Source organism: Anopheles ziemanni, chromosome 2, assembly GCF_943734765.1.
Source record: "Anopheles ziemanni chromosome 2, idAnoZiCoDA_A2_x.2, whole genome shotgun sequence".
NCBI lineage: Eukaryota > Metazoa > Arthropoda > Insecta > Diptera > Culicidae > Anopheles > Anopheles ziemanni.
The window spans coordinates 45,370,745-45,442,833 of record NC_080705.1 but is presented as its reverse complement, the minus strand read 5'-3'; the positions used below and the strand labels follow the sequence as shown (position 1 = coordinate 45,442,833).

The 72,089-nt window shown below is 38.9% G+C and overlaps 2 protein-coding genes across 2 annotated transcripts; one reads left to right on the top strand and one right to left on the bottom strand.

Annotated features, from left to right (window-relative positions):
* Positions 1-6,114: 6,114 nt before the first annotated feature.
* On the top strand, positions 6,115-8,575 carry LOC131293658 (scoloptoxin SSD14-like). Its single transcript, XM_058321733.1, has 4 exons — positions 6,115-6,122; positions 6,698-7,435; positions 7,495-7,920; positions 8,010-8,575. The coding sequence occupies exons 1-4, from the start codon at positions 6,115-6,117 to the stop codon at positions 8,545-8,547; spliced, it is 1,710 nt and encodes a 569-aa protein (XP_058177716.1). The 3' UTR covers positions 8,548-8,575.
* Positions 8,576-31,037: 22,462 nt separating this feature from the next.
* LOC131293655 (protein sax-3-like) lies at positions 31,038-67,664 on the bottom strand. Its single transcript, XM_058321731.1, has 11 exons — positions 67,499-67,664; positions 42,667-42,860; positions 40,804-40,906; positions 37,341-37,625; positions 36,977-37,249; positions 35,307-36,584; positions 35,137-35,232; positions 34,824-35,064; positions 34,535-34,695; positions 34,157-34,334; positions 31,038-32,262 (listed from the first exon to the last, which is right to left on the bottom strand). The coding sequence occupies exons 1-11, from the start codon at positions 67,662-67,664 to the stop codon at positions 31,038-31,040; spliced, it is 4,200 nt and encodes a 1,399-aa protein (XP_058177714.1).
* Positions 67,665-72,089: the final 4,425 nt, after the last annotated feature.

Genomic DNA, 72,089 nt, shown 5'->3' with positions numbered 1-72,089 from the left:
ATCAAACTAAAAAAAATTTTTAAGTTAATGGAAAAAAAAAGATTGAAAAAATAATGCACCCATAGAAAAGTCCAAAAATATGAGGTTTTTGCAGCGCTACCTGACGGGAATGTCCAGAAACATCATAATTTCGTGTAATGTAATAGTATTACACGATATTACAATGAAAAAATTGCAAAACATTTGATTCCGAATTTTATCCCGGCAATTTGCTCTTTTCTTGGGGGTGCCCATGGCGCAGCGGTAGCGCGAGGAAACACCACACCACAGGTGTGGGATGGAATCTCGAGTCTGGCACCCTCCGGTATTACGAACGGCTGACCACCGATCTATAATATACCGTCTTTCGGTCACACAAACTCTCTTCGGAGAGAGGCCTTGTCCCACTAGGGGATGTCGTGCCACTAAAAAAAAAAAAATTTGCTCTTTTCGCTCCATAGTGCCAAGGAAGGTTAAGGAAAACGCAAAGTTTGAAAATTCCCAAGGAAAACCCGGAAAATTTGAAAATGTGTAAAAACGCCTTTTTCACATACACATGTAATAACAATAAAATTTACCATTCATAACGAAAACTAAACAACGGCTTGACTTATCCCAACGAAGTCTTCTAGTGATTTGTTTCTTTTGTCCGAATATAAAAAAGCGTTAGAAAAGTTTCAAGGAAAAGCCAGAAAACCAGAAAACTCGAAAAAGGCTTTTTCCATGAAAAACTAATTATATAATAATGAAAGTTTGTTTGTAATGCTAAACCTCAAAATTGGGTGAGACAATCTTGACAACGGCTTTGGATTATTTGTTCGTTTTCGTTCGTTAAGTTTGAGAAATAGAAAATTTAGAAATTCCCTAGTTTGGAGGTTGGAAAAATGAGAAAGTTTATAAAAACATAAAATTGTATATAGTATATTTTGATTAAATGGTCCATGGAGACTGCTGCCTCTGCAATCCCACTTCGTTTGTATGAAAACACCAGCTTGATATCATGTTTGCCTATATTGTGTAAGTCATTGTAAGGCAAAAGACGTATGAATGTTGAGTATTTAACACGTTAAGCGCTACGCGCAAATTGTACTACTTCCCGTTCTGCCAGCGATTCGTAGAAACGCCGGCCTACCCAACGGGCTCTGTCGGCCCGAGCAGACCGACGCCGGCTTACGGGGAAGAACACTGTCGGCCCCACGGGGCCGACGTAGCGCTTAACGTGTTAAGTTCAGTGAAATTGATCAAACAAGTTTGCAAGTACATCGGCGGAAGTGGTTTTTTACATTGAAGGAGATGAATTAAAGACTACAATGAAACTATAAAATGAGTCGATTCTTTATTTGCATACCGCAGATTATAACGCACTAGTCACCTCGACTGCGTGGGTTCGAATCCCAACCGAGAGATAGGGAAAAAAAGTCTCGTAAGCCCTCAAAATAGTCCATAGATAACATTATCGAAAGAAAATAAAAATAATTCTTCTTCTACTTGGCGTAACGACCGAGTTACGAGCCTGCTCGTTACGGGCTTACTAGACTTTTTAATATTTTCCATTTAATTTAATATTCAAGCCCTCTCGTACAGGAGAGTTTCAAACTCGAACAGGATAAGGATTCAAACTCGTGCGCCGCAATGGTTATGGTCCTATTTTCTAACTGGCATAACCGTGAGACTAATCCCAGTGTCTCGTTCATTCTATCGTCGTTCGTTCATTCGTTTAATCTTCATATGTGTTGGCAAAACTAAATATATTTAGCAGTGGCGTCACGTCCACCTGAGCAACATGTGCACTGCACACTCATGCATTTTTAAAATGAATCACAAAATTATTTATTTATTTATGGTATTGTAATTTCCAGTGGCGTCTCGTGAGAAAATGAGATGGTTGTGCACCTCAAAAAAAAGTAATACCTACTTAGGTAAACCATAAAACAGTTTATTAGAACCAGAACGACAAGAGTTAAGTGAAAGAATAGTTTGAGGAACCGTGAATGGTTCTGTGGAGTTCTTCAATCTTTAATTGCTACTAAAGGAATCTAGCTGAAAAACGAGTTTAACAGCTCATCTACGATGTCCTGCTCAATGTCGATGTACAAATGGACTGGTAATTTCACGCCAAATAGAACAATTGCACCCGCAGTATTGCCCAGACCAGCGTGCCTGCCTTGACATTTTTTAATTAGCTTTAAATTGTTGGCTATACTTGCGTGTTTGTTTCCTCGATTTTACTCCATAGTTTTAGTTTCTTCCAAATTCACTTCGCGAACGTCAAACTCGATAAATATATCCGCGGTTAGTCAATGCCTGTGAATCAAATTCTTATTTGGCAAGTCAGACTCACTTCGGGTCCGGCCTGGGTACAATCGTACAATGGACCGTAAACATGGACGTATTCAACACATGTCCGAGAGAACTAATGTGTACTTATACGATTGGCTAGTGCACTGGCAGAAGTGCCCACCCATAAACAAAACTGATCGACTTTCCAACTGGATTTTGGCTCTTGCTAATAAGAAAAACTAGCGTTTCTTCACCGTTCGTAATGAGAATGGTATTATGAGTCTGTGGTTTAGAGAACTGTTCTTGTTTGATAAAAGATGCTCGTTTGTGGCAGCGGTGCACCATCAGAAGTGCCCAGCACAACGTTGGAAAGCGTGAAGTAGATTTTTAACGCAACTGTTGTGGGTGGAAATTACAATACCATAAATAAACAAATAATTTTGTGATTCATTAAAGATTCATGACTGTGCAGTGCACAGGTTGCTCAGGTGAACGAGACGCCACTGAATAATATTAATAATAATAATAATAATAATAATAATAATAATAATAATAATAATAATAATAATAATAATAATAATAATAATAATAATAATAATAATAATAATAATAATAATAATAATAATAATAATAATAATAATAATAAAAATAATGGTAAAAGAGTAAATGAGGCCCCGGCCGCCATGTTTTCGATCGTGGCTACACCTCTTGTGGACGTTTAAACTGAATGTATGCAATTGGTGATACATTAATTCGTTAAATTCAACCTACGAGTATTTGAATCGTAGTGTGTACCGTTAATTTCGGCTACGCAATCAACCTAGGGGGTGCGGTATGAGGGGGGCCCACGGGCCCCCCTTATTCCTCAAAACTATAACAAACTCTCTTTTTCGGTAGACCTAGCGCAGTCCGCTCGCTTCGCTCGCTGCGGGCGCGCCGCCGTTTCCAAATCATTTCTTCGGCTAAACTCATTGTTTCATGCTGTCCATCATGTGTGGTATAGTTTACTTACTAGTAACTTAACATGTAAAGTATATTAACCCGCATTCAACCTCCACTGCGTGATTAGTTTAAACCGTTATGGTCTTTAAAGCGAACCGTTAGCGTTCAAAAATTCGAAACGAATGCATGTGTCGCGCTTTGCATAGCTTCAGGCGCTAAATGTGAACTAGTAGGAAGAGGAGAATCTAGCCCGGGGCCTCATTTACTCTTTTACCAAAATAATAATAATAATAATAATAATAATAATAATAATAATAATAATGGTAAAAGAGTAAATGAGGCCCCGGGCTAGATTCTCCTCTTCCTGCTGGTTCACATTAAGCGCCTGAAGCTATGCAAAGCGCGAAGCATGCATTCGTTTCGATTTTTGAACGCTAACGGTTCGCTTAAAAGAACATAACGGTTTAAACTAATCACGCAGTGGAGGTTGAATGCGGGTTAACATACTTTTACATGTTAAGTTACTAGTAAGTAAACTATACCACACATGATGGACAGCATGAAACAATGAGTTTAGCCGAAGAAATGATTTGGAAACGGCGGCGCGCCCGCAGCGAGCGCAGCGAGCGGACTGCGCTAGGTCTACCGAAAAAGAGAGTTTGTTATAGTTTTGAGAAATAAGGGGGGCCCGTGGGCTCCCCTCATACCCCACCCCCTAGGTTGATTGCGTAGCTGAAATTAACGGTACACACTACGGTTCAAATATTCGTAGGTTGAATTTAACGAATTAATGTATCACCAATTGCATACATTCAGTTTAAACGTCCACAAGAGGTGTAGCCACGATCGAAAACATGGCGGCCGGGGCCTCATTTACTCTTTTACCATAATAATAATAATAAAACGAGGGTCCGCGACAGCCGAGCTGTAGCGCCGGTTAGAAAAACGGCCCATGAGCGCCGGGGCTCACCACCTCGACGGCGTGGGTTCGAATCCCAACCGAGACCGGACCCTCCGCTGTACAAGAGGACTGACTATCCACGTACAACAGGGAAACAAGTCTCGTAAGCCCTTAACGGGCAGGCATGACCAAGAGGTCGTTACGCCAAGAAGAAGAATAATAATAAAAATAATAATAATAATAATAATAAGAATAATAAGAATAATCATAAATGTATAAAAACATCACAATAATAGCTCGTCTATGGGTCAACACCATGCAATGGGAGATTGAGTGTTGAGGCTCACAGTTAAGATGCGTATAAAATGTAGCAACGTGATCTACTACATATTTTAGCTTTTTTTATGTATGGAGTTCTATGTACACTAAAAACTCAACCAATACTGACCCGTCGCTTCTGAAACTTTTCACACATTAAGTTTAAGAACTGCAGATGTTGTTGAAGGTTTGTTTGATCACAATTTTGTAATAAAATCATCTAAATTTTACAATTGAAACTCAGTTTTACTAACACAGACAAAACAAGCATGTAAACAAATGTCAAGGTGTATCCAACATAGTTACCCTAAGGTTTATACATCAAGGGGAAATGAATTTGATGAAATATCAAACATTTTAAATATGTCGTTATTGTAACTATTAAATTCAAACATATCTTTCAAGTATTAGTCAAAACCATAATACTTTTCTCAATCCCTTCGTCACCGAGCAACGCCGGGGCGTCAAGCTAGTATATGCTATTTTCGCAATAGTGATATCCCTAAAGAGTTAATTTTAGCTGTGGGGGCCTGGCTCGATAACACACATTGAAGCAATACGTTGAACAGTTTTCGATTATGGCAGTGTTCGTGTGAAGTCACTTTGTAAAGTTTTATGGAGAAAGGGGTCAGACCTTTACCGCACATATACACATATGTCCAAATTACACATGTGAAATTCCAAACACGAATTTTTGAGGTAGAGAATTAAAAAATTTAATATTTTATAATGCCAAGTATACAGTGGAAGCTACCAACAGTAGTCATTTATATTATAATAAAAGAATTAATAAGTTCATAGATGAACAATACAAATTATTTTCAAAAAAGATCCATTTGTTTCATGAAGCTTGTTATTTTTAGTTGAATATATTAAATATACCTCGATCTAAAATGTAACTTATAAAGTTTAAGTGTAAGATCCCATTCATAGTAAAGGAACGAAAATTTTATAGTTTAATCGATCCTCAAGAGAAGTTTCCTCAATTTTAGTAAAAACACAACTCATCATGGACTCTGTTAAATGCACGATAACACAAGGTCTACGTTGTGAGAAGATGAATTTTGAGAAAAAAGAATCGAGTAATGCTTCAGAAGCTTCTTGTTTACCTCGTACTTGAGCATGTGTTCAAACAATGCATTCCCAGAAAAGGTGATCAATACACTTGGCCAAATCCCACAACAACCGACGATATTTGTGTCGAAACTTTCAAACAACCCTTAGAATGAAGGGTAAATTGTACATTTATTGCTTACAGTTAGGGTAAATAAGGGTCATCAAATAATATATCAAGCAATGTCTGATGAAATTTGCATTTGTTAATGTTATGTTTTCTTATAGGGTATGGGTCATCGTACCATATGAGGAAAAACGCAAAACATTTAATGAGCAAAAAAGACATCCGTCTGCACATCCGTTAGACTACATGGAGAAACTATACTAGCCCGGTTATAAATGTTTTGGAAGATTTACGAATAAAAAGTGGTACATTGTGTTGGTATTAGTTTTGACTTGATACAGATCCACGGCAGACAAACTCAAACTTACGAAACAATGCATGTGTTGGAACCGGCAGAGAAAATTGAGATTAAAAAAAATGATGGTATAAAACATCGGCGTCCGCAGAATTTCGTTCAGTTGTCGTTAGAGTCGAGTAGTGAAGTGTAGTGTGTAATTCTATGTATTGTAACGCCATGGAGCGGTGAGTTGGTGTTAAACATGTTTTTAAAATCATTCAAATTTATGTGTTTTTTGTGCGGATATGGTTAATTGTTTATAATTTAATTGTCTCTCAATGGTTATTTGAGGACCGATTTGAATTTTCGTCAAGGTTTATAGGGCCAATACATGTTGAGTGATGGGTACCGAATCATTATCTAAAAAACGGGTACCTGCTTCAATATAGTTTACGAAAAGAGTTAAAGAAACGATGTTTTCAATTTTTGCCTTTATTGGACTGTTTTACTGCAAGTGATGTGTGTGATGAGAAAGTGATACTTTCAACCAAAGTTTATGTTTCGCTTTTGGACCGTCACTGTTTTAGTAATTTACAATAAATTATGGTGTGTGTTATAAATTCTTCCCCTTAGGTCAAACAACTGTTTTCGATCTTGCCTGATCATTTAGCGTTTAGTATACATTTTCTCATGTACGATTTGGTTTTCTTGGAGCGCAAGGGTGTTGTTAACTAATAATCTATAATTTACGAAACTATTTCGTTGAATGAATTATTCAGCTTTGTAGTTAGTTCTATTCGTATTTTAATTATCTTTAAAGCGTACGGTTGACAGTACTGTTAGTCTGCATGATACTAGGATCCATCCGGGCTCAAGCGACGTCTGGTGCTCGTGCAGCTGTAACCTCGAACGCGGCCGAATGTGCCGAAATTGGAATGTCAATGCTGGATCAAGGTGGTTCGGTGGCAGACGCCGCTATCGCAACACTACTGTGTGAAGGTGTTTCCATCCCGCAAAGTATGGGCATAGGTGGGGGTTTTGTACTGACCATCTACAACAAGGCGTCTGGCATTGTGGAATCCTTGAATTCTCGTGAGGTAGCACCGGCTGCGGCCAACAAAAGCATGTATATTGGCAACGGGGACGCGTCGTTTATAGGTGGACTGGCAATAGCGGTTCCTGGAGAGATAAAGGGCTACTGGGAGCTGCATCAAAAATATGGCAAACTTCCCTGGAAGACACTTTTCGAACCGAATATCGCGCTTTGCTTCAAGGGTTCCCTGGTGACAGATTATCTTAGCAAAATCCTTGCAGCACAAAAATCCAGCATTCTGCAATATCCCGACCTGGCCGCTATATTCATCAATCCCAGTACTGGCGACACTTGGAAATTGGGGGATCGTATCAAGCGACCAGTATTGGCAGAAACATTCAAGGTGATTGCTTCAGAGGGAGTGAATGCACTATACAGCAAAGAAGGCTCTCTTTTACCCAAATTGATGGCGGATTTGAGAAACGTTGGAAGTATCCTGACTGAAAATGACTTCTACAACTATCGGTACTGATCTTATACCATTTGGAGTATTCGAAGTAATGTTATTGAAAACTTTTTTTTAGCCCTGAATGGCTTAAACCAGCCCGAACCCAGCTGCGTAATAGCTACGACGTGTACTCCATGCCGCTCCCGGGAAGCGGTTCGATTTTAAGCTACATGCTGTCGATTCTCGACGGTTATAAAGATCTTTCAGTTAATGATCCACTCACGTGGCATCGGATCATCGAAAGCTTCAAGCACGGCTATGGACTGCGTACAAAAGTGGGAGATCCTCGTTTCGTACCAACTGTGAACACGGTACTGCAGAAAATGACAAACAAGAACTACATTGCCTATATTCGGGATATGATTGTGGGCAACATGACGTTCGATAATTACGACTACTATGGAGCCGACTTTGCAGCTACGAATGACGCAGGAACGGCTCACGTTTCTGTCCTGGCGGGTAACGGGGATGCAGTGGCTGTGACGAGCACAATTAATTACTTGTACGTATGTTATAACTCTGAATACCTACCGGAGCAATGAACTGTTCCTGCACACATCGATCTTACATTGTGGATTTTGTTTACCGTAGGTTTGGTTCGCAGATAGTTTCGCCGTCGACTGGCATCATCCTGAACGACGAAATGGATGACTTCTCAACACCGGGATTGGTCAATGCCTACGGGCTGTCTCCTTCCCCTGCCAATTTTATCGTGCCTGGTAAGCGTCCACTCTCATCCATGTCACCGACGATAATACTCGATAACCGGGGAAATGCCAGGATGGTGGTTGGTGGAGCAGGAGGTTCTAAAATTACAACCTCCATAGCGCTCCTCGTACTTCGACATTTGTACTTCAGGCAAGATATATGCGACGCAATCAATGCTCCGCGAATCCATCATCAACTAGCTCCCATGCGAGTCGACTATGAAAAAAATTTCGACCCGAATGTTGTTGCCGAGCTCGTTTCCCGTGGTCATACCGTAAAGCAGTCGAAGGATGACTTTGGATTCGCGGCACTGACGGTTATCGTGAATCAAGGAGGTGTTATTAAAGCAGCATACGATCGACGGCGAGCTGGAAGCGTTTCTGTTCGACCCCACAGAGCCGGTTTAGGAAATTGTTACTAATTATTGAGTTTTTTATGTAAACTTATTTCGTAACCAAAACGATTTTACACGGCTTGTGGTTTCTCAGGAGTCTTGAAATAGATGAATTTCTGCTTATAGGACTAAATAACTAGCTTGGGCTGTGTAGTACAAAATAAAGTGGATCGTCTCTACACGTATATAAATATGTATAATATACATGTCATTTAACTTAAATGACATATGTTTTTATGTATCTCGTTTTTGTCGTTATTCGCATAGCATCGTAGATGGCGATCGAACTGAGCAATCTTGATGCAATGCGAATTTATTTTGCTGTACACAGCTAGCGGAATGATACAAAGGTGCATCGAAAAACTAAAACCGTCAAAAAATAGTCAACAAATAAACTAAAAAGCAACCGTTGACGTATTTGAAAAATCTTCAAAAATTGCGAAATTAGAGGGTTAAAAAGAACGTCAAGTTGGTTCTCGGAACTGGTAGAACAGAAAAATATAAAATTTTTTTTAGCTTTGGATTTTAAGAAAGACCTTACTTTTTGTAAAAATATTTAGTCGTTTTTGAGGTATTAATATCGAAAATGCGTTGCGGTCCGTTGACCGTTGATTGGATTCTAGTGATAAACACATAATTTTCAAACTGAGTTTAGTAATACATGGCGTTATGATGATTTTTAAATAATGTTTTACATGTTATAATTTCCGTTATAAATGATTTACTGTTTTCGGAAAAAAAATTTTTTTCACTTTGTTAACCATACTAATCAACAGGTTTTAGTACGATATGTATGTACATTTTTGGCAATAGTACAATTCCAGCCACACTCAGTTGCGGTAAGGGCAGCTAGCATATTAAAACCGTGTCTGATTTTTCTAGTTATACACTATTTGAAATTTATATCTTGACTATACTTGCAGTATGTAATTTTTCAAACTAAACGAGATGATACATTTTAAACCCCTTCACTAGGCTAATCGTTCATTATTTAGATGGAGCTGCTCCGGCTGATTAAACAAAAAATAAGGGTAAGGGCAGACCAACACTCATTTTCATTGTTTGTTGCAAGAGATTCATGAAAAACTGTGTTTTGGGGTTTTACCCATTTCCGTTCATAGGACAGACAGTTTGTTTGATTCGATTCTACGTTGTCAAATTCTGTTTGTATTTTATCCAGGGAGCTCACACACAAGAGCGAATCTTTCTTTCGCTCATAAATTTGTTGGTGCAAAAAAGTTAAACTCATGAAACGTCAATCCTCCGTTTTTCTCAAATTTCTTGTATTAGTCAAAAGTGTTTGCCAAACTTAGAATATTTGAAATAATAGTTTTCTAAGTTTTGTGCAGAGTCATTTTTCTTGATGAATCTTTCGCAACAAAACTTTAAATGAAAGAAAAACAACCAAAATTCATCAACTAAATCTTAAGAACTAAAACTATGGCACTAACATTTGTTTGATTACACTCTTCGGATTTACTGAACTAATATGAATTGTGTATTTCTTACTATGGCTTTTATTTACCGAAATATCGTAAGTACCTTTTTTAAACTGCTGTTATTTCTATGGTTTGCCAATTGGTTTCGGTGTCGGGCATGGTGGTTCATGGGTGCTAGGTTGTACTCATGTGATGATTTTTTCTACATATTTATGATAACTTTTTCTCCACAACCCACACTTATTTTCGTAATAAACTAGAAAGTCTGACACATTATCATCTTATGCCATTTAGAATGAAAATCGTCCAGAATAACCGCATACCCATTACATTTCTAAAGTCATACAACCGGAAATGATCCAACCTCAGTGCTGTTCATGTGATGAATTTTTCTTCATATTTATAATAATTTTCTCTTCAATGAAATCCACACTAAAATATTGTGTGTGTTTTTGCAAATGTGTTATTATTTTCGAGATAAACCAGAAAGTCTGACACATTATAATATTATGCCATTTAGAATGAAAATCGTCCAGAATAACCACCTACATATTACATATCTAAAGTCATCCAACCGGAAATGATGATATCGGTGGGACGTATATGAGAAGGTGACCGAAAAATAAGGGTATCTCGGAAAAGGACATTGATAAATATTGTCAAGTGAAACAAATCCAAAATATTTTTTTCATGTGGTTATGTTCAGTTCAGTTCAGTTCAGTAAATTTCAATAACTAAACTTACCGAGTAAGACATAAACTTTTGCACAGAAACAAGTATCACTACCAACCATGCAAGTCTTGTTTGTGACCCTCGATAGATACCGAAAAATGTTTAAAATGTATCGTATGCACTTTTTACTTTTCTAGATCTCATAAAGTTTTCTAGACTTAGTTATATATAGCCTTAGTTAGAAGCTGAACATTTTCGCAGTGAGCAACTTATTCATTTCACCTTTCGTAAATGTTCTGCTTGCTAAAGGAAATGGTAAATCATTTCCGTTATGTCCTTGTGACAAGACTGCTCCACAGGCTGTAATTGAAGCGTCTGTATTCAATATAAATTCTTTAGTGAAGTCTGGATACTGTAGGATTTTAGGATTAATGAGGGCTTTCTTGAGTTTTTCGAATGCTTTTTGACATTCGTCGCTTCATATAAACACTGCTTTTTTCTTTAACAACTTATTCAAAGGTTGTGCTGTTTCTGAAAAATTTGGTATAAATTTTCTGTAGTAGTTGCGGAAAGCTACATATCGTCTGACAGCATCTGCATCAGTTGGAACTGGATAATTTTTTATGCTGTCATATTTTGATTCATCTGGCAGTATGCCTTTATCAGTTATTTTATGTCTAAGATATGTAACGTCAGTTTTGAAAAATTGCATTTCGCAGGATTAAGTTTGAGATTGTAATGTCTCAGATGATTATCTGAGCATCCTATCACTACAATGTCGTCCACGTAAACGAATGAACATTCTGGTGATAGTCCAGCTGTAGCGATGGTCATCATCCTCTGAAAACTGTTTGGAGAAATATTCAATCCAAACGGTAATATGTAGAAATGATAGTGTCCTTCTAGTCCAGAAAAAGCAGTATATTGTTTTGAATTTTCTGCTAATGGAATTTGATGAAATCCTGACATAAGGTCCAGGGTGCTAAAGAACTTTGCCCTTCCTAACTGATCCAGTATAGAATCTATTCTCGGTAACGGAAATTTATCCGGCAATAGTTTCTTGTTTAGCTGACGAAAGTCAACTACAAGTCTCCATTTCTTTTCGTTTGATGATTTTTTTGGTACAAGCAATATTGGAGAATTATAATGCGAGACAGAATTTTCAATAATTCCGTCATCGAGCATCTTATCAATTTGTTTTTTGATCTCCGCTCCTTGTGCATGGATTTGCTTGTAATTAGGTATGTAGGCGTTTTGTCCTGCAGTTGAATTGTTTGCTCGTAAAAATTATTCGTCGTTAATTTTTCTTCAGGCATGTGAAAAATGTCGTTGTACTCTGAAATGAGTTTTTCGAACGCATCTCTGCCTTTTGTTGATATGTTACCCGTTTTTACTTGCTTTTTAACGGCATTGATTCTACAACCATTTTGCTTAGATTCAAAATTAGCTTTGTAAATCGTGTACTCTTGTAATGGTACTGAATCTATATTTAAATCTTTTAATAATATTGCTTTTTCTAATGTATTGATAATTTTTACGTATGGATAATTTTTATTTATGATACTACCTCCAAGCAAAACTCCTTCTGTAAGTTAGTTGGGTTCTACTACTTGATCATCTGTATACTTTGTGAGCTTACTGATACGTCTTATCACCTCACATCTTGGTTGTATCAGTATCAGTATATACCTAACTCGTAGTCTAGCTTACATTGATATCTTTTAAAAAAATCTCTTCCCAATATACCATCCGTTGGTATTGGAAAATCTTTACCAACGACTTGAAAAGTGGTTGGGATATGTTTTCTTTCCGCATCTAAAGTAGTGTGAGTACTACCTATCGACTTTACAAGCCCTTTGCCTATTCCTTTAATAGAACAGTTTTCGGTTGGATAGCAAATTTGGTCCAATTTTACTTTTGAGGCTTTAATTATGGATATATCAGAACCGGTATCTACCAATAGGGTACATTTACTGTCTGAAAATTTCAATTTGATGTCTACGAAATTTGAGACAGTTACGTTTATTGTATAAGCTGCCCCAATTCTCTTCCTAAAGGGTGGTTCTGTCCGTTGCTTGTATGTTCTTGCTGCATTTTAGTTGCTTCTGCAACGTAGGCATTATGGTTTCTTCCACGACCAGAATTATTTTGCCTGTGCGGAATGTTTCTTCCGCGGTTTTGATTACTTGTTTCAGGGGGTTTGAAGGTATTGGGTAGGTTAGATGGATATTGGTTATGTGCATGGTTGCAATTTTGGCAACTTGCACTTCTTCCTCTACCGCCTCTTCCGTTTCTGAAGTTTCCTCAGGAAGTCTTCATTTTCTGTCGCAACTCGTATTGCTTTTGCTAAGTTTTCGCATTTTGAAAACTTAACGGTATTTTTGGTGTCTTCATTTTTAGCACCATTAACCAAAGCTTGAATTCCCGCTTTATTTGCTAGAGTCTTTGCTATATCTTGTGGGACTTTGTTTTCCACATATGCTAGCTCGAGCTTTGCGCTTAGTTTTTCTATCTCGTCTGCAAAACTAGCGAAATCCTTTCTTTGTTTCGAAATTGATAGCTTGGCAATAATGGTTTGAGGTTCTGTTTTAATCGAGAATTTCTGCTTCAGGCTGTCAATGATAGCGTCGATGGTTGTCGGAACCGCTGTAAATATTTGACTTTGGATCAGTAAATTTCGGTTTGCATCAGAAACAAGATCTTTGCATGCTGTCAATGCTCTTATCATGTTATTTAACGATTCGGCGTTATCATCGTACTTTGGTACGAGATTGGCAATAACATTTAACGTTTCTGTTAGTGTCGCCATTCTGATTTTTTTTGTGTCTTTTAAGAAGGTTTATTATACAATGTGCTATTGTTTTAAATTGCACGTGTTGTGGCTTAGACAAATGGAGATTGATCAACTCTGTTATTTTTATAATAAAATTCCTTGCTTTGAGCATACACATACTCTGTAACCTCACTGTCGTTATATTTGCTCTCGTGTTTCAACAGAAAGCACTGCAAATTTTTATACGTTTCATCAGCTGTATTTTTAATTGCCTTTAAAGTAACCTTTCTATGGCGTTTGGTAAAATCTTTGACTCTTTGGAGTAGCCTTTATAGTTTTCTCAGATCTTCTTGCGGTTGCGTCATATTCAAAGGGAAAAACGTACATTTTTTTTCACTTATCTTTTACGCATTGTGCTACCGGTGTTCTGCGCCGATAAACTGCTTTTGCTGGTAAAGTCATCATTCGTCATTTCTGCTGACGGCTGCTACTATAGTATAGGCTGCGACTATAGTCTTCCAGGCTGCCACTGCACGGGTCTGCACTGCTTCGGGTCTGCACTGCTTCGATTTCTGCCTATCCGCTGGTTCTCCACAAGCCGCTGGTCTTCTGCTTGTCGCTGGTCTACGCTTGCCGCTAGTTCCTCGCTTGCCGCTTGTTCTCCGCTTATCGCTGGTTCTCCATGAGTGTTTTGTGCAAACGGGCACAATTTGTTTTCACTTTTAGTCTGTCTTTTTTTTTCACTTATAGTCTCGGTTTTTTTTTCACTTATAGTCTAGGTTTTTTTTCACCTTTTTATCGTTTTAGCTTCCTTTTTGGCATCTTGTGTCCATTTCACTTTTTTATTTGGGAAGCGTCAAAAGTCGTACAGAGCGACTTTCCTGGGCTACCAGTAGTTTATAGGTGTATTTTAACAATCTATCCGTAAGAAAGATTGCTACCAATATAATTAGCACGGCTTTTTTTCATGACCTGAATCATATGGTGCACTTAAGATCGCTTAGCCCATTTGCAGCATTTATTTACTGACTGTAATGCAAACATTTTTCTGGATCAACTTTCTTTACTACTTTCACCGTACTAATTTTTCTTCAGGAACATTTGTCTTTTGTTTCGATGTTTTCGGGATCTTTTGTTTCTCACTCAGCTCCACTGGATTATTTTGCACATCCGGGAGTCACGGTCGCCATGTGGTAGATAGTGGAGGTGGTGGACTTGCTGCGTCGCGGACTTTAAACGTTTAGAACTTTATCGTGTACATGAGTCACGGGCGGACTCTGCTGACCGGACAGCACGGAAACACTTAACACGTTGACTGCCGTGTCACCCAAAAGTGGGTGACAGCAAGACTCAGTTCTAAAAAGTTTTTGACCCATAAATAAATGAAAATGCAACATAATTTAATAGTAATATTTTAAATCAATTCTTTGGGAAGCTTAGTTTCAGCTTAACCTTCAAAAATTGTTTGTTTAATAAATGTTATAAACAAATTGAATGAAAAAGTATTGTTCTAAAAAAGTGTGCTAAAAACGCTTGGCAGTCAACGTGTTAAAGTGTTTCCTAGTGGCGTCTCGTCCACCTGAGCAACCTGTGCACTGCACAGTCATGACTGCACAGTCATAAAATGAATCACAAAATTATTTGTTTATTTATGGTATTGTAATTTCCACCCGTAATAGTTGCGTTCAAAATCTACTTCACGCTTTACAACGCTGCGCTAGGCACTTCTGCTCTTTGGCACCGCTGCCACAAACGAGCATCTTTAATCAAATAAGAACAGTTCTCTAAACCACAGTCTCATAATACCATCCTCATTTTGAACGGTGAAGAAGCGCTAGTTTTCTTATTAGCAAGTGTAACGAAGCGGATTGTCCAGCCGAGCGCGAAGGTAAACTCGACTGAGTGCGTCCTCGTTCTGACGCGAGAATCACCGGATTTGGAGGTCCTTCGATTTCGGTATCAACGTGTTCGGCCCGTGTTGTGACGTGCCAACAACGGTGCAAACAGCGTGTGATACCTTGATCTAAAATTAAGGGAAACCGAGAACCCGGTCCGCAGCGTGACGTGCCGCTGAACGGAGAGGTGTTCCGCGAGTTGTCCTTAACTCTTTTCGGACAAGGAATTGGGAGTGCTTGTCAGCGTGACCGGTCCGAGCCGTGACTTGCCGGCAGCGGAGAGGACCACGCAGAAGCGGGAAACTTATTGAATCTTCTAAAGTTCCGTCCGAGCCGTGACTTGCCGACGTCGGAGAGAAGCTTTAGAAGATTCAATAAGTTAGTTTAGTTTATAGTATACCAGGAAGAAAGAGTTTGTAAGGTCAGAGTGAGAGAAAACAATCTCATGCAAGATTTTGGCTTGAACGGACGATCCGTCAGATCCGCTGGATCGCTGCTTTGTGAATCCGGATCCGTCGATTGCGCCTAGGATGGGATCGATCCGAATAGTTTCCGCTCTTTGGGCTCATCTCTAATCGAAAGACAGTATATTATAGATCGGTGGTCAGCCGTTCGTAATACCGGAGGATTCGATCCCACACCTGTGGAGTGGTGTTTCCTCGCGCTACCGCTGCGCCATAGCACTCCCACATTTGATTATAGTTCAGGGAAAATCATGCTGTCTTGAAGTATGAAATATCATTGCCACACTCTCTCCTGTTATCGAATGTTTGGCAAATCTTTGTTCAGCGATAGATGAAACAAACCCCGCTAAGTATAATTCAATATATTACGAGTGGAAAGATGTTAACCTCCTGTGAATGATTAACCTGTTAATCATTCAAACTCCGGTCTATGTTACTTATTCCACCTTTCTTGGAAATTATATTCATACATAGAATAGAAGAGGTAGGAGAATATAAGCTATCTTTTGACATTCCTCAACCATCTGGCGCAACTTTCACATTATATCCCTTCGACGAATCACTAAAATTTTGTGTTTGAGCCCCGTGTTGTCCTATTCGACACTTAAAGAGGAAACTGGGATATCGAATGGAAGGAGAAACACGGATAAGCAAAATCTTATTAACACACATACGCTCGGTAAATCTCATAGAAACATGTTATGTCCCAACTTAACGCACACTGTACGTAGCCATGGTAGTTTATGGCGTTTATAGCTCCGCCAGGCGTATTGTAGTCGCTGTATACGTAGCGGAGTCCTCCTCCCACGATGACGACGATAATGATAATGGCGCACAGCATGATGAATACAAATGGCGAGGCTGTTCGGTGACGGTTCGCATACGTGCGTAAGGAGAACTCCAGACGGGAAAAATCGGGATTAACCGTCAAACATTTTCGAGGGTTCACAGTACGCCAGATTCTTTTTCATGTATCAAACTAGATTACTGGACGAAACGCAAAAAAAAAAAAATTTTCCACTCTATTGTTGTCGGGCGCAAATGTTAAAATTGGCGTGCGGCTTGCGATTTCCTCTCTGTAGCCAAATGAAAGAATTATCTGAGAAACAGAGTTTCTTATATACAAGCGGTGCAACAATAATGGGGAATTAAAACAGTTTTGAACAACTTTCAAGAAAGATTAATAATATTACATTTTTATCGAAATATGCCAAAACATTTTTATCGGGACACTAAGGTGTGATCCGTATTAATAAAAAGATTATTCAATGTATAATGTGCAATTATCTGCCGATTAGAAAAACGGCTCACGAGCGCCGAGACGCTCCCTTGACGGCGTGGGTTCGAATCTCAAACGCGATTGGACCCTGAGAGATGACTGACTATCTGCGTACATAAAGGGAAAAGTCTATCCCTTAGTGAGAAGCATGACCGAAGACGTTACACCAACAAAGAGCATGTTTCGAATTTGGTCATAAATGCCTCACAACACCTGAAAAATCTTTATCTTTATACGATTGGTTTTGTCGGCTATGGCTAAAGTTTCGCCCAAGGACCCTAGGTCCGGCATACTGGCCGTTGAAATAGTTTTTGAAAGTACTTAAAATATCTAACTTTACAATATTTTTTTTTCATTCAATTAACTTGGTTAACCTTTGTCTTATCCCCGATGAAAATTTGTTTATTTTTTTTTAAATGCAAACATTATATAAACGACTTCTTGTGTTGCTGTAACCTACTATAGTTACTCCGTACTAGGCAATCTATAAGAAAAACATAATCATTCGGATATATAATTCAAGCATGTTTTCGATGGATGTAAAAACACCAGATCGAATAAAAACTCTTAAATTCAATGTCAACTGTTGCACTGAACTCATATTAATTGAGATAAACTTTCTACAGCGGTCCTAGAGGACCAGGGATGTCAAACATGCGGCCCGCAAAAACATTGAATGCATTGAAACAATGCTTCGAAAGTTTGGATCCCTGAGTATTTGTTTCGTTTGAATAGCAAAATGTTTTTTGTGAAAGGTTTCACGAACAGCGAATTGCAAGAGAATTGAACGAACGTTAATTGTTACGGACGGACGATAGGTCTCGTTCGAGTTAGAAAATTGGTTCTCGAATTGGCATTTCAAAATATAAAATTTTTACACAGAACACACATACAAGTAAAATGAAAATAATGGAAGGAACAAATAACCAACAAGGGGTCCGCGACAGCCGAGCGATAGCGCCGGTTAGAAAATCGGCCCATGAGCGCCGGGGGTCACCACCTCGACGGCGTGGGTTCGAATCCCAACCGAGACCGGACCCTCCCCTGTACGAGAGGGACTGACTATTCACGTACAACAGGGAAAACAAGTCTCGTAAGCCCGTAACGGGCAGGCATAACCAAGAGGTCGTTACGCCAAGAAGAAGGAAGGAAATAATTATCCCTCTCAAAGCAAATGGCCTTTATTTCTGTTTTAGCCAGATGTGTACTGACTTTTGTGGTGTAGAGTACCTCCTAATAATTTTGTTTTGCACTACTTGATGTTTACTTATTATTTTTCCAAACATGAGATATTTTCAAATGTTGGATGCAAAATGCAGTTATATTCTAATTATTTTAGCTTGTCATTTATTTATATACTACACGAAGCTCCCATCAACATCACTGTGTTATCCCCATATCACTAAGTTTGTGGAAAAGTTGTAAGATCATGATATCTGGTTTGCAGAATACTATTCACCCTTCTCTGACGAGCCTACACCTATGTGCCATTCTCGTATATGCCAGAACACCAGCTGGTGGTGTCACATCAGCACCGCATCATAAGCATACAAGTAAGGAACTGGCAATGACGTTAAAGAAAACCAGATTTGCGAGTGAAGTGCTAAAAACGGAAGAAAATTATTCCTGACAGAGGCTCATGAATTGCAGCCTTGTGCTGCAGATCGCCCTGGCTCCCTACTTGAATCGGGGAGTCATACGCTTTAAGATGGCATGGTAAATATCTTCGGAAGTCAACCATCAGAGGTGGTAAAAGTGACTTTGTCTATTACATTAAGAAAGACAACACTGGCAACCGAATCGATTCCTCGAATATCTTTAGCAAGTCTACGATGTACTTCCTTAGGTAGGTCTGCGTATCATACAGCTATGTTTGTGTTGAAGAGTTTTGTATGCTGTGGTATGCAAGGTGTTTAAAGTCAATCATGTAAAGTTAAAAATTTCATTTTGTACCTCGATTTAAATAAGAATAAAACATCATATTTCAAAATTACACAAATCAAAACTTACATTTTGAACCAAATATTGGGCTATTATTTACAATATGAAAATTATAATGTTAATAATTTGTTACTGTATTTAATTATTTGAACGGCTCATTTTTAACATTTATAATTAACATACAAAGTTTCAGTACCAAAACCTGTTTCTTTTGTGAGAAATTGAAATTTTCCAAGGCTTTTTATTCACATTTTGCCAAATAGGTTACCCAGGAAAAATTACCATACATTACAAATAATAATTGTAGAGCGCATAGTGGAAGAATGTTCTGATAAGATGTTTAATTATGTATTTCTACTATGTTTTGGTGTACGGGCAGAGGATTAAGATGGACTTAAAGTTTTCATGTCATTGGAGGATTTTTATGTTAAAAACGATAAGAAGACAATGTTTTGTAATACCCGCTTGATCCATCCTGAGCAAAACGATAAAAGATCATACAAACGATAATACCACGATATGCATTTTTTTACAAACTGTTCAGAAGGTACAAGAGTGTCTTTGCTTTTTCAATGTGTCCACGCTTTTTTAGTTCTTGTCCTCGCTGCAGCGAACCGAGGTGTTCTCACGAGAGGCTCGCGAGCACGCGAAAAGCGTTCGGAAAAGTTCTGATAATAACTTCCTAACTACACAATCCGAGAAGTCTATCAGACTTCTCAGACTAGGGCTGATTTTGTGGTTTTTGTTGATTGGGTAGCGATCGCTCGCGCTGGGTATCCGACCGCTTGTACTGGGTATTCGATTGCTCGCGCTGGGTTTTCGATCGCTCGCGCTGGGTCTTCGCGCTGGGAATTTAAACTTCGTATCACATTGCACCCCAGCCCGCAGAATTGAGAGAATTCCCAATCAACAAAAACCACAAAATCAGCCCTAGTCTGAGAAGTCTGATAGACTTCTCAGATTGTGGAGTTAGGAAGTTATTATCAGAACTTTTCCGAACGCTTTTCGCGCGCTCGCGAGCCTCTCGTGAGCACACCTCGGTTCGCTGCAGCGAAAACAAGAACTAAAAAAGCGGGGACACATTGAAAAAGCAAAGACGCATTAAACCGATTCGCAAAACATTCAAAACAATTCTGTTCTAAACTCCTCTTCCTAATTTGTCCTTGCTATTTGTAGTTCCCTCTATCGTCATGTTCATTCCCTCTATTGGGTCTTGCTGTTTTTATTTCACTCTGTCGATATTTCTTTCAACTATTATTTTTCTGGATGTTGGTCTTGTGGTGTCAATCTGTCTTAGTCGTGTGTGTGTATTAATGTGCATTGTTGGAGAATCAATGTTGGATGCGCAGTTGAAGGAAACTCACACCAATTGGAGCAGCCTGTGAAAAGTTGAGAAATTGTAAGTTCCGTATATATGTGATAGTGTACATACCTTCTTTGGAGTTGATCAGTGGTTTTCTGCGTTCTTTGTCAGGATGCATCGCGTTGAACCGCGGCGGGTTATAAATAGCACCGTGCAACAGTGCAATATAAACTAGCGGGTTTCTCTTTTTAGGATTCTGAAAAAATGTTTCCTCGGATTCTACCGCAAAGCCCGTGGTTCAAACAAGTGTATCGAAGCGTCGTTTGATTACACATCATAAAACCGTTAAAGTGTCCAAATCAACGCCATCACCGTTAATTTGGCTGGCTCCAAATCCTCCACCACAAGCATTTAAAGAAAATGACGTGTCGGCACTACATTGGCAAAATTAGACCACTTGCTGGATACAAGTATTTCGCGAGTATCACTTCGCGTTCGATCGTCTTTTGAATTTAAGCCCCTGGAAAATGTGCAGGAGTTGGAACAGTTTTATGCTGCTCTAGGGAACCGCGAGGAGTATGCGCGTCAGATGGAAACCTGGCTGCTCAGTGTAAATAGTGAAGTTGACTGTCGCGTTCGGCTCAATAGTGCCGTAGAATCACTGTTTGAGAAAAACTGCCTAGCCCAGCTAGCACCAAAAACAAGCAAGCGGCCATGGAAAGCTTTAAAAATGTTTTAATATTATTAGAAAAAGTAGCTAGACTGCATCATAACGACATAAGAATTCCTATTGCTCGCCGTTTGAGGGAGTAAGTTCGGTGTAGATATGTATATTTATATAGTTAATAAAATTGTTTATTCAATGTAATTATTCTGTACATAGTTTTGCAATATTTGAAAGGATTCATGTATATATTAAACTTTATTTTTCTATCACGAAATAAAACTACTCGTTTCATTTAATAATTCAATGTTTTCTTTCAATAACAATAAACCAAAAAGTGTGCTAATATAACAAATAAACAAAAATGCTGCTATCTCTGCTGTCCCATTAACAACTTGTTCTAAGCTCTTCTATCCTGATCGGGGCTTGCGTTTCAACGTTTGCATGTAGCTTTCAAACCGATAGGATGAAATGGTTTCAAGGTTGCCAAACTTTAAAACGTCATTGACTACATGCAACAGTTGATGAACATTGCTTGATATATGGCCAGGTCCGTACACGGTATCAAACTCAACGCTCAAGTAATGTTCCCGCAAGCCGCCAATGTTGACTATAAACGTTTGACGAGAACAGAATAATAGCACAAAAGTACAGCATAAAGTGGTCATACGCTTTATGATCTAAATTGTCCCTCAATATTCCTACCCTTGAATAGTGCATGAAGTTTTGGAATTCTGTTTCTTTCCAATACCCTAAACATTCCAAGGATCAATAACGAATCTCGATTCACTTCGGATGGTAACTTTATCTGATCTGAATTTTTTGTTGATCGCTTCTTTCTGCGGTGGAGTCCAGCGATGCTCAGAGCCATGTCGTCCATTATACCATCCCATCAGAAGTTGTTTCATGATGCCGTGATCCAGCAGATTTAGCCTGTCTTCTATGATTATGTCCTCTATCATATTCAGGTTTTTTATGTCTAGCACCGTATTTCTTCACAGATTTCCATTACAAATTCTTCATACTATCAAACTCGTCGACTTCGTCATCTGAAAGGATGGACAGCAAAGTATTCCCCGTAGATTCGATGATTGATTATTGTCGACAGTTTTCCAACGTTTAATTATATGTACACGTATCATTTCACTCGTGTTAAACTCTGCTTCTGTTTTGATGCATCCAAACACCGGATAAACAAAACAAGACTCCACGAGCTGACAACTATAGAAATCGAAGGAGGAAAAATATGGCGCCACCTTGGATTTAAAAATAATGCATCAGTTGCGTACTGTTAATGCGTTATTTTATAGTTATAAATTAAATTTATCGCTACATTATCGTAATAAATTTAATCATGTAATAGAAATGCGATATTTTCTCCAGCAAAGCTTGATATTTTCTCATTTGTGATTGGAAATGTTAAATCGTTTTTTCAATCCTGACGAAATTGGCATAGTTCATACTGAAGACCACCAGATGACGCTACTGTTGGGACAAAATCCAGCAACTCCAACAACAACACCATACAAAACTTCGGGATAGTTCTAAAACCGGTTCAGTTTGCTGTCTGGGTTTGTATGGGAATTCTCCGTCGCAGATCGGCTGCGATTGTCGGTTCCGGATAGCTCGCTTGTAAGCGGGAAGTCAGCACTTCAGCACCCGAAGCAGATTGATAAAAAAAAAAACCAAAAAGCTACACCCACCCACACCCACACTCACACGCTTTCTTTCCCTGGTTCTTATCACACGTTTCTGCTTCCAGAACGGATGGTCAGCTGTAGGGTCCTGAAAAAATGCTTTGACTGGCCAGTTCATTTCTATTTTTGGATACGAATCGAGTAATTGAACCAGGGAGGGTGTGAAAAGTTCTAGAGTAAAGCGCGCTACCGGTTAGGCTATTTGATAGTGGATTCCTCCCGCCGTTAAAACTGCAACATAAACACTGGAGAGCGGGCGTGCGGTTTTGCTTTCTCCTGTTCGCTTTTCTTTCGCTTTCTTCGCAGTCGCTGCAGCGTTTTGTTCGCAACAGCGTTTTATCGAAGCTCTGCATCGGTTTTGTTTTACCCACCGATACGTCGTGCTTTTTGATCAGATGTTCGATGACCATGCATGGTCACATGTGAATCGAATTATTTCGGATTGAACTTAATTTCCCGTTCATTCAAATAAGGTGGTTAACCTTCCAATGAATAACATGGATCTTGCAGCGACAAGTTCAAGTTATGTTTCTTACTCTGCGAAGCAAATGTATTTCATTTAAGATTGCTTATTGTCGGATCTGCGAGCAAACATTTTCCGCATCACGATAAATTCAACAAATATTTTGAGATATTTGGCTAGCACCGTGCATTGAAAACGTTGTAAACGGTTGAATTATCAGTTAGAAATCAATCAATTGATTTGAAAAATCGATCGCTGCCGTTGGCAAAGTTTTGAATCTAGAAAGCGAACTGCCGGAGCGAACATTCGTGGACCAGGTGTGTGGAACCTGAAGCGGCGGTGTTGGGACGAGGTGGGGAATCGGTAAACTTTAAAACGACGACAATTCTTCCACCTCGCTGGCCCGACTGCGTTGATAGACGCGGTAATGGAAGGAGGTGGAGAGGAGGATCCTCTATCGGGTCTGGCGAAGTAAAAATGGGTGACTCGGAAGAATTGATGGACGAGGGAAATGGAGCACGGCGAAGAGGGGTAAAAACCGAAGTTTCGTAGGCTGCTTTCTAGTAGACAGAAGCGAGATAGCGCCATACAAAGTGCTTGAGTTAACTCAATCTTGCGGGCTGGGACACTTTGAGGGCTTCACACATGAGGGTTCGGCTAGCCAATCACAAGCCTCGATTTTTCAGTTCGAATCGGCTGCCGCGGCAGCAGATGGGCGCGATGGGAAGAGATTTCTGGCAGTGGCGGGACTCGGGAATTTCTGCGTTGGTGTAAAAGAGACAAGGCTATCACCATTTCGTTCTTACCCATTGAATTCCAGCCTCAGCCTGAAGCTTGCGTTGGTAGGGTAGCTATACAGAAGGGCCTCCAGATGACGCTACTGTTATGGCAAAATCAGGCAAATTCCAACAACAACGCATGTCGTGTCCCATACAAACCTTCGGGAAACGTTCTCAAACTGTTCGGTTTGCGGATAGTGGGGTGCTCGCGGTGTAGACGACTGACGCACCGATCAAGCTTGATCGGTCAACCAGTTCGTTACATCAACTTAAACAATTTCTATAAGAATGTGATATACAACTTTGATCCACATCACGCCGATATATGGCGGTTGACAAGGGCAAAGGCTTTAAAAATATCTTTCGAGACAAGCGAATAAATAGTGTTCATAAAAAACAAACGTGATGAACTACAAAATCATTAAATATATAATAACAGATGTGGAGCAATAAGTTAGCATCTTTACTTTTCTAAAATCTCTACCAAGAAGCACAATAGTGTTGAACTGCAACATTTATTTAAATAAACTTGATTTGATTTCGTTAAAATTTCTAAAACGGTTGATCAAGAAACCTTCTTTGCTCGAAATTGTAAATTTTGTAAGAAGTAATGAAATATAAAAAAGTGAAAATGTTAGACATGATTGATGGTTAAGATAAAACCACACTGATAAGAACATATTTTCATCAATACAATCAATTACACGTTTTGGCCCGCAAACCTATTATGGGAGGAAATGGGGCCCGCGAGGACAAACGAGTTTGACATCACTATACTAGACAATAAAGAACATTTGATTGTAAAGTAAACCAAACTTTTGTGGCCTGTGTAATAACAATCCGCACACCGGCATAAACCGTTCTGGGACATATTTTATGTGTTGTTTTATGTGCAAACGAATAAAAACTGAATTCAGCAGGATTTATTCCACCGCCTGGCACAGGGACTTTTACAGCCGTAGGGATTCAGTGATGGATTTCTTTATCCCAAGCCACCACTTTTGACACTCTTTACAAATAACGAAAAGGGATTGCAAACAACAACATCCTTTTTACCCCTTTCAATGGATAAATTTGGTACAGGGGATCATTATACCCTTATTAGACAAGGAATATTTCTGTCCGTCGATTTTGGAAGATAGTGTCAAATGGCCATTGACAGCAATATTGCTGTCAGAAAATCGGAACCGGGCATGAAACCTCCCCGTCCCTCCCCCCTCCCCTTTGGGCGGATGGGCGGTAAGGCTGAATTGAAAGGGGAATTGAATGCTACTTGCTAGTAGTTTATCCCCGAGCGTCTGTTCTCCATGTTAGGAGCGGCTCGAACCAGCGTCAATTCCCCATGTTAGGACCGCCCCTGTACACTCTGTACTGGCATCTTACGGGACGTAAACACCGCTAGAATGCGTTGTTCCACCGACCAGATATGAGGCGGTGGAGAGCCCTTGAAAACCACCCTTTGTATTGCAATTAAAAGTAACCAAAATGAAGAACAGATTTGGACCAAGCATGTCAGACCTACTGGACGGAAAAAAAGACTACGATTGCAAACTCAGTACATGGAACTGCACCCGAGAATACCAGAATACTCACAGAAGAAGTGAGAGCCCGCTTCTTCGAGAAAGTCTCTTCAAGAGGTTCGCTGGAAGAGAGTTTCGGAGCGCCGCTATCGCAGCGATTGTATGATCTACCAGAGTGGTGGAGATAAGCACGAGCTCGGTACGCCGTTCCTCGTAATGGGTGCTATGAGGTTGGGTGCAGTGATGACGATAAGGACGCTTTTCCTGCCCACAACATGATGTAAAGATCGTCACCGGAGACCTTAATGCTCAGGTCGGGAGAGAACAGGCCTATAAACCAACGATTGGAAGCTTTAGTGTCCATCAGCTAAGCAACGACAACGGCGTCTGGCTCATAAACTTCGCATTCTCGAGGCACATGAACATGCGTAGCACCTTCTTCCAGCTCAAACCTCGTTTCAGATACTACAAGATGATGAAGAAGACACAAGGCAGCTTCACACCAAGCGTCGCAATGTGTCAAGACGAGAAGGGCACCTGAACGGAGCGGAACAAGGGGCATCCAGCAGCGGCGCAGGCAGAATCGAACAGTACATTAGCCAGCGGGTAGAAGATGATGGGCTCCCACCATCCTTGGACAAAGTGACTAGTGCCATCAAGCAGCTTAAATAGAACAAAGCAGCTGGCAGCGATGGGCTAGTGGCCGAACTATTCAAGATGGGTTCGGTAGGGCTTGCCGTCAGTATTCACCAGCTCATTGTGAAAGTTTGGGAGTAGGAAAGGATACCGGAGGACTGGAAGCTGGGTGTCATTCACCCAGTGTACAAGAAGAGTGACAGAATGGGCTGTGCCAACTTTGGAGCCATCACAGTCCTCAATGCTGCCTACAAAATCCTATCCCAGATACTCTTCTGCATCCTGCTCGTTGGTGGCTCTAACAGTGACAGAGCTAAGCTGGGGAGTAGTGTATCAATGGACGGTGACGAACTTAAGGTAGTAGAAGAGTTTTGCTACCTCGGCAATGTCGTAACTTCGGACACAATGTAGCTGCGAAATCCGGAGGCGCATTCTTCAGGGGATTTCGTACTCCACAAACTCCTGAGATCCAGATGGCTCCTGACGCTGATAAGAACGGCCGTTCTCTATGGGCATGAATCCTGGACTCTGCTCACGGAGGACGCCAACGCCCTCGCAGTCTTCGAGCGGCGAGTGCTTCGGTCTATCTTTGCCGAAGGATGAACCACGAGTTAGCTGAGCTTAATGGCGAGCTGAACATCCTGGCGGTGGCGAAGGCCGGCAGGATTCGTTGGTTGGGGCATGTCATGAGGATGCCGGACTCATGCCCCACCAAGAAGGTTCTCACCAGCGACCCGCCCGGCACGAGATGACGAGGAGCTTAGCGAGCTCAGTGGATGGACCAAGTGGAGCAGAACCTGCAGGACATCGGATGCGACCGGGGATGGAGAGCTGCAACCATGGATCGAGCTACAAGGAGAACGATTGGTGACCAGGCCTTGCCAGCACGACGTGCTCAACTGTGAGCGGGCCAGGAAAGAAGAAGAAGATAGCCGCGTTAAAATTGTACCTTATGAGAAGTTTAGGTAACTAAACATCAAATATGTATTTGAACAAAACGATTCTTGAATGGTGTATAGTTAGTTTGGTCTATAATGTTTGTGATATGGCAATGATTGTTAAGGCTAAATAACAACAGAAAGAAAGAACAGAGGAATTTGTATGTCTCGTATTGCCATTTCGATTGTCCGTTTTACATGCTCAAATGCTCTCTGAATCCTGCAAATTCCATAATTTTGCTGCCCCACCCCCCGCGCCCTCACCATCCTTCCAAACAGAAACTTCGATGGCTGATTCAGTCATACGACAAGAATTTCATTTATTACTCAGTCTATGAGCACGACAAGAGCTGCTCATGGCATTAGTATCAAATCGTGTTCGATCGCCTATGCCCTTAGGTAAGTACGCAATAAAAAATGTCAGAAATTCGAACAAACTTATCCTCACTGGTCAGTATTGAGGCAAAAGTAAACATGTTCAAAAGACCTTTTGAGGGGATAAAGATAATCGGAAAAAGATGTTGTCCAATTTGGATTTTTATTTATACTATTTATAGTATCGAATTATAACGAATTTCGATTGAAAGCATGCAAGCTTTGTGAATAATGTAATGAAAAAGTAAATTGATCTTATAAATACTATAATTTAACAACAGTAGGGCATAAAACTCTCGTCGGTGAGAGGTTTTGCTTTAACATGAAAATAAGCCGATGGAGAAGAAGAAACTTCCTAAAATCATGTTACATGTATGAATAAATCAAATTGTTAAACCGTTCAAGTTAAGGGCTATAAGATGACCAACACAAAAATAGTTTTTTCTAAGAACGAAGTTCGAGTTGAGTGACAAATTGATTTGATTGTAATTAGAAATTTTCTGTCTTGGATATACTTCATTTATAAAGTAAGATTTTGTATGCACTGTTTCATTCATTCTTCCCTTTAGAGTGTTGACTTAGTGTAGAAATAAAATATTAGTATATTTTTTATTATGTTTGTTTCCCCTTTTATTTAATTTAAAAAAACAAGCTAAACTTCCATAGGTTTTCTATCGAAATCTACATCCCGAATAGCTTGTCGCATTAGCGCTACTCTCTCACAGCCTTACGCCATCTTAAAGTGATACATTTGGACGATATTTGTAAGAGATTTGTGCTATTACAGGTGAGTAAAAATGGAATAATAAAAAAAAATTATGTGTGCTCGTTTACTATGAGTTTCCGTTGGACCTCTCTTTACTGAAGCCGGGATTAACAAACATTCACTGTTAAGCTATCCTCAACACCAAGGTACAATCAGGTTGTGAGCGGTTTATTTGACAATTTTCCAAAACTGCAAATTCCTTAAAAGTAAAACGATGCCCCACAGCAATTAAGACTTTCCTCCTTTTTGCCAACCTAAAGTGAGGGACACAGATGGTATTAACAGTTACCAACCTTCCCACACAAAACTGACGAAGAGTCATAGCGATACACACTGAAAGAAAATTGGTTGTTATAGTCGAGTTAGGTGGAGTGGGCCCCTATTTTTGCATTTAAAGAGGACGACTATTTCAAAGGCAAACAGAAACCAAAGTTGTAGCGTCTCATCTGGCACAAATTCTTCGTAATGGGATGTTTATGTACAAACGAACCTAGACAGGATGAAACCCTCTATCAATGAGAGCTCGATGCTCTTTTTAGAGGTACTTTTTATGCATTTAATAATTTATTGCACTCTTTGTACTAACCTTAACAAAAAATATTTTTTTAAATCGTCCCGATGATTCTTGAATATTCTAGGATAAGCAAACGAAGTAAAACACATATTGCACTTATTCTTCTTGGCGTAACACATCTGATAGTCGTTAAAAAGTTTAACACGGTGCAATGGTCAGTTGTTAGACTCACGGATAATCGACGTTTCACTGCAATAGATGAAAAATTTTGGTTTCCCATACCTCAGACGTTTGAACTCAGATGTGTTAACAGTATGAACACATTAAAAAAGATAGTCATCAAAAAAATTTAAACAGAAAAGCTGCATGTCATTGAAAATACTATTTTTTTATTCGACCTTTGTTTCAGCCAAATTCTTTGACTTCATTATTTTCATGAAACATACCGTTATACTGCTCTTCGATACTTCAGCCTATGCAAAGAATCTACTGAATTTCGGTTGGAAGTTATTATTTCTGCATTACTGATTGGTAGCAATAACCTTGCTTGATGGCAGGATATTTTCTCGTCAACTTAATTTCTAAGTTTTATTTATCGTTTCTGACACCCAGTCCAATAGTTTATCAGTTCATTTCCACACGATGGCTTGTTTAAAGCACTTGTCATCACGGAAACTATCATTCGAAGCAACTGTATATTGTTTTTCTTCCATTTTGATCAGTTACTTATTACATATTTTATGCCTGATACACGATATATGACTTTTGGCATAATTACCCATTTTATTTATACAATCAAAAACCAAATTCGTCCAATTTTATGGAGCTGATGCTTCCATTGAAGCTAAACTATATTGGTGGAATATTGCTGGAATTTGGTATTCATTATGAAAATAGCATAGAAGATTTAAACATTGTCTGACACATTTTTCATTAATGGAGCTAATGGCGATGTTGAGTTTAATTACGATCGATATGGCAACGTTCCTACTATTGTCCCATATGTGGAAATGTCCGCCAAACAAGTCATAACAACATTCATTTGTAGAAGAGGAAATCAGATGGAGAAAGTGTGATTGGACGCAAAGTGTGGTAATTATTCTAATTCAAACTGCAACAGGATAAAGAATCAACATACGAGTATGGTCATGCTTCGTCAAGACGTATCCATTCACTACTCAGTTTCTGCCGTTATATTAAGTTTGCTTTTTCTCAAGTGAATTTTGATTTACTGTGCAGTGAAGAACTCTGTACCTGAAACATTATATCCTTTATTTTCATTTGTTGGTCAATCCAAAAAGTTGCATGTTCAATTCATGTTGATGATGTATGTTGATACAATCAAGCATCTAATAGGTGTCTCTCGGTTTTCATTCTACTTTTTGTAACATGATTCTGTTTTGTTTTCAAGAGGCGCTATAAGCTTGGATGCAAAACTAAACGAATACAACTACTTGGTTAGGAGCTTAAAAAGCAAAATATGCATTAATAAGCCTCTCTTGATTTTACTTGGCTCATATAAGCTAGGTAGAATGAGATATGTAGATTTTTTTGCTGTTATAGCCAATTTATACTTGGAGGTGACTCGTTGGAATTAACCTCATGGAATTAACATGACGTATGACTCTTTCCAGCTAATGTCTAGGGGCGCATTGCATTGTCCTGCTGCGTTTAGAATAAGTATAATGTACAATAGAGTTCACTATATGCATTATATACACGATGATTAGCAAATACAGAAAGTGTAGGAATTAAACCGTCAATTCATTTCCGCTCCTGTTCTTGCAAAGCCTCATCAACTTAGCGTAAGGCTCTTATGCGTTTACCAGTCTTAAGCGATTCGTACATTCCAAGTCATATAAATTATAGCTATCGATGAGTGCATCATGTACCTTGAGATGGCGATTTTATTAATGAGACATACGGCAATACAATTCATTATCTCTCAGAACCTCATAATCTCGACAATGCAGCGTTTAATCAAAAGTACGTCGAGACTTTTTACTAAGGTACGCTCAACTGATTGAAGATGTAATCCATAACAATGAATAAGTAAAATAAAGTGGTATAAATGATTAACAAAATTGTCATGCTTGTCGAGCTTAAATATTTGGCAATGCTTCCCTAGTTTTTGTTTCCGTATAATTTACCATCCAAAAATATCATATGAGATTGACGTCCAGTCGCACGATTCTTGCATTGCTGCTACGTCCCCTAGCCTCATAGCCATTGTTTGTTCATTCCTAGTAGAAAGTCGTTAACCAGCGCCTGAAAAACATACGTTGTGCACGGAAGCTTGGAAAACACACCTACAAAGGTAAACGATAGCACAGACCGCAACGCTTTCCTCTTTATCGAACTCTATGGAAATGTGTTCCACATTGGTGTTACGAACACCGCTAGTGCCTTTTTTGAGATGAAGCATCCACGTCATTACCACCGAAGCACGGATCGGTACTATTGTAGTTATCCGTAGAAGGTAAATTATCTAAATTATGTTTTTGTTTGCTTTGCACTGTCGGTGATAACCGTGATGGAGATCGGGATGTTTCTTTCCCATGGCAGGACATCACTCCCATCGAATGCTGCTGGGTAACGTGGTAAGAAGGCGGTTGTGGTGGAGGCGGGGGCGGTGGAATGGACGATTGGAGCAAATTCTGCTCGGGCTGGTAGCCACTTTTGTTGAGGTGGGAAGTGAGCTGCTGCTGTTGCTGCTGCTGATATGGCGAATTATTAATCATGCTGATGCTGTTGACCGATGTCGTCGCTGTACTGGGAACGGAGGACCAGGTGCCATCGTACTTGGACTTCACGAAGAGCGGCTGCTCGACTGATCGGCCATTATCGCCGAAATTGAGTTTGTTATCCTTATTGTAGCCTATTTTGTTGTACTTTGCAGTGCGCTTGATTGTGCCAAACAGCGGTGTGTGCGGAACGCTGCTGCTTCCTCCGCCAACAGTGGAAAAGCTGGCCACCACATCCATCGCCATCACAGACGTGGACGCCATTGGCTGGCCCGCCGGAAGTAGGCTACTGTGGCTACCAACGTTGAGATTACTTACCGTTGAGCCACCGTACGAGGATCCCATACCGCTGGATGCTGGATGTTGGCCCAATGATGAGGATTGATTCAAATTGTTCAACATATCCGCCATACGATTTTCGATGATGTTCATTCTCTGGCTTTTCATGCTGCCACCACCGCCACTGGCACCGTTTGCCGAACCAATTGGACGTCCGTTGACGTCGCGTTCTCGCATATCGTGGACGCCAACTTGCTGGTGCGGTTGGGACTGATGTGCCGACTGTTGCGGTGCACTATGCAGACTGTATGGTGAGTGCTGGTGCATGTGCAGCTGCTGCTGGTGGCGCTGCTGGTGCTGTTGATTTATGAAATTGTTATAGTGACATCCACCGGACGCGGTCGCCGCTGCAACCGACGGTGCTGAGTAGCCCGTTTTGGTGTCGAGCTTTCCATGGGCGTACATTTGGGTCGAGCGTCCCACCAGCGTAGTTGAGGCGTAGGCACCGTAGTTATCGTAGCAGGGCGATTGGCCAAGATCGGTTTTAAATGATGAACAACCGGCTACTTCCGCATAGTCAGGCATATTCAGAGGGGACAATCTATGATGTTGTTCGTGTGGAATATACAATTAATGTAAAGAAAAAAAGAGAAACAGATTTAAAAAAACCAGCGTTATGATTATTTTCAGTTCAATTACTTTCGATTACTTTGTTTTACCCCGTAGTTTTACATAACCTCAAGCAAATCGTTACGTTACACTAAACGTTACACCTGTAGTCCTCACATAGGCAAGTGGGTCGCTTATTACTACGATACTCATGACGGTGACACTTGAATTGGTAAGGACACGCGTTCATCTCACCTACACAAGTACACTCGTGGATGCGTTCGGCCCGTTAAGCACCTTTCATACCTTGCTACAAACGCCTCTTGAAAAAGTACTAATGTACCGGTGTGTTTGTTTCGTTACACTTACTAGTTTTAGCCGTGCAGTAGCGTAGCAGTACTTTTTACTTAGCACTAAAGATAGCTGCTAGTCACAATGAAAGTTATGTTGGAAGACAGGCTAACAATGTGTGTTGTAACTACAACGTAGAGTCACCGAAATGAAAAAGAGGTGATAAATGTTTTAGACGTGATCAACTGATCAGCCAAAATTTTAATTTTTTTTCTCATTTTCTATACTTTTGCGACTGGCGCTTTTCTCTTCGGTACCGCCTTTTATACCAAGTCCCTCACTAGCGCCCTCTTTCAGCAACGATCCTCTACTTTTTCGGGAACGATCCTTTGCCCGCGGGGGCGTTTGACATGTCCCCACGAACACTCCCACGCAGGTGTCTCCATAAAGCCCGGTCATTTCCGACAATGTGTCTACACAAGGTACGGATGTATATCAGCTTAATTCAAATATAAAAGCATTTATGAGGGGATGTAAATTATTAGCAAAAAGTTGCAAAAGAGCGTCAACTTTAAGGTTTAACCTAATTTCCCTCACGACTAGGAAACTTTCGTCGAAATCTTACTTATGTTGTCTCATGAAATAATATGTAAAAGAAGATACTGCGCTCGAATGCTAAACAAACAGGCTGATGAGTAAACTTTTCACGTTTGTGTTTTTGTGATGATATGTTAATGAGATGATTGAAAACCTTAAAGATGAAGCCTTCTCGTCACTTTCGTAGGAAATATAAGAATCTGCTCCACATACCTCGTAATGCTGTCGCGGCGCAAAACAACAAACTGCTCTGACGAATGTGGTAGCGATAAACGCCCAACACTATATCCTTTGCGGCAAAAGTTTTCGGAAAGTGCTCTCACAGCTATTTGAGTGCGAAACTTAAACCCCAAAAATTTACGAACTCCATTACTGTTGGAACCCTTTGAAGTGAGTTTCCCCATTATCCCCCGCACGAGTGAATGGGGATTCGCATTTGTTGAGAGATCCCTGTTAAAGTTTAAGTTTTATTTGTCCCCATTTGTCCCGGTAGCTGTACCACTTTGCTGAGGCGAACCTACCGACTATGTGTTGAGAAGTGGTGCGGTTTGTTAAGTTTTTTGTTCGATCCTGTTTGTTTTATAAACTATCTACGCAGCCCTCATTCTCCTTATCCCTGAGGCTGTTTCACTTCACGAAACTGTCATCACCACTAAGTGGTGTGACGTTTGTTTAATGTATGCAAAATTAGGTATAATTAAGGAGATCTGTTAACGATGCTATCCTGTTTTTGTCTGCCTAAGCTTAATTGAGAGGAGCACAAACATTAAGTGCAGGAGTGCATATACGTCTAGCTTTGAAAACAGTTGAAGTCTCATTTTCATTTAGTTGTAAATATCAATTATTGAGTATTTAGCACCAGTTATTTTGTGGAGTTTTTTTTATTCTTTATAAACAAAAAAATCATATGCCATGTCGAAAAACATGGCATAATAAAAACTGATATACGAGGGCTGAGAGAGGTTACGCTATAATACACGTTAGTGAAATAAACTTACCTTTCGTAATCTGGAAGTGGAAGCGTGGGAGCAGCAGACACCTGGGCATAGTCGGTGATAGCCTCTTTGGTCACGTCGGATGCTTGCCGCCAGACGCCTCCGCCAGGATCGATCCATACCCCGTTAGGATTCAAGGGAAGCGTTGGAAATTTGCGAACCGTACCGATTGCGTGATTACCTGAAATTGCAAACGATAAGCATACGATATGGGCAAAAGCCGATATTCGGAATTGGAACCAGTTTGACGAGTGACCATGAGCGGTTTCGGATAGAGTCAGGCCAAGGCCACATTATGATGAAAATAAATGATACTTAACATTTATCATAGCCAACAGATGACACGAAAAACTATTTAATATTTTTTTAAAAATATTTTACCATGCATGTTGTTCAAAGAGCTGTGCTTCATAATTTGTATTCGACGGAAAATGATTACTGCTCCGAAGAGGAAGACGATTATGGCGATGATGGATCCGAGGAGGATAATAAACCATGTTTGTGTTAGAATATCATGCGAGAAGTCGTGATTTATAGGATATCTGTTTTGAAAGAAACAAAAAAAGTGAAAAGTCATTAAGTCATTCAAGTTGTGTTTGGAATTCTGATTAAATTTCGTATTATTGATGAAACTTCAGTCAAAGTATGTTTAATTACGGTAACACAGTACCTGGTATAGCCGTGATCGAGACGTTTAGTGTGAGGATCAAGTCTCAGGATTGAAGGAATACTGTACGGACCAATTCCAACTTTTGTTGATGCGGCAATGCTCACAGAATAAGTTACACCAGCCGACAGATTGGCCAGCAACAGCTTTGGTGCTTCGCCATCGACTGTCATGTTGGTCAGCACTTTAGACATGTTGTAAGCGTCATATCCCCGTATGATGATGTGGTAGTATTTTAACTTTCCTATTTTCGAAAAGAAAAACCAAGTTGGATCAGAATTATATAATGATCTTGAAGGAACTCTAGACTATATACCGTTGATGGTGCCGTTGGCAGGCGGGTCCCATTTGAGGTAAACAGCTGAAGTGTTCAGTAATACCGCTTCTAGGTTGCCTGGAGCAGCTGAAGGAACTGGAAAGGAGACGAAAAAGGACTACTTCGTTATGTCGCTCTTTATACACAAAAGATATTGATGGATATCTTACTATCCTCCAAGGTGCTGGTCGATCTCGAATTCGATGGACTACCTTGGATGGTTTTATAGAACGGCACGAGGAAAAACTCGTACTCGGTAAACTTTTCCAATCCATTGATTGTGCAAGCAGAAGCACCACCACCGTGCAGGACAGTCAATGTTCGATAGGTACCGTTTGAGTGTATCTTACGCGAGTAGATATAGAACCCTTCCACATACTGTCCATTAACGATTTCCCATGCCAGCCGAACACTGGTAGCGTCGGTCGCGTTTGCTTCTAGGAGATTGACTACTCGTCCTGAAGATAGCGTCGCCTGTGCTTCACTTAGATTGATGTCTTCACCATGATTAACCTCACGTCCGATCTTCACTGGATCAGACAGCAGGCTAGGAATACCAAGACCTTGGTCGTTCTGTGCACGGACTGTAAAGATGTAGCTAACGTTCGGAGAAACCGGCGCATACGTATAGCTCGTTGACGAAACTTGGTACGGAATCGTAGCCCAACCTTTTGCCATATCACTTGAAAACACTTCTATCAAGTATCCATTGATGTCGGATGCGCCGGACTTGATGCTTGGTAGCCACGAGATGGTAATAGAGCTGTTGGTGACATTGACAATTTGTGGCTTTCCAGGAGCGCTGGGGAAGTCGGTAGGTTCAGGTGCTCTGTTGAATTTAATATTGGGATTTGTAGGAAGCTCCAGGCGCAGGTAGGCACTCCAAGTGGATTTCCCACTGCGGCTACTAGCGACGCAAGTGTACATGCCTTGATTGGTGCTTCGGTCTAGATCCCGTATCAATAAAGTTCCATTTTCAGTGACATTGATACGCTCGGACGGAACCACAGGATTTCCTTCCAAATACCAAGAGATGATGGGAGTAGGATTACCGACTGCTTTGCATGGCATTGCCACGAAGGACTTCATCGGAAGCGTCTGGTTGGTCGGTCCAAGGATGATTATGGGTGGCGGACGATCATCCTGTGACGCCACCATTAGTCGCGCGCGTACACTCACTGATCCCACACTGTTAACGGCGTTGCACACGACTACAAGGCCGTTGTCGGATTTTGTAGTCTTCGGTAGGGTTAGAACCGTCAAGCTCTCTTGGGTATACGATGTTTCGAATCGATCAAACTTAGTTCCGGGAAAGATCAGTGTTCGGTTGCCTTCGATGGACCAAAAGGTTGTTGGTTTCGGTCGTCCGTCTGCTTTACACTCGAAGGAAACATCTTGTGGAGCTTCGATTACTTGAGGAACTGGCCTTATCGTAAGAAATGGAGGAGCTAGTGGTGGGTTCATAATCGTACGATTTATTAATTTTTCGGTATTTGGTGCAACCCTAAAAATATCATTACATGCCAGACGAAAATTAACTAGCAAAATAGTCGGATGCATGTTCTGAACTGAAGTTGGCATTTCAACTAGACTGCATGCTGCCATCAATCTTGATTTTAGTGATTCATTGCTAGTATTTCTAAAACAAAAAATAGTTAAACATAATAAGAACATAAAAACAAGTATATATTCATGTCCTTATAAAACAAATCAAGCGTTTATTTTTGTAGTGAAGCTAAAATTTCAAGAAAACAAGAATTCCATGCATTATTTTGCTAAAGAATGAATTCACCTATAAAATTAAATATTTATAGCACTTCTACATGTTAATAATACTTACAGTGCACAGTCAATGTACCAGTTGCGGAAATAGCACCAACAGCATTATCCGCTTCACAACTGTACTCTCCTTCGTCGTCGAGTATTACATTTTCCAATCGCAAACTCCTATCCTCGAGGATGTGTACCCTGTCCAAAGGCATATTTCCACCAGAAGCTGTCCGACGCCAAAGCACATCTGGCATTGGATCCCCTCCAACACGACACTGGAACGTGACAGACGCACCTTCGACAACATTTTGGTCATGTGGTCCTCGTATCAGAAAAGGTTTAACTGTGTAGTATGTTCAGATTAATATCGTTTCAAGTTGTAACATTGTAAAAAAAATTAATTCACAAGGATTGTTCACTGATCGCATTCTTACCATGTACTTTAAGAAACGCTGTTGCCGATTCCCGGACACCAACCAAATTCTTTGCAATACACTGGTACTGCCCTTCGTCAGTTTGCCGTACATCCTGAATAGCCAGATTACCTCCATCGACGATTCGAATCCGTTTCGATACATCTACATCTAACTTTTGACCATTTTTTCGCCATGATAACGTCGGTTCTGGCACGCCCTTTGGTGGGCCACATTCTAGCAGCACTGTTTCCCCTTGAGCCACCCGAGTGTGCTGCGGTTCGAGTCGAAATTCTTCACGCAATACTGAGAAAACATATTAAAAAGTATGTAAACTAATTTTATTCAATTGTTTGTTAACAATAGAATAGAAAAAGCTAAATTTATCTACTCGCAATTTAATTTTTACTTTACTTTACTTTTTGTCTAGTTGTCTAGAGTTGTAAGGGATCAATTTGGCCCTTATTAGTACTCAAGGAATCGAGATAATTGAACAAAAATATCACGTTGCGTCATTTGGGTACTTCTTTTAAAACATAGAGCAGTATTGACGCTTCAAATAAAAAAAAACAAACACAAATTACCGCTTTTTGTGATCACTTGTGAATTGTACTGATTTTATCAATAGTTTACAAATGCCTGGGATAGAACACAACTACGAAGCTCTTGGGGTTACCACCTAGAGTTCCTCTCGTAACGTAACGGACAGCTGAATGCTGGTACCAGTTTTAAAATCAGGCCGAAACTCAAAATATTGAAAAATGTACATAACTGTCATTTAGTGTAAGAAATCTGATCTGATTCGCTGCATCTTTTTCAACACACTGAAATCGATGCTCACGAAGCCGGCAGTATAGCCGGGAATCAGGTTCGATCTATCTTGGGCGCTATGAGCAGTTTCGTCGGTAACTTATCAAATTGAGATCATTTGGCGGATGAAGCATGTTTATAGAATGTCTTCTTCTTCTTCTTCTTCTTGGCGTAACGACCTCTTGGTCATGCCTGTCCGTGAAGGACTTACGAGACTTGCTTCCATGTTGTACGTGGATAGTCAGTCCTCTCGTACAGGGGAGGATCCGGTCTCTGTTGGGGTTCGAACCCACGCCGTCGAGGTGGTGAGCCCCGGCGCTCATGGGCCGATTTTCTAACCAGCGCTACCGCTCGGCTGTCGCGGACCCCCTTATAGAATGTAAATGTATCGATTAACATACACTAAAAAATTATCAAAAATTATTATATATCACATAACATGCGAATTTAACGATCCTTAATGTTTAAAAATGTTATTCTTTATTAAAAAGTTTTATTTATTAAAAAGTCTAAAGAAATATGACTAGGCATGCAATTAGATTTTTAATGTGCCCGAACGGCTCCCAGATACCGTATCGGACAAGATGCCTCTTACTTACACTCGAAACTTTAGAAAATAGTCGAGAAAAGGCTAAAGTGATAAATACTCAAAGGGGAAATCGATGCACCTCATATCCTATCCAAGTTACGTTAATGATCCCAGATTTAGCTTCAGATGCAGTACGTATCACAGTCACATTAATCATTTTCACTTTCTAAAACTGCTTTGAATATTGTTTTAAGATTATATGGTTTCAATTAAGTTTACACAATAGTTCAGGAACAATCTGTAGACTGATGATCGGAAAAAACAGGACAAGTACCAACTGGCAAGAACAAGAATAAAACTAACGTGATTGTTTCTTTGAGTTGTGGCATTTTGCTTGCTTCAAACTATTCAAATCAAAAGCAAAATATAACAAAAAACAGTTGTTGTGTTTTCCGCTCTAAGGAGCACTCTACCAAAAATATCTGGATAGCAAAAAACTTACCAACTAAAACATTCAAAAATTTGACACGTTATACGATCCCACACCTGTAGTGTAGTGTTTCCTCGCCCTACCGCTGCGCCATGATATATGATATAACGCCTGTTAGTGTAATTTATTGTCTAACAACCAAAAGTCTTATACAATCAATATGCTGTAGTACCAATTGAGAAAATGTGCTGAATTGAGAACAGTATGCTTCAGATTCTCCTGCACAATTTACTACTTCAACAAGTGGGCTAGCATTAGAAGCTATCTGGGACCATACTGCTGATAATAGATTTAGGGGAAGATCCAGAAGTTCAAGTAGGATGGTTTCATTAAGAGAACGGTAAAGACAAGCATGTTCCCATTTTTAATTAAATTTATTTCACTTTTCATCGTCCTACACATGCTAGACGCTAATCCAATATTAGAAACTAGGTTGCTTTAAAGCGCACCTCCCAAAGCAGAAGTCTGAACGTTGTGAGTGATTCCGTTGCTCTTGAAATAAGTTAAATGCAAGGATTTCCTTTCTTTTGGCAACATCTCGTGGTCCCAAGGGCAGAGTTATGAGATTTTGCAAGAGGAATTCATTGTAGCTATCCATAGTACCGGATCTCAAAGTCTAAGTGAAGTGTCATAATTCACATAAGAAAAACGCATCCAAATTGCGCCTTAACAGGTATCCAAGATGTTTATTTTGCATTTATTTAATTGCATTTAGTTTAACGCCGAAGATTTCAACGCACATAGCTTAGCGTAGTAAAGTATCTTCAGAGATTACGTATACATACTAGCGCTATCATGTTTTATCCATCAAGCGGCGCTTGGTTGTCATAGTTTGTTTAATATTTCTCTTAACATTTCACAATTTCTTAAAAGGCAGGCCAATGATAGGTACGATCAGTACACAAATGAACAGTAGTGCATCTGGTTTTTATTAGATAATTAAATAAAAAAATAAATTTCAAAATTACTAATGTCCCTAGGATAATATACTTCATGTTTTGTTTAAAACAAGGAATTTACTCTTAGTATGTTAAAAATTAAAGAAGTATGAAATTAAAATTAATTGATACATTCACACGTAACAATGATGATGAGCAATGTAACTTAGTACTCGCCAAATTACGGTAATTTGATAAATTATTGCTTTTCGTGATGTTCATTGTTTTTCGTGATAGGAAAGACCAGGAAAGAGATCGGAATGAAACAGAAACTGAAAAACAGAAATTCTAGCAAAGTTTCTGGATAGGCCAAGAAAAAAGAAGTTGTTTCATAGTTTCGTTTAGGAAATTAATAAATAAATGTAAATGATTAAGATCTGTGAGTGCAATGTAACAGGCTTGAGGAAATTCAAAAGTCGTGAACAAAATTATGCCATTATGCTATTTCAAAAGAGGGTTTGAAGAAGATGGTAAAAATCATTCTCTTTTGCATAGTGGAGTTTCAACGTGATTCCAAGTGTTCGGTTTCGTTCTCCATAAGCAGATCGTTTTAAGTAATTTATGTCCTGCACACTTCCAATGCCGCACCATAACCTCCTCGTTTGAGGATGCCTTTTTTCTCAGCACACAAAAGAATCTTGCGAATGACGCAAGTAACCGAAGAATGAGAACGATGAAAACAATTTAAAATAGGAAATGGAAAATGAAGCAACTCACCTGCTACTTGTAGCGTAGCATTCCGACTTCGGGCGATTCCGTTCTCATTCCGCGCCTGGCACCAATACACACCGGCGTCACTTTCTCGCCGTGAGTTAACAACCTGAAAAAGGAAAAGTCAGTAAAAGTGGAGCTCAATGAGAAGAATTAAACTCTACCAGTGGAAAGGGAAATGTGCCCTAGTAGGGGACAAACCCTCAGCCCTAAGGACTATAAAAACGTAGTCGACCGAAAGCGGATGGGACCGAGTCGGAAACAAGGAACATTGGGTTTGGCGAGGAAGAAGTGTAAGATCTAATTCGGTAGGTTCGGAGATGCTGTGCCTGCCTTAACGAAACAACTTCCAGTAAAGTGGAAAAAACTGTGTAGGAATCGTTACTTGACAGTATGCCAAGAATACCAATGGGGGAAACGTTACCCCCTGGATATTAGCAGGAAAAGCTTCGCCTTCTGGAGCATACTGATCTAAGTGGAAAATATGTTGCATGTAATCACCGAACCATGTGCGGTAAATATAGGTAGTTGTATAAATACCTTCATCTTAACATTATTATAACAGTGACAGCTGCACCATAAGTGTGTATTAGAAGCATTTAATTTGATATTTCATTACTTTATGTAGATAGATACAAAACGATTTCACTTATAACGTAAACATATCGAAGAGTCATGCCCAAGTATTTCAACTTCGTGAAAGATTATTTAATAATTTGCGTTCACACAATCACTGAAGGACTTTTCATCGAGCATGTGGGTACGTACTATTTTTAACAATATTACTATTGTATATTTCAGATAGCGCCATATCGTTTTCTCAATTCACAAGAACCATCTAAATTAGTAAAACGCTAAAAACAAAAGCATTTTATGTAAGGTTTTTAAGCTTGGATAGTGGATTTAACTACAACGCATTCGAAAAAAATACATTAACAATAGAAATTAATAAACACACATTCAATACATGAGATTAGATTGAAAAGCTTACAGCTCAAGAGGGAAACACAATAAAGAAAAACAATACAACTTCTTTTACCCATTCTAGTTAGTACCTTTGTAACATAACAAGAAAAACAATATGTTCGTTTATGACGGTACTGGGGTTCTCTAATCAGCATACCAACATTTTTTTGAACACCTCAAGATTGTTTCGTCAAATATTTATGCATCATAAAGTTAATTCCAACCCTAAAAAAGGTTTTCATTACGCAGCCCAATTATTCTTTATCGCTGCGACATCCTTGTCCATCCGAAGCTCGTTTGTCAAATGTGGTCTCCCCAAAGCCCTATTCGTACACCTCACCTCACAAAACCTTATTTAAACGCCAACCATTTTGAAGGTGAAAATAACGTTATCCCTTCTGTAGCGTAAACTTTGTATGCGTGAAAAGGGGTTTTGCGAAAATTTACTTTCAACCACCAAATAACGCCCGAATATGTGTTTAATTTTTCATGAAATTATTTTAAATTTTAATAACTACAAATATTTGCACAAACAAAGCCCCTAAACCGCCAGACAGCAATCTACCTACATCAGTGTAAACAGTTTCCGTAGTGAGATACACGTCGGTACGCATTTTAAGTTTTGTTTAGCCAGCGGGGCTCGATTTGGAAGTATACTTCAATGAATTTACAGGGTAAGCCAACAGAACCCAGCATTCGGAAATATCTCCAAAGCACGAAGGTGTTTCATTAGGGGAATTAACGCTGTTGGTTGGAATGCCTCGTTCCCTTTCCCTTCTGTGCAAGTGCTGAACGTTGGAAGAATTTTGGTGAAAGAAACAGCATGCTGAATTTGAAGGGTGGAAACGGTAGCGAGTTTTAGGGAAATTTGCATTTTTAAAAGGGATTAGGAACGATATTTACCTTCAAAAAAAACAACCCGCCAGCAGGCAGCGCTATCCGGTGGGATCCCTGGAGTATCTTCAATGGTGCGCCATCCTTGTACCACTGGATCGTCGGTTGGGGGATTCCTTCTGCTTTGCAATTGAGTGTTGCTGGCTCATGCCGCGGTACTATGGTGTCTGTCGGGTGCTCTATAATACGTGGATTTTGAAAGGCTGTGAACAAGAGAGTGGAAAAAAGCTTTTAACTTTTCACGTACAAACAAGGGCTCTACAGTCGCTGAATTCTCCCATGGCCAACGCCATTGCCCCGGTTTCTGGGATGTAACTTCCCGATATTTCTTCTTGATATCTCAGCGACAGCAAAAGTTGCCTCGCACATTCTCTCTCCCACACTTATCCAGGACTTATCTAAACAGGTTTTGAGAATGTGGCCATCTGCCGGACAGTGCTCGGCAATACGATGCTCCAGTTAGATGGGGAAAGAATAATACTCCTGTCCTGACGGTCCCGGTGGTAAGGTAACATACACGAACGAAGCAGTGCAAAATAACAGCGCAATCCCAAAGGTACAATGTAGGACTTTCTGCACGGACCTTTTTCTAAGGAGTAGGACATCTCAGCCAAACGGTATCGTATTAATAGAAGATAAACTTTTCGCGTTCACATTTACCCAAAACCAGACGATGGTGGACTTAATTCGGGCACGAAATTATTATTTACATAAACAATCAGGGATCATCGTTTTTGGTAGAAACAGGCCATCAAATTAATCATCGTTTTTATGTGTCATAGTATTGTGGTTTGTAATTAATAACTACATTTATAGAGTTTATTTAGAACAAGTTTATTATTACAACGAAGATGTTGAATAGCAGTTTCAAGATAACATGTAATATGAAAATTTTAGGGCAAAATGGATCGGTTAGTGGGGTAGAACTCGCCCCATTAACTGCTACCCCCATAAGCTATTTATCAAGACAAGATATTTTTATTATTCCAACACAACAAAGTAAATTTTCGCTACAAATAAATTAAACTAAAACGCCAAATAAAAATGTGTTCTGTAAGATCGCATTTCGCATCATATATTTAAACATGAAACGTCGATAATTATTTTTGTGTGCGTTGTAGATGCTTAAGTTTATGTAGCTGGAATACTGAATACATTTAGAATACCTGAGTATTTGCATAATTCTTCTGTCCCGCATAAGCCGGTTCATATTGCCCTTGTGTTAGGATATTTTTGTTTTTCTCTCCGCAACTACAATGCAACGATTATGAATAGAATTCTATTAAGCATTTGTTAAGTTACAAATTGAGGTACTTTATTATTGGTTACTTGATTGCAATATATTATTTTAATACTTGCTTTAGCTTAAACTATTTTAAGAAAATCTTACATGATTTCAGGTAAGATTATTATATCATATAAGTAAAATTCACATTGATCTATTATGTACTCATAAATTACTTTTTTTCAGCTAAGGGTGCATGTGTATTTTACACCAACGAGGCATCTCGTTCAACTTTTTCTTATGTCTGGTTATGATTTTCGGTAGTTCAAGCATGCCGAGCTATTCTTATAATCATGTAACTGAGCACTTATTCATTATTCTAAAGTGCTCTATATCTCACGAGATACTTCTCAACGTTTTTAAATCATAAGAGAACCGTCAAATTAAAGACAGTGAGACTATTGAATTCTAGAGTGAGAATAATTAAATTAATAGGACCGTCAAATTAAACACAGTGAGAATTATGAATTGTTGATCATTTTAACTTGTTATCAACTTTAGCGTATGCCCTTCAATCAGCACCTGTAAATGCCATGACCGCTGTATTTAATGAGTACTACGATTTTTTTAGCTTTAACATGTCCCAAGCCGGGGTCACGAAAAGACGTGACTCTCTGCGTTCGCGTTTTTCCTAGTTTTGTAATATAGTTCATAAGTGTTCATGTAGACAAACAATGTCCGATGAGCCTAATAAACAATAAACAATTACTTTCGTTTTTACTTACCTTTGTCCAAGATAGTTAGTTGAGCGAAACTTGAGTCATGTGCCCCTTAAGTCCAGATACTCTACTAGACATCTTGGCTTCGATCACTCAAAGATTGTATAGCCACTTACTAAAGCAAGTAAGTTTGTTACTTCATCATGATTATTTGCAGAATATTTTTGTTCTTATATTGGCATCATTCATTGGCTAAGCGTTAATACCGTTAATAATATATTTACCTAATCGTATAAAATTTAAATTCAAAATTACCTTAACCTTTGCTTATATTTGATTTACTGGTATAATCAATCTTCTATTTAAAAAAACTCGCAATAAAGAAAACCACGATGAGTTGCTGTTTAAATTTAATGCTCATTTAATAAAGATATAAACAAAGATATGTTGTTAGTAGAGTACAACTTAAGTCAAGTATTGCTTAAAATACATCTCATGCTCTCTTTCAACACTGATATTACGGACAACATTAAATCAACCTGTGAGTAAAACAGAAAAATTAAATTCGCATTATAACGGGGGTTCTCTATAGCGTTATCTATTCTTGTTTCTGTTAGCCACCATCGTATCGCTCGGAAGATTCTTTACAGGTAATAAATTTCCTATTGAAAAAGTAATTAATGTCTATCGTTCCGATATCCTGTAGCTTCATATGACCAGCTAGTCCGAAGGATGTATCGATTCTCCATTTTATCTATCCCATTCCGTCTAGATAATCACTTTCGTCCTCGCGAATCATGCTATTCGTTAAATGGACACTGGTTTGAGGTAGTAATCCCATAGATACTACCACCTATTTGCATAGCATGAATTCGAATTGATTGGCTTGGCCAAGTTATATAAATTTTGTGAGTTCTATATGCACGATGTGAAAGAAAAAGTGCAAAAAGGATAGTATTCTCTGGAAATTATGTTTCACTACTTATGTGTGCGTGCTGTAAAAACAAACTCAATTTGTCTAGTTCAGCTATCGTTAGTAGCTGATTGAAAGGTTTTATTAACATTCTACAAATGTCTGAATTACAATATCCCATTATCTAAAACTATAAAAATCTAAACTGCTAACGAGGCACACTGGTATTGTTTTTGATGAATCTCTCTATAAAAAAAGGAACACATACGAAATATACACATTTAATAAATTGAAGGAAACATCATATGAATGTTTTTCACCATATTTTGGAGATTGTTTTCAAAACTTTTGCAAATACCATTACTACGTTATGGTTATTTCACGTGGACCAATTTACATTCATCTTCTCCGGAAAATCCTTAACGATAGAATATCATTATGACCTGTACGAAGCATTGATACACCATCCGAAAACATACAAATACTTTTTTTTATGTGGCACGACATCCCCTAGTGGGACAAGCTACCCAAGCGCCACCGCGCCTTATAAAACGCGGCTGGGTAATAACTGGATTCTCATCGGTATATTCAGCGAATATCCAGTTCGATCCGAAGAAAAAGCCGAAGCTGCCGTGGCAAAAAACGAAAAACGAACCCTTTTTTCTCTCCTCTTACTTCTACACATTCTCGTGTCTCGAGCTGTTACACAGACTTGAACCGCGTTCCCTACCAGCCATAGCTTCAGGTCGAGATAGGAATTCAATGAGTAAAAGCGAGATGGAGATGGAGCCTTGACTCTTTTACACCAACGCAGAAATTTCCCATTTCCGCCACCGCCTGAAATCTCTCCCCACCGCGCCCACGAAGGCAGCTAACATTGCACGTGCAGTCAACCAATCGTAGATTCGATACTATGCGTCAAAGTTCAAATAAACATTTATAACGAGTTCAATTTTCGATGAATCGTATTGCAAAATAGCATGGGGAATTTGTTCATTCATTTCATTTCATTTGACATTGTTCATTTCTAATTCCTAAGTGTCCTAGTGCAGGAACACTCACGTTACAATTCACTATCCAGTACAGATTTAATTCGACAATTCTGATTTTCATTTATAATTTGTTAACTTTTGGTTTTCCTTACATTTGGTTGGGGCCAAAAGAAACAATTGATCCCACAACATCGTTAAGATTGCGTTTCTTAGTTTTAGTTGCAAATTGAATATTTGATTTTATTATACGGAAAAAGCCGTTTCTGCTATTCTTCCCAATTTTTTTATTTTCCGTAGGGAATTTCCCAATCTTTTCTAACTTTTCCTTGAATAAAAAGGAACATCTTCCCAAGACATCTTCAACATTGGCTCAGTCGTTTTTGAGTATTTGCGTTGCAAACAACATTAACCTTTATATAATTTTTGTGATGGAAAAAACCCTTTTTCGAGTTTTCTGGTTTTCTTCCTTTTTCTTGGAAATTTAAAACAATGTACATTCTTATAAATCCTTAATTGAATCCAAAAAAACAAACCACCAGAACACTTCGTTCAAATTAGTCCAGTCGTTGTTCAGTATCCGTTTTATATGAAAAAGGCCGTTTTTACAAATTTTCGAAATTTCCGGCTTTTTCTTGGGAATTTCCAAGTTTTCTTTTTTTCTAAATCTTCCTAACGTAAAAAGGAACAAATCATACAAAAATTGGTCACACCAATCGTCAAGATTGGTCCAGCCGATTTTGAGTTTTAGCATCACGAACAAACAAACATTCATTTTCACTTTTATGGAAAAAAACCTTTTTTCGAGCTTTTTCTATTTTCTTAATTTTCCTTAGAAATTTTCAAACTTTTCATTTTTCTTAAACCTTTATTGGACCAAAAGGAACAAATCACCAGCAGACTTCGCTGGGATAAGTCTAGTCATTTTTTAGGTTTCGTAAAAGAGGGTAATTTTTTTTTGGTTTTTAAAGGGAAAATAGTCGTTTCTACGAATTTTCGAATTTTCCGGCTTTTCTTTGGGAATTTTCAAATTCTCTTTTTTATAAACCTTTCTTGGGTAAAAAGGAACGAATCTTACGAAGACATCATCAAGATTAGTCCAGCTGGTTTTGAGTTTTAGCATCACTAACAGACAAACATTCATTTTTATAAATATAGAAGAAGAAGAAGAAGAAGAAGAAGAAGAAGAAGAAGAAGAAGAAAAAGAAGAAGAAGAAGAAGAAGAAGAAGAAGAAGAAGAATAGAAGAAAGATGAAATTGCGTAGCGACGTTCCAGTATTCTTGAAAGGAGTGCTGACTGCGTTATGGAAGTATAAAACTTGCAATATTTAAATAATCATTCAAAGCACGATTCGTTCCCTCAACGACGGATCATACTTCAATTTTTATTGCTCCTTCCTTTGGCTAGTCCTTCATTTTATAACTTCATTTGTTTCTTTTTATAGCTGAACAGAAGTCTTTTCGTCTGTTTGTTTGAAGTTTTGTTGACGAAAGGGATACTAATTTTACACAAACAAAAATGTGGAAATGAGTATATTGAATAATGAAGTTTTTAACTGACAAATTGTACAGTTTTTCATTTGAACTTGCCATGATTTAATTTGATCGGAGATGTAGGAGATCCTTAGAAACAGACAACAACCACTAGTAATTACAATCCAAATCCAATGACAATAGTATCGTGGATTGCCCAGCGTTACTATAGCATACTCTTCAATCCAATTTTAGGTCTTGATTGAAATATGATAAAATAAACTGTGAACATGCGATGTGAATGCGATATTTACCAAACTGGATTTCAGTCAAGATACGATGTGTAAATGTGATAAATGGTGAATTCAGTCTTGATGGCTTTTTAGGGGATTTGTAACAACCGAGCGGTTACGCCGGTTAAAAAATTGGCTCATGAGCGCTCTCTCGACGGCGTGAGTTCAAATCCCAACCGAGACCAGATATTCCCCTGTGCGAAAGGACTGTCGATTCACATGTGCAAAGGGAAAAAGTCTAGTATGCCCATAGTGGGGCAGGTATGACGGAAGAATATTTAAAACACTTGAAGGGTGTCCACGAAAGTATAAGCACGATTTCTTAATTGCGTTTCTGGAAAACAGATGACACCAAAGAGTTGATTCTTCGGGTGTTTGATTGTTTACATTCAAACCTACTAGATAATGCATCGAACTATTTTTTTCAACCGTTTCTGTTAAAACGCGAGGCATTTCCGTCAAAAAGCGCAAAAGCGTTCTGCACAAATGGTGCTCGACTCCTAACATTTCGCTAAGGCAATTAGCGAAATCGGTAGGTGTGAGTATCAGAGCCGTACGAACCGCCATCCAAAAGTTTCGGGAGGAGTCCAGGTTTGACGATACGCCGAAAAGTGGTCAAAAACCCGGTCCTATCGACCAACAGTTGAAACGGGAAAGAGCAAAAGCATTCAAGCAAAAATTGGAAAGTTCAATTCGCGATGTGGCTCGACAAATGGGTACCTCAAAAAGTAACGTCCAATGTACCAAGGCAAGATTGAACTTAAAATCGTGCAAAAACACACAAAAAATCGAAACGGAGTTCAAATCAGGCCGCATGCGTTAAATATTGGGCCCGAAAGCTGTTCGACAAGCTGCTGTGCGGCAAATCCTCATTCATCAGCTCGACGATGAGTCGGCCAAGACCAGACCAATTGAGATATTTTGAGTGCTTACGAAGGCACCCTTGAGGAAACATGTTAAAACTACGGAAAACATCGACAGTTTTCAAAAAAACTGTAAAACCGTTCAAAAGTGCCGAAAACCGTTCACGACAAGTCTGTGCAAACACAGTTTCTGAAACAAAAATTCAGTTTCTGGAACAGGTTTTATTTTTTAGCTAGTTTTTAAATCGTGCTTATACTTTCGTGGACACTCTTTACAAAGATATTCGAAGAAAATCTTTTCTTCTAACGCAATGTTTAATTTAATCATTGGTGTTTCCCAGCATTCTGTTCACAAAAAGATGTACACAATAAACTAGACAGATCCAGGAAACACAAATGAAAGCAAAATCGATATTTATGACGATTGCCACGTAAAACCATGAGGATCCTGTGGTATTCAATGTCATAGAAATATCGCAAAGGGATGCCCTAAATTGATTATTTCCGCCGCAATGCTACGCCGATTCAACGAGCAACGTTGGATTTATTCGTCTAATTTTATGGTTGCACTAACTTTTCCACGGTAACAAGAATAGTAAACCGCCAATCAACCAAACAATCATTAACAACCGACCGATGTACGCGTAAACGGCACGACCAGCCGTTAGTTTAGTGGTATCGATATAAGCAATCTAGCCATATAATCGTACTCTAGTAGATTTTCTTGGTATGGTTCGCGTCTAACGTTTGCTTTTGATATTGTTGATATTTTATTACATCGGGCATCTAAACCAGCTCTCCCCCAACGTCCTCCATAGCTTTGTTCTTAGGTCGGTGCACGATTGCTGTTATTAGAATTATAATTTAATGGCCTTTTCGTTTTACGTAAGCGATATACCTATTAAAATACATTAAGAAGCTTGTCGTTGAGTCAAAACAATAAATGTACGATACTTTGACTATTCCTGAAAGCCTAGTATAGTATTATAATAGCAATAAAACGCAAAATCTAGCATAAGAAATGATATAAAACGATTTTCCAATGCTAAAATAATAGTAGTGAATTTCGGTAGCTGCTATAAAGTCTAATTTAAAAAATGTTTTAAGCAAAACTGCGCTGCTAAATATCCTGATGAGAGTTGAACATTATCAACTCCAATCGTAAGACAATGAGGCAATGTAGTAAAAGAATCTCTGCCTTTGTGTTTTCCATATGCAGAGTTTTTCATTCATAAATTATTCATCTTCAGAGAAACATAGGGAAAGAGAAACAGCAATATAACAAACCGTCACAATAACACTATCAAAAAATCATGTCGCCCTCACACTTATTGTTGGCAACATATTGGAACAGTTTTCCAAGCAAAAATTGCAATCCACCACATTTGAAAGCCAATCGATTTCCTAACACACAGACGCAGTAGAAACTCGCAGTCACATTGCTGCACTGAAAAGTTTCCACAGTTCCAACCAATGATTTAGTAAAGAAAACTTTAGTGAATTTTCATCCGCACATTTTGAAGAGGATTTTTCTTGAATAAGGACAGGCCTGTACACTTGCATACTAGTATATTTTATTATACTATGCTATACTAGTATATTTTAAATATGATTGTTATTGAAAAAACTTTAACATACAAATATAAAGCAGCGAATCGCAGAGTTCACTTTTCGTTCATCCCATTGGAGAAAACATGGTGGAAAAACTACGCGAAAAAATTACGTAAAGAGGGAAGCAATCATCAGCAATTCCACCGATAAATCCTTCCCCTCCGAGTTAACTGAATCCTCCTAGGCCATGTGCCATCTTTCCGCTTCGTGTGCTCCTCTTTTGTGCTAGGGACCTACCGAGGTTTCATCACAAACAATTTTTATTATTCAGCTAAGGTTTGAGACGGTGCTAAACCTCGGTTGCAATCTAGTTCAACAAGAAGTACGCCGTTCCTGTAGGCAAGTTTCCCTACTCCTAACGCGTTCCGCATTTTGCCCTTAACATGGTTACTAACGTGGATTGTAAAAAAATTGAAGACGCCAAGCAATTGGTGTCCAAAAAAGTTATGATTTGCCTTCCATAGAAAATTTGTTAGGTTGCTGTTTCATACAAAGTTTTTTTTATAGGACAGCTGGTTGGATCGATATTGGGGGAGTTAGGATGCGAGAAAAATTAGATGAGCAACCCGTATCAGGGCAAACGAGCTATACCACTCAAACGATTCCATCCGTATGGATCCGAAGAAGTCGTGTGAGGGTTGGAATCTTCCTAAGAGAGAATCTTTCATCCACTACAGTCGTTGAAAGATATGCGTAAGTGAACACATAATACGGTTTGTACCACAGAAAAAAAAACATATTGTACTATAGATAAAGGAACCGTCGTGAATCTCAAAGAAATTTCGGGCAGAATATCATAGCCCATTGGCAAGACAACTGAATCCCGAGGGCGGAAACGAGATTATGATGCATAAATCATGTGGGAATGGTTATGCTCAAGGAATATATTATGCCCAGCATCGCATGAACTAAAGCGGACGAAAGAACAATCTTTTACTGTGAGAGTCTAATATGAGGTAAAATATATTTGCTATATATTACATTTCGAATAATCTATGCTTGTTTAAACGGTCAAAAGGCCAATTGAATATTAGACACTAATATTACCGATTAATCGACTATCGACTATCAATTTCGGTGAATAAACTTTTCGTAGTGTTGGACCTAAAGATTCCAATTGCATCATAGTTAAAGTCGCGGAGGCGTACTATATTTTAGCTCAACATTTAAGTTATTTTTCACTTTTACACATTAAGTACCACAATTCATTTGAACAACAACAACCACGAATGTCTTTTGAATAGGATGAACTGAAATTATATTGCTCTAACAAATTCTAGCGCACATATTTAAAAATTATGTTATTCTACCTTTACCTTTGGTGTATTTTCTTGAAAAAAATACAAAAATTACTTCAAATGTTAGTTATTAGATGGTAGGTTTTGACTTACATAGCTTTATGCACATTCATGTAATACAAATACCTACTCAGGGACTTCGATGGAGTTACTGGGTCAATGCTTCATTGATTTGGTTAAATCCAGGGTTTCAGTGATGGAATTGATAAACATTCATTTCATAAAATTATCAAATTCCACTCTGCATTTCTGTTAGCTAGTTTGCCTTCATCTTTGGGCCATCTTACTGATTATAATCTGGGCTTAAGTCCATCTGATACCTACAAGTTAAAGTTTTTTTGCTTCTGTTTAAAATTTTGGTATTTTTGTTTCTTTATTTTGTTGTATACCTTGCAACTATAAAGAACAATAGTGTCCAACGCATACTTGTAGTGCGAGAACGACCTAAGTCACATAAAGTTCATCATCGACAGAAACCTACCTGTCCGATTTAACTTGCGTGTCCCCTTTTCGGGTCTTCGTGCACTTTTAGGGCCGTATCTCAGTAAAACAACTGATTTTTATTTGCAGGAGTTATTGAAAAAAAATGTATACGTTGTAGGTCAGTGTTTGGTACCGGGAATGCTATAGGCTTGAGAAAGGACAGTGGATCGTCTCATTTTAAGAGCATCCGATTTTACTTGCTGATGACTGTTGAAAATCTATTGCATCAAATGCAACTAATTATACAAATTTAAACTTTGCAATAAAAACGCGTGAAAAAACTGAAACAAACTATGTTTGTTTATGTAGAACTTATCTTATGTTGTAGAATAACTCCAACATGGTGTGATTAGCTGTCAGTACGTTTTCAACGTCTCCACTGTGGATACTCCTGACGACAAGGTGTCAGTCAATAATTTTTATCAACCTGGTGAAAAGGTAGACTCAATGATGATCCGGAATTTCAAGATTTCCCATATGATACGCTTGATCCTCTATCCGCAGGGATAGAGTTCTGAGAAGCTGTTCATATAAACAATAAAACACACACCAGCTCTCAATAAATAAGTATTCCTGTTGTTGATTCGATGATTGAAATGCCATAAACATCGACAGGGATCCCTGTGATTAAACTCTTCTAGTAGTCTGTGTGGCATGACGGGTTGTGTGGCATGACGGGGCTGCCTATCCATTGGTTTTTGATTTTGAACATTTGACAGAGCATAGAGCACGTGTGAAAAGTTAGTTAGCCCTTTCGAAGGAAAGACCCGTCCTACTAGAACCATACGTTTCACAAAATCAAAGCTTCAGTTTCAGTTTCAGTTTGATTTATTTAAGATAATGTTTCTACAATATTTGTATCTTCGTGATTTCTCGGTACTGGATACATATCCTTAACTCGACATTATTAATTTATATCGATGATCAGTGATCATATTGACAAGTTAGATTTGATGAGAACGTTTAACTAAGGGAAAAATGAAAAAAAAAACCATGTAATATTTTTTGATTCCTAACCCTAACCTTAACCTAATAAAAGAAGAAAAAAAAGAACATGCACAACTTACTACTAAACCAACAAATAACAATAATAATAACTGATTAACAACTAATCTACGGACTACTACACGCATTTAGCGATTGTTGAACAACGAGTTCAATAAGTAATTCTGATTTGTTTGGCATTTCATCTTATACTTGCTACTTATTTCCTTAGTGTAACAACTAATTGTTTTCATTGAAGTTTTCTGATGAATGTCATGTGTACTGTGCCACGGCGGCAAGTTGAGTATCTTTTTGAGGCATTTATTTTGGAAGACTTGGATCTTCTGTAAGTGTGCCGCCGCGCATGTACTCCAAATAGGTGATGCGTAGAGCAATAAGGGTCTTATGAGTGATTTATACAACAGCAGTTTGTTACATAAGTTTAAACTCGACTTCCTATTTATAAAGCAATAGAGTGATTTAATCGTTCTCTCGGCAGCACAAATTTTTTGTTGGACGTGTTGTTTGAAGGTAAGCCTTTTGTCCAGGTAGATCCCAAGGTATTTGATTTCATTTTTCCAATGAATTTCAGTATCGTTAATGGTTATATTGCGATTTGGGAGTTTCCTTTGACTCGTACATCTAGTAAAATAGATTGCCTCTGTTTTGGATTCATTGATTTTCAGCTTCCACAGACTACAGAACTTTGCGTATTGGTCGATCCCGGAGGTCAAGCTATTGATGATCTCTTCCGGGTCACTAGAAGAGGAGGTTATTCCGAAGTCATCAGCAAAAGCAAATCTTCTTACCGATTTCATTTTTGGGATATCCGCTGAGAAGATATTAAATAATATTGGGGAAAGTGCGCTACCTTGTGGTAGGCCAGCCGGGGGATTGAAGACATCTGATTTTGTAGAGGATATATGCACAGCACATTTACGATTTTTAAGGAAAGAGTTAATAAGAAGAATATGACTGGGAGGAAAATTAAAACAGATGAGTTTATATAGCAAGCCGTCGTGCCAGACCGTATCGAAGGCCTTTTCTAGATCTAAGGTCACTAGGCCGGTGGACTTTTTAATATTTCTGTCTTTTTTTATAAGGTTAGTGAGTCTGTGAAGTTGGTGAGTGGTTGCTAATCCAGGTTGGAACCCAAACTGATACGAGGGAATAATCTTATGCTGTTTGAGGTGGTTGAATATTTTTTTCGCCATGATTTTTTCCAGTATTTTCCCCAGACAGCTGAGTAAGCTTATTGGTCTGTAGTTTTTGGGGTTAGTAATGTCTTTGTTTGGCTTTGGTATAGGTATGATTTTAGCAACTTTCCAACCTTCTGGGAAGTAGTTTATTTTTAAGCAACAATTGATGATAAATGTTAAATAGACGATAGCTTTCTTAGGCAGATGTTTAAGGGAGCGATTGTTTGCTAAATCCGGACCAACTGATTTCTTTGATTTAAGTTTATATAAGATTTTACTTATTTCTGCTGGCTTGCACATTTTGCTGGGGGACCGCGTGGGATGTGACTGGTGGTAATCAAAGAATGTCTCTAACGTGGAGTGAACTGTTCGTTCGATTGCACTATTATTTAGGAAGGTAGATTTGTTAGCGTCTTCGAAGTGTGTTTTTAGCGCCTGGCATTTTTCTTTATCTGTTAGTAAGGTGTTTCCGTTAATTTTCAGAGGAGGGGTCGCGGTCTTCGTGCCTTTTATAATTCTAACAAATTTCCAGAGTCTGTTACTGTTAGGAGAGCGGTTTATCGTGTTCAGATTTTTTTCCCAAGCTTGGTTTCGAATCTGGTCTATCTCCCATTTTACTTTGTTGGCAAGATGGTTGTATGTGGACTTTAGCTGAAGGTTTCTTCTGTTCCTTTGCCATTTACGTCTATATATATTCCTTAGCTTAATGTTTGCTAGGATATTAGGGGGTAAAATTAGTTCGTATTTCACAAAATCAAAGCAATAAAATACATTTTATTTATTACCTCCGCTGGTCCTTGTTGTTTCGATCATCCAAGGAAAAAAACTAAATCGGGGTATTGATTATTTGAGTATCAGTTGCTTCCACCACAACAGCTGGAATTTAAATTATGGATAAACCTTCTGTTTGGCTTGTGTTTTTGATAAGTATTTGCTCAAATGTTGAGTAAGGATAATGCCTATATGGGTAGAGTTTTTAAGCTTACCATATTAGCAGTGGCGTCTCGTCCACCTGAGCAACCTGTGCACTGCACAGCAGCGGCGTCTCGTGAGAAAATGAGATGGTTGTGCACCTTCAAAAAAAGAAATACCTTCTTAGGTAAACCATATAACGTGGTTTGTTAGAACCAGAACGACACGACACACGAGGACGAATTTGGTCAGGATGTTAAGTGAAAGAATAGTTTGAGGAACCGTGAATGGTCTATTTAGTTCTGCAATCTTTAATTGCTACTCAATGGATCTACATGAAAAAACGAGTTTAACAGCTCCTCTACGATGCTCAATGTTGATGTATAAATTTACTGGTAATTTCACGCTAAATAGAACAATTGCATGAACAATCTTTCGAATGAAACTGTGTGCACCAGCATTATTGCCCAGTCCAGCGTGCCTGCTTAGACATTTTTTAATTAGCTTCAAATTGTTGGCTATATTTGCGTGTTTGTTTCTTCCATTTTATTCCAAAGTTTTATTTTCTTCCAAATTTACTTCACGAACGTCAATATCTACTCGATAAATAAATCCGCGGTTATTCAATGTCTGTGAATCAAATTCTTATTTGGCAAGCCAGAGTCACCTCGAGTCCGGCCTGGGTACAATCTAATGTGCACAAGAAAGGCACCTATACATCGACAATTTCACATTGACGCATTCAACACATGCACAAGAGAACTAATGTGCACATATACGATTGGCTGGTGCACTGACAGAAGTGCCCACCCGTACACAAAACTGATCGACTTTCCAACTGGATTTTGAGTCTTGCTAATAAGAAAACTAGCGCTTCTTCACCGTTCGTAATGAGAATGGTATTATGCGACTGTGGTTAAGAGAACTGTTCTTATTTGATTAAAGATGCTCGTTTGTGGCAGCGGTGCACCAGCAGAAGTGCCAAGCGCAACGTTGTAAAGCGTTAAGTAGATTTTGAACGCAACTATTACGGGAGTAAATAAACAAATAATGTTGTGATTCATTTTATAAATTCATGACTGTGCAGTGCACAGGTTGCTCAGGTGGACGAGACGCCACTGATGGTATGGTTTACCTAAGTAGGTATTACTTTTTTTTTAAGTGCACAACCATCTCATTTTTTCACGAGACGCCACTGCCGTTTAGTAATGTAAATTTTACTACTTCAGCTACTTATTGCAATAATGAATGAAAAGAAATAGTATTCAGCCGTAACTAACCGTCTTGGGTCCTGTTTACCCATACCCAGTGATTGCAAGACTTTGCGTAAGTGAATGCTCAGTTCTCTCGTACAGGGAAGGGCCCGGTCTCGTTTGGGATTCGAACTTATGCCTGCCAAGGGAGAGCCCATTAGTCGATTTTCTAAACGACGTAACCGTTCGGGTGTGGCTGATCAAGAAGAAGATTTAATTTGACTGATAAAAGTGTAATCAATTAACCATTCGGTACTTGTGGCATTCTTCTGCGTCACTTAGGCTCGCCGATTGAGAGTATGAAAGAGTAAACATGTAAACATAATAGACAACATTGAGTGATTCCGATTGGCTACAAGTAAATAATTATCGATAAAAACAAATAGATTTATCATTGTTGGATCATTACTGAGACAGATTTATTCAATTGTAGTGCTTACAAGTCATGAGCTAATAGTAAAAATTAATGTACAGGGTGGTGACACAAAGTGCAAACATATCATATTAGGACTTAATTTTTCGTATAGTACACTCTACGAAATTGTAGATTATGTTATTTACAGATGGATATTAGACAAATGACGTCCCCAATGAAAAACAGTTTGACCTTTTTCCGATATTGTGCTGCACTCTTCGAAATATGTCCATAGAAATATTATCAATGGAGTGGTTTGCGTTCGCTTTTAGCTCTTCTTCTCAACGAAAAAAGACGCTCGTGTAAAAGAAGGCTGGTGTAAAGACAAGCGTCTGCTGTCCGGGTATCAAGCGCTAAACGACTCGTGGTTTGTGTGTTTGCGGGAACCCATCTCTTAAACCAGTCAATTACCATCTCATTTTTACTTCGTACAAGTTTCGTAAATTGACGGTTATTTATAATAGTCCAATGTTCCAGCCCAACCCTGTACAGGCTGGCCCCGGTTTTCGTCACCAAACGGGACTTTGACAGCAACGAAAACCGGGGCTAGCCAAGGTTACTAAACACTACACAGGTTGCGACAGAGCAGTTTTGCTCGGAACCATTTTGGATATCTTGTTTACAATTTGTCTGTCAAAATAACGGTGGTGTTGTTGTGGTTTGCAGGAACGATGGAGATAATTTAGTGGCTTGCATAAAAATGCTTCTCTTTTAATCTTCTTTTGGTTTGCTTGGACCATGGCCGTATAGGCTGTGATAAGTGTAAGATGTGAGAAATAACATTGCTCTAAATCGTAGAATCAGAGGAAGGACCCAATGTGTACAATGAGTTGATCTTGAAGAATGAAAAGAACTTCATCCATTTGTACGTCCTCAAGAAACCGTTTACAGGCACACCGGTACTCAATTGCAAACTACGATAGGGAAAATCAGGAACTCATCGCGTTTGTAATGTTGAACGATGGCGAGGTCGGCCTAATGAAGGACATGCTCGAGAATAAACTGCTACACCCAAACAAGTGGAACAAGTATCTCTACACCTGCCTTTTTGAGTTGATGCCGATGAAGCAGCTTGTATGAGACGGTGTTCGAAATCAGTTAGCATTTTATCAAAATCAATTACAGGTGGCCTCTTCCCGCGATATGGATAGCCAGATAATTCGTAAAGGAAATTTTCAAGGGCAAAAAATAGTCTATAAACATTCAAATTAATGATAGCACAAAGCTGCGCAAGGAAGGTCGTACGCTAATGCCCCATTTAAAGACGTGCAGCAGAATAATGCTAAAATCAAGCAACGGAGCTATTGGCGGAGTTTAGAAAAATGGGAAAATTTCTGTATTCGTCGGTGATACGGCACTGAGCACTATACATTAACAATGGTACACAGTCATTCTAAGATTAAGACTATAATATAGGATTAAGAATAATACAGGATTAAGACTATATCTATAACAGTATAATATAATACTAAGCTTATATCTATGACGGTACTATGTAATATATTGAATTATGTTGTAATTTTTTTCATTTTTTTGACCGCTTTAGTGTTAGCCTGACCAAACTTTCTTTTGGTTTTATATTTAAAAGTATTAGCTGTTTTTAAGTTTATGTAACGCATTCTTACTATCACTCGTTGTTTAGCAAAAGAACGAATTATTTCTATTGGCAGTTCTTCAAAGTGTTTTTGTATCCTTCTAGTAATTTGCTGCACTATGCCTGAACCTTTCATTAAGCTTCCGTCAGGATTCATTTTAAGAAATATTTTTTCCATCCTTTTTCCCCAATTTAAAAATTCGTCTGATGGTTCAAACAACCCACCGCACGATAGGTGCTGCACAAATGTTGGGGGTTGACAATAGGTATGGTCTAATTTAGTTTTGAATGTATGTTCCCCCAGATTCAAATTGGAAAATTTAGATTGGTGTTTTTTTGCAATATACCCAAGTATATAAGCCAATCCGTCAGCTTCTTGTTCAGGCAATTCTATGCTAGTTTCACTAATTGAACTAAGTGAACTTCCGTCTGGCATTGAGAAATTATTTACATCTTCCATTGCTTCCACATTTGGCAAAATAGGAATTATTTCGGCTTCACAAAACATGGAGGCTGAGATAAAGAAATCGTTGCTTCCAACATCACATGCAGTGCTCTCTGTTGTTGTAATGAACTCATCTTGCTCAGTATTCATAGCCTCAACGGTTGTTGTCTGGTTTAGCAAAATGCTGGGTGATTTCCCTAAAACCATTATACGTATTCTATACAAACAACTGAGAGGAGAAGGATGATCGTAAACTCCCCCAATTTGTCGCAATTGCGAGAAAAAATTCTCTAATACATCCTGATTTAGCTGAAAAAAAAAACAAAAACATGAGTTCAGATGTTACAAAATATTTCAAAATTTAAATATGAATTACCTTATGTGTAGAGATGAAAGTAATAGCATGTTTCGTTTTCATATCTGCATAAACCATTTGAAGAGATTTTATCTGCATCAGAATAGAACGTTGAAAAACTTGCATCGTATTTTTCCCTGGGATGGTCATTTTTGATACAGTTTCATACATATCTGTAAGAGCTCGCACTTGATTGTCGCTACCAATGAACGATTTTTTAAAATCCAATTTCGCGTAGGGGGTATACGAATTGGATATACTGAACCATAAATCAACTTTTTCAATGAAATCCGCCAAAAATTTGGCACCATCATCTTCTGGAAAATATCGTCGAAGAGCTATAGCGGTAGTCCGAGACAATAATTCTGCTGCTCGACGAACATTTTGACGCTCTTGGGGAGTCATATCGACATGTGATGTGGTAAGCTTGAACAAAGGAGTCATTTCGGACTCGTTTCTCTTTGCTATCAGACGGAGAAGATTACTTGCTTCAATTATTCTACCATTATACTCAAATCCGTGATCCAGAAGCCAGTTTCTTAACAATTTTAAAAGATGCGGTGTATCTGGGATCACATAAACATTCTGTTTAGTTTTTGGATGGATAAAATATGGTCTTTCAATGTCATCCCGTGCTCCTAGCTCTTTCCAACATCCTAAGTTTGTTTGACAATTATCGCTGACAATCGCCACTACATTAATCATTTTATCGCTAAGCCTAGAAATTATATCAAATAATATTTCTTTAGTCATTTTTTGATCAAAAGCAATAAAGATGGGTTGCTTCCAATTCTTGAATAACCCTCGGATCATTACTACCTGCAGGTAGTTAAAAGGACCCACCACTTCATCTGCTGATGGATCGTACTCTAATATCTTAGAAACCTTCATTTCATCGAATGATAAAACACACTCTCGTTCCCTAGGCTCTAATGTCTGCGCAAAAAATCCTATAAAAGTTAATATGTCTTCCAAAATACCTTGTTTCATGTCTAATTTGCTAGCATATCGTTGTAATGTTCTTATGGATGGTAGAGGATAATTTAAATCTGTTAGCATGTAACGGTAGGCCCTTTGACTGAAATATTTTAGTGTGAATGCCGCCGAAAGTTCTTGCTTAGTCCATTTGACTGTTTTCTTAATATTCAAAATTAAATCTATTTGATTTGATGACAATGTCCCTTTTAGATTTTTCTTCATATTTTCTACAAAATGCGCTCGTGGCCATTCTTCCTTAATTTTTTTAGTTGTATTTTCTAGTTCTTCTAGCAGCCTAATGTGAGTTTTTTCCTTCTCGTGAAATTCTTTTAATCTTTCACTTAACTTATTATTAATATCGACCAGTTGCTTATTTCTCTGGTCCATTTCCTCAAGTCTATTTTCTAACCGTAATATTGTTATTGCGTGTGAATTACACTTTGAGCATAGGTTTGAGGTAGATGGAGTGGCTGAAATCACATTTAAACATGTATTAGCATGGTTAAAATTAGTGCGGCGGATTGGTTTCCCAAAATATTACCTTCCAGTTGCTGCAAAGAAGATCCTTGTATATTTTCATACTGGTTCTCCTTGTCGACAGAAGGGTGAAAAACATCATTAGCATTTTCGTCTAACAGGATGGAAGGAATTGCTGGAAGGACATATTGATTGCATAAGTTTCACTAAAAGTAGTTTAATTATCTCACCTTCAGGATTGAGCCAATTACATCCATGCTTAACTGCCTGCGTACTACCTAATTGGTAATCGGCTTCAATAAAATGTTGAGAGCACACCACATTATTTGATTATGGTATCCAACCCGTTTCCTTTCCACAAAAACTTATCCATTTTTGTTTAATTGGTTCAGTTGTGGGAAATTTATGGAACCATATTATTTTATTAAATTTTTTCACATTATATCTATTGTTTTTACAAGATTTCACACAACACTTGAAATTAGAAGACATGGTTTTTGTTGTATGGAACAATTTTCAATCAACTCAATAGATTTCGTGTTCTTATAACGCCTGCTCTCGTGGAACTGTGAATCTGTCCCTCCACTAACTTTAATAATCTGGTTAAAGCCTTCTTTGATTAAAAATAGCAGCGCTTATGATTTTTCGCTGTGAGCGCTAACAGTTTATTTAAATATTAAAAAAAAAAATCTTCGTTATTCCAATCCGAACGTAAACAAACCATTCCAACTTGTTTGTCAAATTTTTCTTTCATTTTTTTATCTCCAAGCGGTAAAAATGTTCTATTTGTCGCAACCTGTCTAGTGTGTAGTAACCTTGGGGGCTAGCGGACTAAATTTCTTACGTTTATAATACCTAGTCAAGACTTGACTAACACAAAACAAACGTTGGATGTGATCATTATTCTCGTCTGAATTTTCAGTGGTTGATATGAAGTTGTTCTTCAAACTATAACAAAGTTTGTGTATTTAATCAACAAATCAATGGCCATCAACTGTTTTATATTCCGTTTTACTTCTTTGGTTTCCATGCCGTGTAGGTTTACAATAATACATTCAGTGCTTCAAGTGGAAGATATTTTTAATTGAGCAAAGTAGTCTGAAGCAGAAAACCTGCACTGCTCGTTTATAAGTCCATGTTCAGATCTTCTGTCATACAAAATGCATTGATTCATATGAGTAAAGAACAAAGCACGCTACTATAAACCAGCTTCGAACGATTTGTCAAACGACGAAAACCGAGGCTGACGAAAACCGGGGCCAGCCTGTATATTGAAGAATACCCGGTTGACAGAAATTGACATTGTTGCTGGTACTATGTAGTTCCAGCAAGAGTCCCAGCAATCTGCCATGGAAAAACTTGCTGGTACTACATGACAGCTGCAAAAAATTTGAATTTTTGTCAACCGGGTATAGAGTAGTTTTAAATGTTTCAAATGAAAATGCAAAAAGAGAAGTTCGTTTGTCGGAAAATACATCTGCAAATGTCTACGCTGAAAGCTGAAAGAATAGCTTATGAATACTTAGCATGCAAACCCAACAACTAGGGCCACCAACATATACAACCAGCATAAACGTCATGTTTCGGCTAACAGTTTGCGCTTCGTAATGGCAGCAACGCATCTCAGAATTTTAAATAAATATAATAAGTGTTATAATAGAAATAAAGTGAATTTTTCAAGAGAAAAGAAGCACGCTACGTAGATTACCCAGAACCTTGAGTAGTTACCTTAATTTTTTTCTAATTGAGCTCAAGAACATTAGCCTCACGGCCACGAGAGGCGAAAAACTTTTTCGGCACTCACTTTTTCGCGACTGTGAGTGCCGAAAAAGTTTTTCAAAATCTGTGGATGGACCACGAAAATGGTAGCGCAAAAAGGGTGAAAATGTTTTGACAGCTCAAATCTAAGCAAACTGTTCTGCCGTGGTGCGTATTATCATCGAGTCTAGCAAATATTGAACGTTTATTTGATATATTAATTAAAGAATTATCAATTTCATTAAAAATCTTCTGATAAAAGACAGTGTTGTGAGTGCTTTACGATGAAGAGCCCGGCCATGGTTAACGTCGTGAAAACGGTGTTGAAGCGAAAAAAAACCGGTTTTTTCGGGTGAAAATTATTTTTCAGCTGTCGTGGCCGTGAGGCTATTGATTTCAAATTTTTATTCAAATCAGAAGCCCTTAATAGATAAGGTTTTGGTTGTAATTTTTAAACCTTGGTTTGAAGTTTTTACCTTCCACGTTTTTAAAAGAGGAACAAACTATGGCTTACTACTTATGTAACTTTAAGATCAACCAATATAAATGTTCTGTTTGAAACAATATTTAACTCATACAATAAATAGTGTTGGTAGACTCTTGGGCTACACTAGTTTTCAATAGCTATCCATTGTTTAAGAGAGAGTTCCCCTAATGTAACGTGCACCCTCAGGAGATGATAGCCAAGACCGACATACAATCAAAAAGTAAAGTTCTTACGCCCCTTCTACCAAGGAAAACTTTGAAAAAACTAATTTCGTTGGTACCAGCACTTACGGAACTTTCTGCGATTATTGCTTGTTTTCCGGCAATACAAGGCAAACCAGTATATTTTACTCTGCACGGTGCTATTTACAACAGTTCAACGGACTGCGATAAAGTTAGTTCCCTTTTGTTACAATATGCTTGAGTCAATCAATATCTGATAAGTTATTTTGATGTCTAACTCGTAATGTACTTCACCGTCACGAACTTCCTAAACGTCATTCCCACTTCCTAAGCGTGAAACGTTGGGATGCGTGAGTGTCGTGGAAATGCCTGTTTCTTTCGATCTACTTTTGGTTGCCATTAAAACGTCTTCTAATTTACCCCCGATACCAAAGAGTATCGTCGTCACTTGACAATCATCAAACAGACAAATGAACAAAGGCGCTAGGGCATAAGAAATCAACCATGCATATTTATTCACTAACAACAATTTTGTACGAATATTTTAATCAAGTTATCGAAATTGTTGGTTCGTACTCAAAACGCGGCGTACCTGTGGCGGGGTAGATTTGAATCGCGTCCTATCTCCTTCATATAAATTCACGTCTGCTTCAAGGCCGTACCGCCATGAAAGTACATTTCGTGCTCTAAAATCTCTGTCATGAGTTGCAAGGTGTCAATAATTTTGTTGATATTTTTGTTGACAAAATTATTGACGTTCGATCGAGTGCGGTCGATGCTGACGATCGACCGACAAACGTAATCCAGCAGATGGCGCTGGCGCTTCCAACAGTAAAATAAACTAATTAGTACAATAAAAAAAATTAGTTATTAATAAACAATATTTACGTCATTCGCGAACCAACACTTGCGGCAAGCAGACTTAATTTTTAGTTCCCATATCTTTGGTGCTTAGAAAATTTTACTGTGTCGTCATTTGTTCGAACTCCGAACCGCGAATCAGCCACAGGTAGTGATAAGTTTCAAAAGGGAGAGAACAAAATAACTGTTTGCATTATACCAAGTTTAGTTGGTGGCTTTCTTGATAAAACAAATATTCTACTGATAATGTTATTTATCGTAGCATTTCTCTTACTATTAAGGTATCTAATACAACTTTCGTTCGAAGTTTTAGATGCATTGATGCGTAAAAATCAAATCATTGAACAAGGATCGTGTTCACTAAAATCGGTGTAGGATCTCCAAACAAAGAGAAACTTCACTTCACACTTTCATCACATTATTTGATTTTAACATAAACAAGAATAAAGCATTGTTGGTCTGCAAACCTAAAAATGGCCCAAAGTAGCATGGCGATAGAAAAACCTTCGTTTCCTTGATTGAGAGATTCATTTCTTAAAACATCACGTAAGCAGCAGGAAGTGAGTGTCTCCGTTTGGTCGGGTTCGCCGAACGCTTGACAATGCTTTATTGCCCCACACCCTAACCCTTGCGCAAGGACACAACGCTTCAGCCGTGTGTACTGCGTGGTTGTTTCCAGCACAAGAGGGCGAAAACATTAAGTCTATCGCATAAACAGTCATAATAGTCGAAAATATGGTCTTACGTTGCATCGTGCCAAGAGTAAAATGGAGCACAATACCTTGAGTCTTGCCAAGGGCTTGGCAATTCCGGCGTTGCCGTCATGTCTTTGGCCCGTTTGGGCAAACATTCCTGTTGGTGTTTAGCTGCTCAACGCCCTGCTTTTAGGGTCAACACGGCGTTGGTCAACCCAATTAATTCCAACACGCGCTTTCCTCGGCCGTGCTCGTGCATTCACCAACGACTTATCCTACTCCTGGGAACACGGTCTATGTTGGATTGCCAGAGGCAGAATTATTGCCAGGCCATGGGAGCACGTACGTCAGCAACACGGGTTTCGTCCAGCTCCTTCGCTCCTTCTCCATGGCAAGAGGAACAAACGGTCAACTGGATATTGCAGACTACTGGGCCACTTACGTGGATGGTCAATTTTGAGCCATCAGAGGGAAATTGTAGGGCTAAAATATTTCGCTTTTGTTTGTTTTTCTGTACATTCGTGGCACTTTTTCTGCGTATCTGTAACATGGGAAATATTTTCCCGTCTCCCAACTACAAGCAAAAGCAACTACGCAGCATGAATCCTTCTCATGTAAAGAGTGAGGCACGAAAGGACGTGAGCCATCTGAACCTGTTCCGGGTTGTTTTATGTTCTTTTTCGCTTCACTAAACTCTCTGTCAGCTTTCGTAGACGGTAGAACAAGGCCCCCGAGAGGAGCAAGCGTTTTTTTGAGTCACATTAGTGAAAATTGGATGGGTACAATCGGCAGTAAAACGCCATTGGGTAGTAGCTACACATGGTGTGACGCTTCGCACACAATTAACTTTATTTACACACTTAATCGACAACGATTACTTGCTGCGTTTCGAAAGCGTCGCCGTTGCGCACTTGTCTAATGTTTGATTCATTACGAAACCTGATGAGAACATTCTCATCAGAACAAAACATGGTTTTATTTTAACCCTTCAATTCAAATATCAATTGAATAGATAAGTAAAGCTGAATTAAAGATCACAACCGTACTATCAGAATGATGCCTGCATTTCTTTCTCAAATACTAATCGTGTGTTAGATGCAATATCTATGCTGCTTATCTGAGCAAGACATTCCATTTCTTTGTCAATTTTTTATCAATTCTACTAAATGTAATTTCACACTTTCTATCAAACGTGTCATAGACTTTAAACGTTTAAATAAACTAAATATGGAAGATACATTTTCTGAAAAAAAACAGTTAATGTCTTCCGTGTGACATATTAACAAGAATATTAAGCGATAATGAAACCAGCATTACCACGCGATTGTGAGAGATGTCATAGTGTAGTCAAAGTATAAATCTATAGTGACTTTAAAATATCCTGTAATTGTTGATACTACACGAGTTGATAATATCTCTCGATTATGCCTCTAATGTCATCCCACCGGATCCGACTGGAGATACAAAGAACATCAGACGTTCAAAGCCTGAAAGAAACTGATACTATCGATCCGGGTAAGAATTTAAAATGTCCCTTACTTTTGAAAACCAGATAAATGTGGGGCCTATAAACATATCCTTAAAAAACAAACCGTAAAAGCCGCATCTTCCCATAGTAAATGCTTTAAAACATCACCAGCCACAGCACGGACTTCGAACGAATTAATCCGATTCAATCGAGCTGTCAGTTTCATACATACCACGTCAAAGGAACTGAACCTTTGGAACATAAAAATACAAGACATTTTTAACAGTTACTGTTTTTACTTTGTGTACGGCCGTTGCACACTCAATTGTAAGGATTTTTCTAAATCCTAATCTTATTCAATACAACGTACATACTCTGGATGTACCAATGATTAAGGGGTAAACACCAAATTCTATAAACAGTATTTTGCAGTGGTAGGAAACAAACATGGTGGACAGCAAATTCCCTATTGGACTACCGGACTCCATTAACTGTGATTTGGAGTAATATGAAAACTGTCTAAGTAACATGTATGAGCTCGATTCGATCGAAGTCTGTGCTGATTCTGCACAACTCTTTCACCAGCTGTGTTTAGTAAATGTGTAGAATACGAAGTTTGTAAAAAACGATACGGTTTATGATGAAAAAATACGTCTGTGCGCCTTAACCCAAAATCATTCAAGTAAACGGTTCAGAACATAGAATCATTCCAAGCATAAGAATTGTATTGAAACCCACTTTTGTGAATAGGTAAAATTAGTATCGTCACATCTCATATTTCCATTTGAAAAAATGTTCTACTGTAGTTTACCTTAAACCACTTACTAGCCCAGATAGGGTCTATGTTTTACCATTTTTCGAAAATAAACGGAAAGGTAACTGATGAAGACGCTGATTAAACATTTAATTACCTTCGTTGAAATGTAGAATCAATAACAAGTGCAACCCGATGACTCCAACCGAGCCGATATTGCTCGCACCAATACCGCCGGCAAATTTTGGCCTTCTGCTTCGCGTTGACACGTAATCTGGGCGCATCTTTTTCGTCGCACAGTATCCTTTTTCCGTTCGCTTCATCCCACGTTGTTTGCTTCAGGACATGGATACTCAAGCCAAAGATCAATTGCGCTGCGTCCAACGCAATTTTCCACACTCCAGATCCCCACTCTGCGGGGTATGTATTTCCAATTATGCTTCAATTTTAACAGCTTCAAAAACACCGATTCGATGATGATTCGACACTGCCACCAATGCTTATCCGTCTGGTACTGGTCACAACTTTATAGTAGCCCAGGCACTGGGCTCAACACTTCGTTCGGTCGTTTGTTTCGCAAATTAGAGGATGATTTTCCCATTTATTGCACTCTCACGCAACCCACAAACATTCTATTTTCACGCAGGATTTCCTACACGAAAGCTGCTAGGCTCCGATTTTAGCTACTACAAGCTCGTTGGCTAATAATGCCCACTTTCACGCACTATTCAACAATTCTCCATGGCTGAAGACTAGAAACGAGCAGAAGGCAGGAGGAGCTAAACTGTTGAAGTTAAAACACCTCCATCATTAGCAGTGATGCGGCAACTCCATTCCAGCTGACAGATTCAGCATAGTAACCGCATAAGCGGAATAATATAATTTATTTTCTTCATTCACTGCTTTCACACTCACGTTATCCTCCTTCCTGTAACAATATCGTCACTATCAGTAGGTTTAGAAGCAGATTTTTCGGTTTCACTTTCACCTCATACACACGCGCAAAGCTGGGGCTTGGTTCATTTTCGTTAATTCGGCCCAAAACTATTGCCATGCAATGATTACAGAATAAAAATCGAATAAAAATGAACGTGAGGGTTTTCATCCGTTATAACGCTCGACAACTTTCCAGCACGTTTCCGGTAGGAAGCTCCGCGCCTTATCGCACCTTTGCAAGAGTTGGTTTCGAAAGAAAAACAAACCTTTTCAAACCATTCGCGCCGGAAATGGGTCGGAAAAAAGAGTCACCCTAAAAATGATGGTGTCCCGGGAGGCGCAGGGAAACCGAAAGAAAATAACACTCAATTAATCAAATTCCACTTCCTGCACAAGCACACAGCTCCCTCACTCTTCGCCCATTTGCCAACAAACAATGGTTTGCACTCAGAAGCACCATCCGCTCTGACTACGCTTTTCCTTTTCTTTGGCGGACATTGATGAAAATTGCCCTACTCCTTGCGGGCTCGCAGCTCACGGAACCATGTTTAGCACTCGTAGTCACAGACAAAGAATTCCGCGACGGCTTTTGTGAATTTTGCGTTTCTTTCCACCATTTTGCCTTCGCAAATTCACGTTCACTTTAGGTGCGTGAGGCTTCGTTGGGTAGATTGGTTGTTGTTTTCTTCCGTCACATAAAACACCCCTCCCGTTTGCACCGCCCGCAATTTATTGCGCAATTTTGCAATTGACCATTTGGATCGGAAACGGGAAATCTTTTTTATTTCTTTTCGCTGTCCCTGTTCACCACACCACCGCATACTGCACCGACACCGAGGAACTTATCCAAGAATATTCCTATTCATCCATCCTTTTCAGTTGCCCATTTTGTGCATGTTTGATTCAGAGCTAATGGGCTTTTATTTTCTGTTACACACGTTCAACAACGTGATTCAAAATTTTAAACCACAGCACATTTCTTCACACGCTTTCGAAGGACTGCTAGGCCCGTTGCCCGCAAATCGAACCAACGTTAAAAGATGAGCTCCCCATCCACAGCTCTTTAGACCGAGCCTCTGGCAGCAAAATCGTAGCGCGTAGCAGCAAGGACGAACCGTTTCGTCCATTCGAGGCCACTCACCTTTCTCGACTGCCGGACGGGGCCGAACAGGGAAAAACTCCAAACGCCAACAGGCGAGAGCAAACAACCTTCGGTTCCTAGGAAACGTCGGGGGTCGGCTATTAAGGATCCAAAAAAGCCGAACAGCTCTGGGCCGTCTGCCAACCTACCGTCTGCAACCAAATCGGTCGGGAGCCACATTTACGGAGAGTCAATCTCCACTCAGTGCCTGTGCTCCGCAGAGAAGCTCGTTACCTATCTATAGGTATTTGATACGACGTGGAACGATTTTTGTGTTGCTACCTTTCCTAGCCCGCTGAACGTGTCCGCTGCCAAATAAGCGGAGAAGATGGTCGATGCGAGAGTTTCCGATTCTGCGCAGTTAACTTTCCGAATCTGAGCAGTCCCCCAGTAGTGCCGTAGGCCAAACCACCAGAAGTATAAGCGTGTTTGAAAGAGGGATATTTTTCAAAACGTGATGTTTGTGGGTGAAAATTTCACCGATGGTTAGTAAATATACTTCTATTTTTTTTTTATTTTGCTTTACAGATTGAACAGACAGATATGATTTCTGATTAGGAAATCATGTAAGTTATAACGTGACATCAAATTCACAGTGAAATTATCTCTATAGCCCACGGTAATCGAGAGCTACTGCTAAACGATGGATCTGAAACATTGTTCAACTGAGCAGTCAGGCATTGGTAGATATTCGCAACGCACAGAAACATTTTCATGTAAAAACCAAATCGATGCAAGTCATGTTAATACCGAAACAAAACGATGGTTGAAGTTTCCTTTCCAAACAGTCAACCCTACGAATGCCAAGATTTGGAATTTTCCGGTCAACGTAGCCCTAACAAACTCTTGTACAAAAACACCCCAAAACCCCAATAAACTTCAGTCAGCCGTCAGACAGTTCTAGACAAGGATGAATCAGCATTCGCTCCGCTACAGGTACATTGGGATGGCCCTGGAGGGATGAAGAGAAAGTCAGGTTGTTTCAACAATTGTGCGAGGGTAGGTGTTACACGTGTGCAAACGTGCCGAGAGATGGGAAGTTCTAACGTACGCTCAAGAGCTGCAACGGTTAACCTCCAGATTAAAGAATGAGAAACCTGCACACAATCGAAAATATATACATAAATTTATAATGTTACTTTCTCCCATTATGTATGACTCGTGGTGAATAATTAATTTTTTGCATCTTCGGCTGTCACGTATTTTCTCGTAAAACCAAGCGAATGGAGTTTGTTTGAACTGAGGGGAGTCCGGACCTGACCCTTGGATACTTTCGTTTGGATTACTATACTCCCTTAACAATTCATTCAAATCAAACCAGATTGCCCGCAGTAGCATCAAAGATCAATAAGCTGAGGGACAAGTTTCGATCGAATGCTAGTGCTGAAAATTTACATGTGTTATATTTTCCTCTAGCTCGTAAAAAGTGTTGAAATTGTTATTTATGGTATTCTTCCATTTAAGGATACTTGAAAGTGTACTCTATTCAAAAGAGCAACACAGCACAGCACGGAAAATTTTAATTCATCTGATCACATGTAAGGTTGGATTTATGGGCTCTTACCATTCATCAACTAGGCAGAGTCCAACGTGTAGAAGTTTTTAATTTATTTGATTTATTCATCTACGTTGTGCTTTTTGGTAGTGGAATCGTCTTACTGTAGCTATTTTTAAACCAAGTCGACTAGAATGTATAAAAAACCTTTAAATTATCAGCATAATTTAAAGATTGTTTTTAATCCTTTCATTATTGTACAACTAATTTAATAAATGATAAACTTAAATATTCCTTTATTTTGTATTATGCAGAATTTACGTGAAAACATGTCTTTAATACCATGAATTACTTTGTTCAACAACTCCATTTATATTCCAATAAACCGAAAAAATGATTGTCGGAATTCAATTTATTGTTTTCATTAGCATTTTGGTTTAAAGGCAGGAATCGAATCACAATGAAAACAAAGTCGAGTAAAACGATTTTGGTTATCCCAGCCATCCTCTAGAAACACAATTCTTGGCCACCGTCCTCACAATTTGCATAATGGTAAACATTGGGACAAACCAAGAACATCACCTAGTGCAGGAATCCGAGCGTCCTGTTGCTAGGCTCAAACTTGAAATTCTCTACTTTTATCGATTTGATTTCAAACACCATGAAACATCCTGCACATAGATTTGCTTCTAGGCGAAAGATTTCAGACGTAGAAGAACAAGAACAGTAGTTTTCCTTCGGAAAGGCACAGCATTCAAGCTTTATCCTTGATTTATTGCTCTGAATAACATTCCAAACAGTTGAACGAGGGTTCATCGGTGTGCTGAAATGCCTAGAGGGTTAGATCTTTGCAAACGTGATACTCTTGAATCACATGTTGAATTTTGTACTCAGCCTATAGATGTGTCGAATCACGATGAAAATTATGACTGGAAACGGATAGCTAAAGTGAAAACGGGCGTTTTTTCATATTTGATTTAACATATTTTCCAATGATGATTCAAAACATTTACTGTACCCCACTTTTTATAATACTCATTGTCGTTATAGGATTTAAAAAAAGTCATTGCCAATAGGTTTTAAAAGAATGTGCTTGTTTACCGTGTACATGTACTGTGTATCTCTAATATATCAATAGGTCTGAATTCACATCGTCTTGATCGCTGTTTCGACAAT

What these genes read in the sequence shown, in the direction of transcription:
- LOC131293658 (XM_058321733.1), top strand. An exon ending in AATGACTTCTACAACTATCG is followed by an intron (nt 7,436 to 7,494) that starts GTACTGATCTTA and finishes ACTTTTTTTTAG; the next exon opens with CCCTGAATGGCTTAAACCAG. An exon ending in ACGAGCACAATTAATTACTT is followed by an intron (nt 7,921 to 8,009) that starts GTACGTATGTTA and finishes TGTTTACCGTAG; the next exon opens with GTTTGGTTCGCAGATAGTTT.
- LOC131293655 (XM_058321731.1), bottom strand. Translation starts at nt 67,664, where the DNA reads ATGAAGCGAACGGAAAAAGGATACTGTGCGACGAAAAAGATGCGCCCA. An exon ending in TGCCAACGGCACCATCAACG is followed by an intron (nt 35,065 to 35,136) that starts GTATATAGTCTA and finishes TTTCGAAAATAG; the next exon opens with GAAAGTTAAAATACTACCAC. An exon ending in CCACTTCCAGATTACGAAAG is followed by an intron (nt 32,263 to 34,156) that starts GTAAGTTTATTT and finishes ACAACATCATAG; the next exon opens with ATTGTCCCCTCTGAATATGC.